This window comes from Toxorhynchites rutilus, chromosome 1, assembly GCF_029784135.1.
Source record: "Toxorhynchites rutilus septentrionalis strain SRP chromosome 1, ASM2978413v1, whole genome shotgun sequence".
NCBI classification, from domain to species: Eukaryota; Metazoa; Arthropoda; class Insecta; order Diptera; family Culicidae; genus Toxorhynchites; species Toxorhynchites rutilus.
This window is the reverse complement of record NC_073744.1, coordinates 151,426,541-151,498,629: the sequence shown is the minus strand read 5'-3', so window position 1 is coordinate 151,498,629 and position 72,089 is coordinate 151,426,541. Positions and strand designations below refer to the sequence as shown.

At 38.9% G+C, this 72,089-nt stretch overlaps 4 protein-coding genes across 4 annotated transcripts in view; all 4 read left to right on the top strand.

Annotated features, from left to right (window-relative positions):
- The first annotated feature begins 3,234 nt into the window (after positions 1 to 3,234).
- Positions 3,235 to 4,862, top strand: LOC129776382 (achaete-scute complex protein T8). The gene has a single exon (XM_055781986.1). It carries the CDS (start codon positions 3,537 to 3,539, stop codon positions 4,674 to 4,676), a length of 1,140 nt encoding a protein of 379 aa, XP_055637961.1. The 5' UTR covers positions 3,235 to 3,536; the 3' UTR covers positions 4,677 to 4,862.
- A 29,593-nt stretch (positions 4,863 to 34,455) lies between these two features.
- LOC129761519 (uncharacterized) lies at positions 34,456 to 35,124 on the top strand. The gene has a single exon (XM_055759244.1). It carries the CDS (start codon positions 34,456 to 34,458, stop codon positions 35,122 to 35,124), a length of 669 nt encoding a protein of 222 aa, XP_055615219.1.
- Positions 35,125 to 35,275: 151 nt separating this feature from the next.
- On the top strand, positions 35,276 to 39,817 carry LOC129761518 (uncharacterized). Its single transcript, XM_055759243.1, has one exon. It carries the CDS (start codon positions 35,276 to 35,278, stop codon positions 39,815 to 39,817), a length of 4,542 nt encoding a protein of 1,513 aa, XP_055615218.1.
- Positions 39,818 to 69,443: 29,626 nt separating this feature from the next.
- The window catches only part of LOC129776375 (cytochrome P450 4g15-like), a 13,337-nt gene continuing 10,691 nt past the window's right edge, over positions 69,444 to 72,089 (top strand). Inside the window, exon 1 of the mRNA XM_055781975.1 lies at positions 69,444 to 70,255. Within this exon, the coding sequence (XP_055637950.1) occupies positions 69,591 to 70,255 (665 nt within the window). The 5' untranslated portion in view covers positions 69,444 to 69,590. The remainder of the gene's footprint in view (positions 70,256 to 72,089) is intronic.

Sequence of the window (72,089 nt, the reverse complement as noted above, 5' to 3'; positions counted from 1 at the left end):
ATAGTTAGTTTTATGACACATATTATTTTTTTCAATATAAAAAACTGTTATGGAGTGCCGAAATCGATTGAGGCAAAAATTTCATCAATCCATCATGAAATGACTGAGCAATAAAGGTTTGAAACTGGACAATTTTCACGATGTGCTCGATTTTCGACTTTCAATTTGTAGCCCAATATGTTCCCGAAAGACGTAATCCTTCGTCAAAATAGTATGAGAGAACAACAACAATATGAAGTAGAATGAATGAACAATACGAAGTAGAAATTGTAATGAGGAAATTTGAATATTATGCTGGAGGCTCCGCTGTGTCACTTTTAGAAATTAATGTGGGTACGATAAACATGCCCTTTTCATTCCTTTCCGTATTGCTCTTTAAGGCTACGAGATCATTTAGAAATAAACACGGTAATTTTAACATATAAAAATATAAAGCTATGCCTTGAAAATGTGGAATGAATTTGTTCGGATCGTAATTGAAAAATCACTCTTTTGTAGCAGGTTGTAGCACACAGCTCAAATCTAAAAATAATTAATTTATTTAAATACAATTTTTACCTTTTTTTAAACTACTCACATTAATGATTTTATACATGTGTTTTTTCACCAAACAGATCTTATCAACGATTTTATCGATCCTAGGATAATAACTTCTAATTAGTTTATTATTCATTTTATGTCAATCAAATTACGAACCAGAAAATAGAATAGTAGTATCAATCAATAATTTTAACTTCATTTTTTTTTTAGTTTCTAGGTGTTACGACTGTGTCACCTTGACGCAACATCATTGCTCCAACTACACAGTCGTCGCATCTCTCTCTCCAAAATTTGGAAGAGGAACGATGGAAATGGAAAGGACGATATGTCAAATAGTGGTAAACAAAAGGCATCAAAGTGAATTGCGTAAAGCTGGAAAGGAGAAATTTGAAAAGAACCTGAAAAGAGAATTGGATTAGCTGAAATAAAAATATATATTGTGTATTCTGTAAAAAATACTAAACGTAAGTTAATGTGAAATTCAAAGATTTGTACTTAACTTGTTATTAATTGTTGCTTGTAGGAATTTTTTAACCGTCTGTACATATTTGAAATAAAAGGGGTTAAAAAAATTGGAAAAGGATTTATTGAATGTGAAGTGAATTCACCACACTAGGGTTCCACAATTGACTGTTCTGTTGAACGATAGCTTTCTTCATTGAACTTATTTCATACTTCATCAATCTTCATCACCAAATCTGTCACAACGTTCTGTCTTAATTTTCTTTTGCGCAGGGTCACTAGCGAGCCCACTGGTTTTTGTGCTCAACGGTAACAGTAATTCGTAGGAAAAAAAACTACTTACGAATTAACGCCACCGCAGCGCAATTTTTATTATAAATTTGTTTATTCGTAATGAAATTTATTCTGAGGTCAATTTAATGGGGGCGAAGTTCCCATCTAGCGAGGATAAGGGATCGAGACGGCGCCGAGGTAACGCAATCCGAGTCGGCCGCCGACCCGCCGTCGGAAGCGGCGGTCTCTCGCAAGCAAACCTGTGTTCCACCGATTGCCCGGTTAGTTTGAAACATAGAAGACGATCCTTCAGTTAGGTCGTTTGCTTGGTGCATAACATTTACCCGGTTAATTTTTGCCTTGAAATATATAAATGATTCGCCGGGCAAACGTACGCATAGAAACATAAACTTCCAAAAAATATGTAGACATGCATAAGGAAAAGTTAGAATGAAAAGTTGGTTAGAATGACACAAAATGTAAAACAAAAGTATGAGGTTAAAATTTATGATTACACACAGGATAATGGAAATTAAAAATGCTACGTACTAACACTATCACTATGGTAATTTCCATTGGTAATATAAACAATTAAAATATAAACAAAAATGGAAAAACAAAAAATCGATTCTTTCCAGCTTTTTTTTATTTTTTTTAACATCTCTGGTTGCAGTTGTTTTCCCGGGCGATTTTTATCGGTCACTTTTAATAGAACAATAGAAAATTTATAATGATCATCTGATATTCTTCTACATCGCACTGAATGATTTGATGAGCGAATGATATTCCAGTTTTGTACATTAAGATATGTACATTGATTTTGTACATTGATATATACCGAAACCTTTCCACGTTCGAAATCATGGAAAGGGGTAAATGGTAGGAACATACTCATCATCATCATAGTCATTTCCTTCAGACGTCGATGGAGATTTTACTTTGCTTTTACCTTCCTCATCTGATTTGAAAAATTTCTCTTTCAAGATAAGAAATGATTGCCCTCTGCAGATACGAAAATAAAAAGCGCGGTGGCATTTAAATTACGGTACATAAAGATTGTTGCGATTTAACCGCACATCTAGTGCCATCCGTTTCTTCGCAGGTAAGATGTAACATATTCCAGCTGACAGCCTTCCGGACAGTAAGTATATAGTCCTGCTCTTCATACACAACACTCCTCTCCGGGCCCACCGGGGTGCGCCTCCTCGATGTCTGGCAAGGAGCAACCTTGACAGCGTACCTCTACTAGAAGGGAACCCATCAGAAAAAGAAAAACCTCAGCTTTTGTAAACAGCCGTGGCAATTTTTGGCTTTCGGCTCGAGTGTACAAATGTGGAAGCGCAAAAGTTCCTTGCCTTTCTTTGCTTCTTGGGTGGAGAACTCCGTCAAAGTTAGGTCGCATTGTTCCGGAATCAAAAACGCACCTTTATCCGAACGAGTGTGTACGTAATTTCACATCAATCGTTTCTCGTCGTCCTTTTCTGTCACCCTAATATGTATCGAGAAGCGCGTCGAATATTTTTTCCCTCCGTTCAGGGACCTTCTCCGGCTTTTATGCACGAGTTATAGAGTTTGTTACATACACGGCAGGATTCGCTGCCGGCTGCCGCTAGCTGGGGTGAAACCGGTGAGAAATTGCCTGTGTGTAATCGCCTTGCGCAATTCAGACAGGAGGAAAGGACGAGTGATCCTGTCCCTTTCCCGCTCCCTTTTTCGGTTTGCGTAAATAGCGCGCGCAGACTCGGAGGGAAACCCTCTTGCGTATGTGTGTTCAATTTCTCTGATATATTGAAAATAATTCCTTTTAATAATAGTCGTCGTTACCTGGCGTGGCGCAATAGAGCGTGCGAGTTATCCGATGCACATAGGAGGGACGGGTTTATGTGGCTCTCGAGGGAGCGAGATAGCAGCACCAGATGTCCGATTTCCCGGTGGAGGACCTTTCCAGAGCGCCGGGTGAAAGACAGTTTGGCACGCGACACGGAACGCCAGAACAAAACTAGACACGGAACGGAACGGGGGCCTGGAAGCTCTTAGTTTACCTCAATAACAACAACCGAACGCAGCTGACAGACAGCAAAACCGGTAAAGTGCAGTTTACAGTTGGCTGTTGGCCGAGTTGGCGCCAAAATCCTGAAAACGAACTCCAGATGCTGTAGAAAGTGATGTTGTGAATTGTGATAAAGTTGGAATTTGAACGTTGGACTTTTGTGATAGATAGTGTTTTACGCCAAGTTTTTACGGGAGAATTTCCACAAAAAATGGCGTCGTCGACTACAATTACTGTGAGGAATATCTCCGCATTAAGTTCGATAAAAAGGATGAAGCTGAAGGAGAACCAATCGTTTTCGCCCGTTGGTTTCAGCGATGAGGATTACGATGAGAACAGTTCGACGGTGGTGTTGAAAAGAAAAATTCCACTGGGATCGCTTGGCAGTATCGAGAATTTGATGTTCAATGGGATTACAACGGAACCGAGAAAACCTTTGGGACAGCTTCAAAGTTCTCCTCAATCACTTGGATCCGGCAGACGTAAAAATGCCGACCCGAAGAGTGCCATCACTGCCGTTGAACGGCGCAACGCCCGCGAACGCAATCGCGTCCAGCAAGTTAACAACGGCTTCGCAGCGCTACGGGAAAGAATACCAGAAGAAATAGCGGAGGTATTCGAGGCTGGACCAGCCAAAGGTGTCAACAAGAAACTCAGTAAGGTGGAAACTCTCCGAATGGCTGTAGAGTACATCAAACAGCTCGAACAGCTGCTGTCGCTGGATACCGAAAAGGAAAGCAGCATTGTCAAATTCCAGCCGCAACCGCAGCAAACTCAGCTTCCGGCAACTCCCCCTCCGGAGCCAGCCCAACCAAACAACTTCTTCCTTGCCATCAAACCTCGTGCCATGGGGAACTCCAACGGATCTTCTCTCGATCAAACCCAGATCACAATCATCAACGGTCATCAGTACATCAGGATTCCCGGGACCAACACATTCCAGTACCTGGACCCGGAGAGTCTCTACGAGGCGCCTCAGAATGACAATTCCTATTTCGCCGACAGCGGCTCCGTCATCGATCAGGATGTCATCCTGGAGGACTCTAGCGATCTGATGAGCGAATCAGCCTTCGCGCTGTCACCACAGAGCAATTTCACGCTCGATTCGGAGGAGAAGAAAGACGATGTGATCTTCTTCAATCCACCCCAGGCTGAGGCCTCAGATGATCAGAGGATCGTTTCGATGATCGACCAGCAGCAATATGCAGACATTATGATGATCAAAAGTGAGTTGGAGGAGGATGACGAGGAATCGTTGCTCCATCAAACCACCAACGATCCGGGCTTCCTAGAGACAATCAGTTGGTTCGAGAGCCACCAGCAACTGCCATCGGTGTCGCTGGGGGATTAAGCAGGAGGCATGAAACCTCTCCAAATGTATACACACACAAACAAGGCTGTAGTTAAAATTGAATTATCTGTACATAGAATTATTTATTGGAGCAAATCGATTTTTATTAAAATTATTATTATTCTAATTATACGAAAAATTAATTTATTAGTCCCCATTGTTTCTTCGTAATGAATCAAGATCAAAAATAAAAAAAAAACCGACCGAAATTGAACCCCTCTTCTGCAGGCGCTCTCCGAAGGGCACACAAGGAAAGAAATTTATTGATCCTGACGATAATCGGGAATACGGAAAAGGTGTTTTCCCCCACTCCGCGCGGTCCTCATTATCGAAATTTCTCTTTCTTTAAGACGTTGCATCAATGGCAAATGAAAGCAAAAAAAAAACTAAAAGTTCTTTATCCATTCCTCCACGCTGGGTCCACCTTTCATCCTATGGCAGTCGCTGCTGCTGCTCCTGCCGCCTGATGCGGCTGATGATGGATGATAGCGCATTTACACATTTAATGATGGACTAACTTGCACCGGTTGCACCTGGAGAGGTGGAGCAAGCCGACAACAGCAGCACGTGCTGCTGCCCCAGGATCTTGATGGCTGCTTCACTCCAATTAAAGTATTGAAGTGGGGGCAAGAATGCTTATCAAACGCTTCTAATCGGACCCGTTCGATCGATGTAGGGGCGCGTGCACGTTTTTCGATCTTTGTATGCAATATTACAAATGCATCTTGTAACAGAATAAAAGGTACAAATATCCATTCGTTTTAGTAGAAGATTTTGATCCTTTTACATCGGAATATTTATTTGCTTGTTCACTAATTAAGCATGGAGTTTAATGTAGCAGCGAGAATGCGTACTACGATTAAATTGAAAAAAGGATTAATGTAAATAGTTTTAAAAAACAGATTGGCACCGTGCACTGTTCCTCAAATGTTGAATTTTGATTATTTTGAAGCGAGCAAACACGATTGATTTTGTCACAAAATGTCAGTAGAATACGGTGGCGACACAAACTCATTTAGACCATCACTTTCATTCTATTTACCCCTATGTTGATCCCATTGAGTAATAGACATCAACGAATTTCAATCGAGTTATAGAAGAAATAATTCAAAAGATTGTTTCTAAGATGCGAGGTGCTGCCAAGATTATTGAAATGAAATACAACACGATCCCAAGTGTTCAATGCATTTCTTGTCCCTCTACATTATCGGGTCAAGCCTCGTTGGTATCAGTATTTAGCACTCAACATGGCAAAAATAGACCGATGGTAAATAAGTGAAGAAAAAAAGTCACAGGAGGGTTGTGTCTGAGACACGACCGCATAGTTGACGTAGGATTCCGTTAGGCTATTTGTTGATTTTGGATGTGTTTGAAGAATTAAACTCTGATAATGATTTGGTGGCCCTGAAAGGGCCGTTTTGTTTGATTGTTGGGTATTGTTTGTTCGATCCACCAATGTTTACAACCGAGTGAAGTTGACAGAAGAATGGTAATTAGTCGTTAGATGGTGCGTATCAGATAGAAGATGCCGAAGTGGAATGAAATGGAAAATGTAATTTTCTTTTATAATTGTTACTTTCTGAGTGATTATTCAACCAATGCGAATTTTAATTGGACTAACAACGCCTGATACTATATGTAGAGCATATGGGAAATCACTTTTTCCGAATATTTCTTCACTTTTCCAACTTTTATCGCCGTATGAACTTTTCTTGGGTGAAAATATACAAAACAAAACAGACAGCTTAAACCGGACGATCCGTTCTCGAGTGGGAACACACCTTGGTTTTTATTCATGAAAATTGAAATAAATCGTTTTATATATCAAGACCTTTTAAACACAACTACTACCGTATACAATTTTATACTTACACTTGTGCTAAATTTTTCACAATACACGGTCGGTCATTGATTTGAAATTTCACGAAGCAACCAACATTAAAGTTCCAAATTTAAATTGCTAGGATTAATCGTTTCACCTTACATGCAATTTTAAAATGCCCCCGACTTGCATATATTTGCAATGCCGATTTCCCCGAGCACCTTGGTTTTTGAATCTCTGTTAGGGAACACATTTCGGTGGAAACAAAAGCTCCCCCATACTTTCATGTATTTGAATGTCGTTTTCCCCCAGGCAGCTTGGTTTTGATGTCTCTGTTAGGGAATACATTTCGGTGGGAGCAAAAGCTCCCCTTAATTTCATGTATTTGCAATGTTGATTTCCCCCAGGCTTGTTTTTAATGTCTCTGTTAGGGACTCGCCGCATGTGTCGTCAATTTCGACTAATCAGAAGTGGATATTTCCGTTAGGATTGAGATTTTTCAATTGTTTGATGGTTAGTTTCATGACATATATTATTTTATTCAATATATAAATTGTTATGAAGTGCCGAAATCGATTGACGCAGAAATTTCATCAATCCATCATGAAATGACTGAGCAGTAAGCGTTTGAAATTGGTCAATTTTCACGATGTGCTAGATTTTCGATTTTCAATTTGTACCCCAACATGTTCCCGAAAGACGTAATCCTACGTCAAAATTGTAATGGGTTGAATCTAGGACACGACCGCAGTTTTCGACGTAGAACTACGGAATTGTACATTTGATTATCACTACGGATGTTATTTTAAAATGCATCGAAATTAAGAAATAAAAGTTTTTTAGCTATTTAGTTTTTTTATTACTTAAGTAAATTCGACTCATGCATGCGACTCAATTTGATATTTTTTCAAAGAAAGTTAGTTGATTCTGGTATTTGATTCAATGCGAAACATTGTTCTTTCATTGAAAAATTTAGTTTGAAAATAGTGTGTCCCATTGATGCTTGCTTCTTAGCATTTTGCTAAGGAATATGCGATCAAAATAATGAAATTTTTATGCTGTGAAGTGGCTGTTTTGATGCAAACACAGTGTTGACGTATACATTACAACCTTCTTGATGTTGTGATTCGGCCAATTTATACGATTTTATCGAAATAAACATGTATTTTTGTATTATCATAATTGGTACAATTTCACATCTACGTGCCAATTATCGCAATATCTTTTCCTGTTTCTATTATGGTTGTAGGAAATCACTGCAAAGCTGAAAAGCAGAGCTGCTGTATGTTCCTATTATGGGTTTACGTTGTTATGTTATGATTGTTATGATATTATGGTTGTACCTCATGTTTTCACGCTGTGCAATTGCATATCATAGGGCGTTTCTGAACGCACAGTAGTGTTGTGAAATAGCAATATGCGTGTTCGATCGAAGTATACTTGTTTGATCCACTCTGTTTAAAATTAAATCTTAGGTGAATGGGTTAATACCCTTCGTTCAGTTACTGAAGACAGTCTAATCTAGAGATGAAACGGATATTCGGTATCCTGCCTATCGGGTCAATATTTGGTATCCGGCCGGATATCGGATATTAAAAAAAAACAATAATTTCTCATTAACAAATTCATTTTTCATAAAATCATAACCGGAACTTGTAATGCTTGTTAATTCTTTTTTTATCTGTAGTGAATTAAGTATACCCTCTCTCAGATTATCATCCCGGAAGATCTCAGTTTTTTTTTAAATTTGAATACAAATAATTGGTTGATGTTCTTTGCATATTGGAATTATGTGGCACAAAATCTGTCTGGAAAGTCATGGTTATCGTAAGAGAAAGTCGATTAAGAGAATCGATCAAAGCAATTAGGCAAAAATTGCCGAATAATGAATAATAAACAATTAGCCTTGTACAGAATTTATTGAATTTTCAAAATTGCATTCTGATTAGGGAATAATCGTGTTATTGAAAAATTATTCATTAGAAAAAGGGAAATTTTTCATTCTATCAAAACATTTTCCTGTAGTAAAAAAACTTACAGGAGAGTTTTTGGAATCAAATGAATGCTGATGGATAAGGTTAATTGGAATTTCTTTTGACTTGATTAATAGAACACTGCGTTAATCTACAAAAATTTTTAAAACATAGAAAAAATCGATTTTTTTTCTTTCCAGTATTGTTATCCACTACACCTACACACAAAAAAAAGAAGCATTCAAGTATCACACTTCAAAACTTGAAGTTTTGAAATGATGTATATCCCATCTTCATGCGTTGGTTTTTCACAAAGTTACAGCGTTCCTAGAATCACTTAAAAACTTCGACTTCGCTCTTCGTTCCCATAATTTTTGTCGAGTGTAAAATCAACGACATAGTATGGCATACTAGGAATGAGATTTAGAGTCATAGTTTAATTTATAAATTATTATCGAAGTATTATTTAAATCATATTAATACTTTTTCCATGTGACACCGACTGTTACCGAGTTCAAGCTGCTATAAAAAGTATACTTTTGTATACTTTGAAACTAAAATAGAGTACTTATTCGCAAATTTGGTGACATATCTCCTCCATAATTGGGTCACTTACCTTAGTCATTTTTGAATAAAGGGGGAAAAAGATGTTTCGAACCCTCGAATAACTTTGAAAAATCATAACTCAAAAACGAAAAAATGGCATCTCTCAAATCGAGATATGTTATGCAAAAAATCCTCAGCTTTCAAGAAATAATATAAAAAATATAGCGCCCTCTAGTCCAAAGCCACGAAAACAGTAAAAACGACTACAATCAATAATAACAAAAATAAAATCAATTTTCTTTGTATGTTCAATATTTTTAAAATGCGCTCATTGGCTTCAATTGGATATGTCGATAACCTAAATCGGTTCAGTTGTTCACAAGTTATGAATTTTTGAGAAAAGTCTTCTTGGGAAAAAGTGAAAAAAAAATATTTTTCGGACCACCCTAAAATGGAAATGGGCACCCTAATGAAAAAATGGGTGGGTTTTATCTATGATATAACCGCAAGGTTGACGTGGGACTACCTTAGCTTAGCAATCACTTGTTTGTATTGATTACATTCTTGATCGAATGAAACAATTTCCGAATTCAGTTGATTTCAATATATTTGCTTTGTGAGTAAAAAAAAGTCACAGGAGGGTTGTGTCCGAGACACGACCGCATAGTTGACGTAGGATTCCGTTAAGCTATCTGTTGATTTTGGATATGTTTGAAGAATTACATTGTTAAACTCTTTGATAATGATTTGGTGGGCCTGAAAAGGGCAGTTTTGTTTGGTTGTTGGGTATTGTTTGTTCACTATACACCCATACCTCGTTATATGGCCGCTCTTTATGCGGCTATTCGTTGAACAAGCTTGGAACCGATCCGATAGAGTTTGTATGAATTTGTATTGGAATAACTGATTCTTTATACGGCTTTTTTCTTAGCGGCCCAGGAACGTATCTAGGCCGTAAAGCGAGGTATGGGTGTACCAGTGTTTACATGAAGGATTGTAAACAGTCGTTGGATGGTGCGTATCAGATAAAAGATACCGAAGTGGAACGAGATATGATGAAAACCGCTCTCTGTGATCTTATACGAGATGCCTCCTGTGTTATGTATGGATGAAATGAAGAAAAAAAAACTCACCAATGTAATATATGATAATTGCCAATACCGAACACAATTATCAATTTTTCTCATCAGTAAAAACATGTTACTTCAATATAGAGAAACCATATTTGAAATAGAAAGGTAATTTTCTTTTATAATTTTTACTTTCTGAGTGTTTATTCGAACCGATGCGAATTTTAATTGAATTAACAACATCTAGTATTATACGCAGAAATCACATCACGCTTTTATTTATGATATTTTCATATATCAAGTCATTTTTAACACAACTCATATACAATTTTACACTTACCCTTGTGCTGAATTTTTCACAATACACGATCGGTCATTCATATAAAATTTCACAAAGCAACCAACATTAAAGCTAGAAAATGTAAATTTTATTTGCTAGAATTAATCGTATCGCTCACCTTGCTTGCAATATAAAAATGCCTCCGACTTGCATATATTTGCAATGTCGATTTCCCCCAGGCAGCTTGGTTTTGATGTCTCTGTTAGGGAATACATTTCGGTAGGAACAAAAGTGCCCCCCAACCTGCATGAATTTGTAATGCCAATTTCCCCAGACACCTAGATTCTGAAGTCTATTTCAGTCGGAACAAAAATACCCTAGACTTGCAAGTATCTGTAATGCCAATTTCCTCACGCTCCATGGATTAGAAGGCTGTGTTAGGGAAACGCATTTCAGTCGGAACAAAAATGCCCCCGACTTGCATGAATTTGCAATGTCAATTTTCCGACGCTCCATGGATTTGAAGTCTGTGTTAAGGAAACACATTTCAGTCGGAACAAAAATACCCCCGACTTGCATTAATTTGCAATGCCGATTTCCTCCAGGCACCTTAGTTTTGAAATCTCTGTTAGGAAACATATTTTGGTGGGAACAAAAACTCCCCCTGCTTTCATGTGCTTGCGATGCCGATTTCTCCAACGCTGCTTGGTTTTGAAGTCTGTGTTAGGGGACACATTACGGTAAGAACGAAAACCCCCCTACTTTCATGTATTTGCAATGTCTATTTCCCCATGGTTGCTTAGTTTTGATGGCTGTGTTGGGGAAACCGTAAATCGGACCAATCGAAACGAGGCAGTTAGGACGTTTAGATAACGCTTAACATTTTACAGTTATCATATTGTTTATCTAATGAAAAATAACATTTCATTAATTTCAATAGACGCGTAGAAATATTCCCTATCAATTGATGCAAACATCTTTCCGATCCAGTAAGAAATGTTCGAGTTATAAGCATTCGGAATCTTTCATTTATTCCTGTATGTTCTGTGTTTAGGTTTTCATTTTACCCCCCATATATTCCGGTTAGATGAAGTCCCACGTCAAAATAAAAAAATACGGGTACGATGATTTGCGATAAATAACAAAATTACCACTTTTGACGAAAATCTGAGAACCAACATATCGATTTGGCATGGAATGGCTGAAGATTGGTATGATTCTTTGTTGTGGTGGCTGAGAGCAGACAAACGCCCGCAAACGGTTAATATCCATGAGCAGGAATTATAAGTGGAGCAGATGCTAGAGTTTGCGAGCATCTGCTCCACTGTGCGTAGTGTGCGAATCGTGACATCAAAATTTGTGTTTACATTCAATTTCCTTCCACACTCACGTAAAAACGCTATATTCAGTAAGTTTCGTATCAATTGAAAACAAATATTTTTTGGAGTTCCCGCTGAATATGAGTACAGTGCAGTGGATATTTGTAGAATAATGTCGAAGACGATGAATTAAAGTGATATTTTTCGTCACTCTCTCACCTTAAGGCTAGGCGCAAATTGAGAAGCGTATAGCGCTCGTAAGCGAACACGAGACTATCAACACGACTCATACGTGCCACAAACGTAGCGTGGTGGAGCGCATATTGAGTCGCAGTTTGGTGTAAATGTCGTGCCACTCGCATACAATGTCTGATTCACACAGAGTTGTGCGATATATTTATTTACTAACACAACCTTCCGACCGGTACAACCATACAGTGTCAGACTCACGGCGCTATATGATTGTTCACCAACACAACTACCACAAACGGCATGACCAGCACGAAAAACTGTGGTTCAGCCACAGCGTCGAGCGAGTCGTGTCTCACGAGCGCTCCTCCATCTCGCGTCATCTGACCAATTTGCGCCATTCCATCTGTTTTCATTAGCCACAAAGACAGGCGCTATATCGCGCCAAGTTACTCGCGCCATACGCGTCTCAATTTGCGCCTAGCCTAATGGAAACCAAGACGGGTCTATGGTACTAGGTGAGGCCGTTTCGTCACTAAGTGGGTTAAGGGAGCGGTATATGAAAACAGTACGAAAGAAAGCAGAAGGGGAATTATTTGCTTGTAGCGTGAAAGAGACAGACTGATCACGAGCGAGCTCCGACACTAGCGTATTGTGTTTTGTTTACAAACAAAACACAGTAGACTTCCAAGATGGCTGAAGATTGGTTTTAGCAAGTTGGCCCACCTTAGGATATACTTCTAGGCGCCTTGATGGAAACAAAAAATATCATCATTTTTGCGTGACTGGACGACAGTGTTGCCGCATTTTAATCTGTACCAGAGGGGTTAAAAATCTTTCCCATCTGTACTTCTTCTTCGAAAAATATTTTATTAGATTGATGATTTATCTACAACAAATACTACATTTACATTTGCAAGTCATTCGAGTGTGTGATGATGCTTATACAAAGCCACTATGTTTAATCAAATATTTTGGTCTCAAAATAGTGTTCATCGTATCGTTGCTAGGACGATTCCGAAGCTTATATCCGTTCTGATCATATTCAGAAAAAAATGCAGAAAATGCGTGAGATCCGTCAATTATTTTTAGACATAAAATTTTTGTCCACCAATCCTGTACATGCTCGTTTTCTGAAACTGTGATTTTCTTGCGGAGTAATTTCACCTTTAGGGTACGCAATTCATTCTCCAGATCTTGTATATTCCCATCGTACAACCCTGGAAACGAAAATCGCCCTTATGAAAGAGATCAATTATTGCATTATAAATCCTTTATTATCAGCAGCACCAAGCGATACTGCGGCGTAAAAGTCGTCATATGCCTTAATGTTGCTTTTTCAAATGTAAGAAATTTCACACGCGGAAAAAATCTATACCAATCTGTACTTTTTGACGAAAATATGTACTCGGTATCGTACATAATCTGGACCGTACAGAATCTTTCTGAAATTACGAAAAAAAATCTGTACCATTCCAGATAAATCTGTACGCGTGGCAACACTGCTTGACGATATTTTCAAGGCACACAGAGTCGTATGTATGTGATTTGAGACAAAAAACGTACAATGAAACAACATTTCACTGAAAATGGGGCTATTCCAGAGGACTAAGAATACGTATGTTATTTGAACCTTCTTACCTCTTAAATGGTGAAAATATGTCACAATGCAATAGTAATGTATTAAAAAACAATCTGTTACAAGATTTCATAAACAATTTTACTCATAACATCATGAAACCGTGAGTTTTTGAAGATTGTTTTGTTTCTTCCATATACATCCCATATTGAACGCAAATAATGACGACACCATATTTTATTTACCAATTCAAGTTTTACTTTGTCTACTGCTCCACCTCATACAGTGGTAGAAATTCGAATAGCCGCACCCTATTTTTGACGTGGGACTACGTCTAACCGGAGTATATGGGGGGTAAAATGAAAACCCAAACACAGAGCATGCAGGAAAAAATGAAAGATTCCGAATGCTTATAACTCGAACATTTCTTACTGGATCGGAAAGATGTTTGCAGCAATTGATAGGGAATGTTTCTACGCTTCTATCGCAATTAATAAAATGTTATTTTTCATTAGATGAATAATTGAATAACTGTAAAATGTTAAGCGTTTTCTAAACGCCCTAACTGCCTCATTTTGATTGGCCCGATCTACGGTTTCCCTAACACAGCCATCAAAACCAAGCAGCCTTGGGGAAATCGGCATTGCAAATACATGAAAGTATGGGGACTTTTGTTCTCACCGAAATGTGTTCCCTAACACAGACTTCAAAACCAAGCAGCGTTGGAGATCGGTATTGCAAATACATGAAAGTCGGGGGTATTTTTGATCCGACCGAAATGTGTTTCCCCAACACAGACGTTAGAACTAAGGTGTCTGAGGAAATTGACATCGCAAATTCATGCAAGTTGGGGGCATTTTTGTTCCAACTGAAATGTGATTTCCTAACACAGACTTCAAAACCAAGATGTCTGGGGAAATCGGCTCTGCAAATAAATGCAAACTGCGAGTACTTTCATACTCACTTGCCTTTGTGCAAACTAGAATATGTTTCCTTAACACGATCTTCCGGAGGTACTTCTGCACTCGCATGTTTTTTTTGCACTCCGAAAAGTGTTCTCCTAACACGGATTACAAAAGCGGGTACGAACACCACGCTTTGGCTCGGTTATTCAAGATTGAATTGAAGGATATGCCTTCATATCTTCTGTTCACTGAATTCCTACGCATACCATTTGATGATTAGGCAAGATGTTGATAACCAATTGCTGCGATGACGCCTATTGATTAAACAATATGCGTTCGATGTGTATGTCAAAATCGAAACTGAGTGCCTGAAGTTCATCAAATCAAGCAAATTCGCGGTTCGAGAAGTACGTACACTTGAGAGATGCAAACTTCAGAAGAAAACGTAAAATGAAATAATCGTTTGATAATTCTTCCGTTCACAGATTTTGTCCTAGGCATCATACCAAACGTAAAAGGACTGTCATTAAATTTACTTGTAACGAAGAACATAATCTATCACAATGGATGAATTGACCTTAGATGGAATTATACAATTTTTTTTACTCATAAAGCAAATATATTGAATTCAATTGAATTCGAGAATTGCTTCATTCAATCAAAAATTCAATCAATACAAACAAATGATTGGTATGATAAGGTAGTCCCACGTGAACCTTGCGGTTATATTATAGATATAACCCACCCATTTTTTTTCTCAATATTTTTTAAAATTCAATTTCAATTATTTGTACAGTTTTGTTCACAAAAGACTATTATAGTTTATTTTCATCGAATTCATTCTAAAAAAAAGTGTAAATTCACTTTTTGTTTTCTAAGTAATTGAAATATGTGTAGTCAGGGTGGATATTCGTTTAGCCGCATCCTAAAATTTCAATAAAAGAAAATTTGAGTGGCAAATTTTGAGTCCAATCGGTAGCTAATATTTAGTATGTCCACCTCCATTCCGGATCACTTTGAAAACTCGTTTTGGCATCGAGTCAGACAGCTTCTAAAGTGTTGCCATATTGATTATAGCCCAACACTCCTGAATTACTGCTTTGAGGCTGGAAATGTTGTCAAATTGTCATCCGTCTGCATAGACCATCTCGGCCAAGATTCTCCATAGATTCTCTAACGTCTCAAAACGTCCTCCAGGAATTGAAGATACTTTTAGGAGTTTTTTTTTTTTATATAAATTCGTTTATTTTTACAGGCTCAGTTACATAAGTTTAAAGGAGCCGAAATCTTAAATATATTTTTAAAACTATATATATGAACAATTTTCTTAAATCTATGATTAGTAATGTGGGAAACCGATTACTCGCGGTGGACTCGAGATTAGAAGGGTGACATATTTTTCGCAGGAAAAGGATGGGGTATAAGGAAATTATTACAATGTTGACAATCACACACACTCAATTCTTAAATCTATTCGTACATCTGTTGTGAATTTACATTTCATTCTCCTGTTTATAGCAAGCGGACCAATTACTCACAAAGGAAGAAATGGAGGGTATAAGGATATAAGGATAATCACACACGAACATCGATAGATTTAAAGAAAACATATATTTGGGACATGTAATCAAGGTCTAACCGAGCCAACACATCTCTCACCGGCACATTGGGCTGTCTTCCTCGGGCCCGAAGGGAGTTTTCTAAATTCGATCTGGCGACCAGATACACCTCGCACGACCAAACAATGTGCTCGATGTCGTGATAACCTTGGCCACAAACGCAGAGATCGCTGCTGGCAAGATTGACACGAAAGAGTAGTGCATCTAAAGAACAGTGATTGGACATGAGTCGGGAGAAGGTTCTTTTCGGAGTTCATTCGGGTGAAAATGAAACAAATGGGAAGTTTTCTGTGATAGGAAACGGCTGTCACACTGTCAAACTTCCGCCCCCAAAGTTTCGCTCCGATCTCACGACATTCCGTTGACTTAAATTGTACCAATAGCAACTGTAACAGTCTGGACCATCCAAATTGAACTTTTTTCGCCGGAAAATAAAACATTTCTCCATTCTAGTTTCCATTCCATGTATTGCCGGGCGAAAATGAGATGGTTCTGCTTATGGGTGGCGGTCAGTTTCGGCTTCCCCTGAAGTTTCTTCCACATTATGTTTGGTGACTCGTTCAAGATGCGCGAAATACACCTCTTCGTTACCGGAACAACCGATTCTGCCTTAATGTATGAGCAGGACATCGTTTTCTGGTTGCTTCGTGTCTTATTCGACCTTTAAGACGTAAAGTAACTTTGGTGTTCCTATTTGTTGGTCGTTATATCCCATATTTCTGGCACTATTTAGAGAAATTTTGTACCACTTTCTCAGATCGACCAATTTTTGTTACGATCGAGCGATTAGAAAACTTTTGTTCACTTTGTTCTTTATTATTTTCCGCCCCTCTTCCGTCAATAGAATACCTTTCGTCATTCCTCTAAATTCTACGTAGATCACTAATCTGACAAACTTCTTACGTTGCACATCTCATATTTACCTTGTAAATTGAAAATTCTCAAGTATTTTTTCAAAAAACACAGATACAGGCTTGGTGGTTATGCGAAAACTCGATTTTTATGCACTGCAGCTAAACGTATGTCTCGGGAAAAAACGACGTTTGAATGTTTATATCCACCGATGCCGCCTTTTGTGTGTGTGTGTGTGTGTGTGTTTTGACGTAGGACTACGTCTAACCGGAAGATATAGGGGGTGAAATGGAAATCTAGGCACTGAACAAGTAGGAAAAAATGCAAGATTTGGAACGCTTATAACTCGAGCATTTCTCAATAGATCGCAAAGGTGTTTGCATCAATTGATAGGAAATATATCTACGCATCTATCATAACGAATAACATTTCATTTTTCTTGAGATAAATAATTGAATAATTGTGAAATATCAAGCATTGTCAAAATGCACTATGTGCCCATTTTTGATTGGTCCATTTTGTGCTCCTCAAATCGTACCGACCAAAACGGGCAACCAGAGCAGCAGCGAAATAGAATGAAGCACGATTGGAAAGGAAAAAGAAAAAAAATAACGAAACATTGGTCGCAGTCTCACACATGCGTAATTCTCGAGCCAGCCAGTCAGCTTAAAAATCCCCGCTCCGCTGCCGTAACGATCATTCTCATTCAAACCGTACACCACATCGTTTCGCACCACACCACATCAACAAACCAACACAAGCAGCCATGTCTGGACATGGAAAAGGAGGAAAAGTGAAGGGAAAGGCAAAATCCCGCTCGAACCGTTTTGGTCTGCCAATTGCTCCGCAAGGGTAGCTAGGCCGAGCGCGTTAGTACCAGTGCACCAGTCCACCTAGCCGGCGTTATATAGTTTCGGCCGCCGAAGTGATCGAGTTGGCTGGCAAAGCTGCTCGCGACGATAAGAAAACCCGCATTCAGAACAGACCACATTCGGTTCGGTGGACATTAAGACAACAACAGGCAGTTGCAGCGAGTGGCGAGCGGCAAACGCAATCGCAAAACGGCAGCATGTAGAAGATACAGATACAGACTGCTTTGGTGGCAAAACCAGCCACCGTAAAACACGGCGCTTTTCAGGGCCATTAAACCATTGATAGAAGAGTTATTAAAAGTTATTCACAATACCAATGCATTCTAAAGTGACATAATATGACATATAATATGAACTGAATTATTTTGTTTATGCTTGTTTTTGAACATATTGGTGGCTGGGGTCTTTTGAATTGATTATTCAGTTTTTACAAACCAAAAAAGTGGCTTCAAATTGTATGCAGGATGGCCTTAACGAATTTTCTCGGTAGCAAGAACTGCTTTCTTTGGTTGATAACTGATGTTGAAAATTGACGGACGTTACATCTGCATTGTATAGAAACATAACTAAGGAGCAATATGATGAGCTATGTATTTCCTGCTGCTCTGTTCTTATTTTAAAGGACTTCAATCCGAAGGTCATTCGTCCCTGTATTTACTGTTGATTTTTCAGAACGCTTATAGCTCGTTTATTTCTCGACAGATCGTAGAGTTCGTCTCCAAAACCTCAGTTCTTTTTCATTTTTATTTACTTTGTTTGCGGAGATACAAATCTTACAATTCATTCGTCTCCGAAACCACAGTTTAAGGTACGGTAATGTGCTCAATAGTGAAATATATGATAGTGAATGAGCTGATGACCACATGCATTCCCTATCACCGCCATCATTTTGATTGTACGATATGTGCATACGCCAAAAGATGCCCGGCGTTGAACATTTAATAAGTACAAAGCTTTCAGAAAAAATCAAGAATCAACTATAAGACAGTGAGAAAAAAATGAGAAAGTTTGTGAAAAAAACGCAAAAACACAACACCAAAGGTTCTTTTCAGAACTCCCAACATGTTCATAAAGAGTAAACAGTAAACTAATCCATATTTCAGGTAGATAAGTAGGTATCCACGTAGGAGAAGAAAATAAAACAATATATTTAAAATATATATTTAGAAAAAGCTGTCCCCTTTGTATAGTCCTACGTCACTCCGGTTATGTCCCCGACATTACCCACCCGTCTTTTTTCCGCCCCTCTTCCGTCAATAGAATACCTTTCGCCATTCCTCTAAATTCTACGTAGATCACTAATCTGACAAACTTCTTACGTTGCACATCTAATATTTACCTTGTAAATTGAAAATTCTCAAGTATTTTTTCAAAAAAACACAGATACAGGCTTGGTGATTATGCGAAAACTCGATTTTTATGCACTGCAGCTAAACGTATGTCTCGGGAAAAAACGACGTTTGAATGTTTATATCCACCGATGCCGCCTTTTGTGTGTGTGTGTGTGTGTGTGTGTGTGTGTGTGTTTGATTGTGTCGCACATCCTTTCAATAAAAGTGACTTAAATATATTGGCGATCTAACGCAAAACGTAAACGATCGGTGAGACATCTGGATTTTGTTTTTGAACTAAGAAAATGATGCTAATGTTACCTAAAATTCAAAAACAAATCACGTATATTTTACTTCCGGGCTTTCCAAGGTAGTTCTCACATGCAGGAATCGTGCATTTTTCTACTTGTGTTTGATTGTGCTCTCGAATTTCCTTCTTTAATTCAACCATTGTCAACATTTTTATAGTTTTCACTACTGAAAGAGGTACATGTTATATATAAAATTGCGCAGAATTAAATTTCTTATAAACTCATCGCAATCAAATAATCTTTTATGATTATAACATTGTAGTTTATGGAAAGAACTACAAACCTTCCATAAGCTCACATGGCAAAATTTAAAACCATCATCACTTTCACCGCAGCGCCGTCTAGGTGTAGATTTGTACGTTAGATCGCCAATTACCATTACTGCAAATAAGTACCCCGATAAAAAGAACATTCCTTGTTGTTTTGTAAGTGTTTCAAGTTTTTTTCAAGTGCGGTTAAACGAATGTCTATCACTGTAGTTATTAAATGTAATAAATATCAGATAAGTGTGGTAAGATCGCGAACATAGTAGCCAAGTTTTACGTTAAGCATATGAAAAAACGTTCAACAGAACACATGTTTATTCGCATAAATTGACGTAATGCGTTTTTCAATTAAATTATAATAACAACAAATCAACACAACCCACGCACTATTGAACGTTATCGTCTATTAAATGAATTTGTTCATAGTCATGATTATTAAGCTAAAAACAACAAAAACACACTGAGCGATGTTGGTGGTTATGTCAACTATGCATAGTTGGGCAGATCTAGGATGCCTGCGAGGAGGCGGCAATGGTAGCAAAATTCACATGAACACCGAATGCAGAGCAGTTTAGAATGTTTGAGTTGGATCGTTTTTGCATGCAAGCCCTCGTGTCTGTAATTATGACTATGTTTGTTTGCCTTCCTCAAGATGCTAGACGATTATCTGCAGACAGTGACGGTCATTCCGCCACTCTAGAGCCATCAACCGGAATTCCCACTTCAGTTCGCTACCAAATAACAACAATCTTTTGTTATGAGCCAAGTTTGATCCCTCAGCTCGGACTTGCCCCTGTGCATCGACTATTATTGATCCACAAGTGTTTGTTTACATCGGCCCAGAGGTGTCTGCGCTGAGAGCTTCTGCTATTATGTAACAACATCTCAAGGGCCACGGGACGACGGGAGCCTGGCGAGCTAGCTGTCGTCACTTGTCCCTTTGTGTGCCGGTACCGTCGGTCGGCTCCTACCGTTACACCAGCGAAGCCGTCCGTCTAGCCTTCGATGCGATTTTCGGTGCTCTCATTTATCGCGTCCCCGCGGAGATCGAACAGCACTCCAGATGAGTGAGGAAGGCGCAAAGGAGAGAAACGAAAATCCGTTACAATCAGCTCAGCATTCCGAGACAAAATTGCGTTGCGTCAAGAGGGAGAACATGAAAAAATACTTTCGTCCTGTCGTTCCTTGCTGGGGATTCTCCGAAGGAATCGTATAAAGGAAACCTTTCCCGCCGATAGCTCAGTTGATCGATTTCGATTCTAAGCTGCTCATTGTATTATGGATCCTTGAAAAATAAAAGTGATTACGATCCAGTTTCTTTTTTGGGTCCCGTTTTCGTATCTATTTTTTTCTTTTCTTGCTCATTCAGATGAAATGGTGTTGCACTAATTCGGAGTCCCTTCGTTTTTCCTTGTTGATATTCATCTTCTGAAAATATTGTCTTACAACTTTGCTTATAAGAATCAGTATGGCCAGGGGCATAAATTGGTGACAATATTCATCAAAAAATGTATGAGTCAATGGGTCACCACAAAAATTTTTGTTTCAATATCTCACGATTAAACTTTTTGGTTTCATTATCGGCAGAAGTTTTCGTGTGAAAGGACCCCTCGATCTAGGAATAAATTCTAACAAGATTCAGAAGCGAGCACAAAATGTCAATGCATTCCTGTTGGGTTAACTGTGTGACTTTCTACGAAACTAGTCGCCTGTGATTATTAAAAAAATACATCTGTTACGAATAAATAAAATAGATATAAATAGAAGTATCGAATCAGTTTTTCAAACTAGATAAATGTGGTTCACGATTTGCCAGATTCCAAAATGCAGTGCAAAGAATGAAACATTAGTGTACATTACCGACTCGTCATGACTTTGACAGATTTAATCTCTGACTGTATCAATTTCACCATCATCACGGCTCGCGCCTCGGAATGCAGGAGTCTTCCGTTTCGGCCAATCTCGGCTATTCCTTAGAAGGATGATTCACATTCCATGTGACATTCTAAATCCAACACCGCGGCGCACTCGATCTTCATCATTTTCTCTCGGCTCGGTTCTAATTATAACGAACTAAGAAAAAAAAATCTCAATCCCGAAAAACTCATTACTCACATGAGACCAAGGTTTCCTGGCCTGAACCCATATGGCAGTGCTTTCTTTCGCGGGTCATAAAGCGCATGCCGGTCCTCGGAGCCCGGGTTGCGGGCGAGAGTGAAAGCGAAAAATATGATTAAAGTAACAAACTGTTCCATATGTGAGCGTATCGTCCCTAACGACCAGAACCAAGTGTTTTTTTTTGGTTCTCGTTCGCGATCAGGATTTTTGTTTCCTCGCTTCACGCTAAGTAGAAGTTCTAACGGCTGATTAAAAGTTTTTCGAGATGTTCAATTATATTTTTGAGAACCAAGAGTGACTTTAGTCGAATGGAATGAGTTCGATGAAAATAATAACGCATTCATGGAATGCTTCAATATTGGCATATTTGATTGCTAGACAATCTTTCAACATATTTCCCAATTTATTCACACATAAATGAACATCTCTGACAGACGACTTGCTACCCATCACGGTTTCTTATTGATTTCGAGAAAGCGAAGTCAAATCCGGTCAACACGTGTTTTTACATTCCACTCAGCCCGATGCTTATTGCCCGAAAGAATAAATGAGTCCTGAACTTGACTCATTCGAAGCGTACTCAAAAATACTTAATTTCGGAACAGGGAGAGAAGAATGAGGCAAAAAAAAGCGCGCAAGCAAAAGTCTCGCATATGCCAGCGCGCACAGCATCTCGCCCCCGGAAAGTAGGTCTCTAATTTGAAAACTATGTCGTCGCGCAATAAATACATCATCGCAGGAGTGTCGGAGTCCCCTCTCTGCTCCTGGTCTGGTGGTCTGGGGTCCCGCCGGGACACAGGAGAGACCACTCGCAACAGTAGCAATATGAAGTATTCAAGTATGTGCTCGCCGCTGCCGCCGCCATCGCTTTGGACCTCCGCCAGACGACGACGGTGGCGAAAGTGGAACGGAAGCGATTCCGTCGCAACACCATCACGTACGACGATGCAATGGTATTCCCGGTGGGAAATGCACAGAAATGCACTATATGGTGCCGAAATGGGAAGAACCGGGAGAGTGGCTTGAAATAGTTTGCGCTTTCGATTTTAATGAATTCGAATTCGTCTCGAGAGCGGAAGAATGGACTGACCCATTTGTTTTTCATTTTTGTGCAAAGTACCTTTCGACAAAGGGTCTTACGATTGCAATTCGTGCGATTGTAACAGATTGTCAATTGCAAGAAAAACAGGAAAAAAGTTGCATTACTTTCTCACGTTTGAGATAAGCGCAGCTGTTATTCTTATCACATACAAAATTCTAGAACGACATTTACTTTCCTGGTGACTAAATAAACGTAATAAACTCTCTATGTTAATCTCAATAACCCCAAAAAGGGTTGCATTGCTTCATTATGATCAAGATTAGCGCAAATGCCATCATTGTTAAAGGCAGTTTTGCGATTGGCACGCGAACCCAAATAACTCACAACATTCCAGCACGACATTCACTATGGTTTAGTTTGATATTCCTCAAATTATTATGGGGCGCACAACCTTTACGTCTGATTCGCTATAGCGTCAGTTCGATGCATTGATGCAATGTCGAAGGCACCAACGAAGCCCTTATGATGACGGAAAACAAGCGATGTTAACTGCTTCTAATAAAGAGAAATTCTGAATATTTGCCTCAACAGCGATATATCATTCATACCCTCACGCAAATATTCCTCTTCCGCTACCTCCCTCTTTGATAATACCTATCATCGCGGCTTCATAATTTGCACCACAAAACAATCGTCCATCATAGCATCAAAATATTAGGTAATTGATGCATCGCGGCGGGGCCAATGCACACGAGAGCAGATACAAATGGGGTTTCAGCGTAGCGACGATGTGCTATTTGTACATACGGGTTACGAAGCACGCATGTACGCACACAGAGCCATAGATAGCATGAAGCAACTAAATATACACACACCTATCTCCGCTATGCGCTCTTCTCAACAGAAGCCCTTTGTATCAAAAATTCCGGTCTCGGTTAGTTTAGTTGTCATCCTTGGTGGAGATAGTTTTGCTACTATCATGCGAATCCAAATGACACACAAAATTCCTGAACAATTATTTTTTGGTGAGCCGATGATAGCCGGGTTTGATGATTCCCCACAAAATTATGTAGTTCAGAACCTTGATGGAATGGCGTCAGTTCGTAGTAATGATTGTAATGCCAGAGACATCAGCGAGTAAGTAATTTAGTTGCGTCCACAGCTCAATCTGAAACGAAAACATGTGATGACGCAAAACAAGGAAGAACAAGCGATGTTCATTTCTTCGTATCTAGAACTATACTGAAAGTTTGTCTCAGCGAGATCCAATACTTATGCTCTAGGAAAATATTCCTCTTCGTTCTTAATCTTCTTTTCTTTGTTCAGAGACTTTAAATCATTCCCCTTCATGGCTCGCCGATAAGTTGCTCATTATTGTCGGCATGGGTGCAGAACAAATGTATGGGAAAAAGGAAATGCTTCTAGTTTTCTTCAATTTAAACCGTTTACACACCAGGGGATTGTAGTATGTAACATAACATACAAATCTTAGGGAAATTCTGATTCGTTTGGTATGTAAATCGCCAAAATCCATTCGCGTCAAAAATAGCTATTAATTTTCATTTTATTTCATAAAAACGTGTTTTCTGATTTGGCACCCTTAATAAAAGACGTAGTTCTACGTCAAAAACAGCACCGACTTGCATGTATTTGCAAAGCGGATTTCCCCAGGCACATAAATTTTGAAGTCCGTGTTAGGGAAACACAGCTCAGTGGGGAAAAAAATACTCCGGACTCGCATGTTTTGACAAAGTGGATTCCCCCAGGCACATTGATTTTGAAGACCGTGTTAGGGAAACACAGCTCGGTGGGAACAAAAATACCTCCGACTGGCATGTATATTTGCAAAGTGGATTTCTACAGGTAGATCGATTTTGAAGTCTGTGTTGGGGAAACCGTAAATCGGGTCAATCAACCCTTGGCAGTTAGGGCGTTTAGATAACGCTCGAAATTTTACAGTTATTCAATTGTTAATCTCAAAAAAAATATCATTTTATTAAGTGTGATAGACGCGTAGAAATATTTCCTATCAATCGATGCAAACATCTTTCCGATCTGTTAACAAATGTTCAAGTTATAAGCATTCGAGATACGGGTAGGGTTAGCACACAAATCGGCAGAACAAATGTACGGGGAAAAAGGAAGCTCTTCCAGTTTTCATGAATTTAAACCGTTTAGAGATTAGCGAATTGTAATGTATAGCATATCAAACAAATCTTAGATAATTTTCGATTCGATTGGTATGTAAATCCTGAGAATTCGTTCACAGTGAAAATAGTTATTAACGTTAACTTTATTTCATAAAAACGTGACCTGTTTTCTGATTTGGCACCCTTCCTGAAAGAAGCTCTACGTGAAAAAATAAAATGTGAACTTGCTAACATACCATGGAAATCGCTCATATCATCTTTTGTAGAACAGGAAATAATCGCCGTCGAAAAAATAATCCGTTATCCGTTATGTTCGTAAAAAATCATTGACAATTTCGGGACACGAACCAGCACGGGTGATGAAGTTAATCCGTTAAAATTCATAGAGACTTGGTTTGAAACATAAATTATTATACGTCGTTTCAAGATCAGGGGTAGCATTCCGCATTTCGAAACGAGTAACTCGGTTCGAGTGAATTTAAACTCGATTCGAATTGAATTTAGTATTGTGTATCTTTTTCGAGTTAATATTTTCAGTGTACTAGATTTCGAGCGAAATGTGTCTCGAAGAGAAATGTCAAATTTGTGTGTTCGTGAACAAAACACGATTAGCTGCACGTAAACAAAGTGCACGGTTATTGCAAAAACCAATGCCGGGAAACAAATTCAATTTGAAATTATTTAACCATTGTGATTAGAAAAAAAAAGGAATGTTTTTAACAATAGCGATAGTGAAATAGAGGTCACGTTTATTCCTCAGAGGCAGGAACTGAGGAATTACAATAACCCTATATCGCTAAGTGAAAATTAGTGAGTTTGTCTTTTTTACGTTTTCGATATAAATGACAATAATTATTCTTTCGTTTGAAGGTTTCGGCAGTATTTGAGGCTTAGCCGAGAGGCTTTCCAAAGTATTTCGGATACAACCGTGTTCAAACCAACTTTCAGAAGATCTGGTATTCCTGCAGCTTTCAAATTAGCGGCCGCTTTGAACCTTCTGGCCAGTGAGTTGTACCAAATTAATTTAGGAATTTTTTTTACATGGTATGGCTCAACCAACAGTATTCAATTAAATGATCAAATTAGATACAACATCATTTAATTGAAATATACATATACATCACATATCACATATCATATACATATACATCACTGAACTTAATTTATTTCATTCCGAAAATGCATTCTTTAAACTGTCCCATAATTGCATCAGGGGTTTCGGGCGAGATCCGAATGTTCCTTTATGAACTTCGTCAAATGTTTCATTTGAGAAATGTGAATGCTTTTGGTATTTCTTTGTGTTTTCATAGTGCTAAAATAATAAGCGATTAATTATGCAACATACTAAAAGTATTGTATTTCACGGATTTCGTGCCAACTCGACCAGATGTTGGCATGACCCTCTCAAATTGAATGAAACCTTGTGGCCGTGAAGTATACCTAATTAAGCAACTTGACATACTTGGTTTTCCGAAAATTTATCTTGGAACATATGGGAGGGCTATATATTTTTGACCATTTTTTATAACATTTTTTTACTCGAAAATGGTAAGTCCTACAAAAATGTGATCTATGGAAGAGTTTTATGAAAACAATTTAATTTTTAGAACAAAATACTGAAAAATAGTTTTTGAAATTCTACACTGAAAAAATTTGATCACAAAAGCTAAAAGTCCATTTTCTCAAAAATTTTCTCAAATTTTGAACAAAAACCTTTTTTAATATTTTATTGAAATTAAGTTCATTACTGGCTGGCTTTAAACAAAAAGAGGTCTTTATTTCAAATAATAAATAATAAAACTTTTGACATTTTGACGTAGGACTACGTCTAACCGGAAGAAATGGAAATCTAGGCACTGAACAAGTAGGAAAAAATGCAAGATTTGGAACGCTTATAACTCGAGCATTTCTCAATAGATCGCAAAGGTTTTTGCATCAATTGATAGGAAATATATCTACGCATCTATCATAACGAATAACATTTCATTTTTCTTGAGATAAATAATTGAATAATTGTGAAATATCAAGCATTGTCAAAATGCACTATGTGCCCATTTTTGATTGGTCCATTTTGTGCTCCTCAAATCGTACCGGCCAAAACGGGCAACCAGAGTAGCAGCGAAATAGAATGAAGCACGATTGGAAAGGAAAAAGAAAAAAATGAACGAAACATTGGTCGCAGTCTCACACATGCGTAATTCTCTACCAGCCAGTCAGCTTAAAAATCCCCGCTCCGCTGCCGTAACGATCATTCTCATTCAAGCCGTACACCACATCGTTTCGCATCAGAACACATCAACAAACCAACCCAAGCAGCCATGTCTGGACATGGTAAAGGAGGAAAATGAAGGGAAAGGCAAAATCCCGCTCGAACCGTGTTGATCTGGAGTTCCCCGCAAGGGCAGCTAGGCCGAGCGCGTTAGTACCAGTGCACCAGTCCACCTAGCCGGCGATATATAGTTTCGGCCGCCGAAGTGATCGAGTTAGCTGGCAAAGCTGCTCACGACGATAAGAAAACCCGCATTCGGAACAGAACACATTCGGTTCGGTGGACATCAAGACAACAGGCAGTTGCAGCGAGTGGCGAGTGGCAAACGCAATCGCAAAACGGCTTCAGGTAGCAGAAGAAAAAAGTTTGTTCTTTATACAAACTGCTTTGATGGCAAATCCAGAACAAGGCGGCATCGAGGGCGTTCGAAATGATTTTTTTGAAAACCACGAGTACTAAGTTTTCTAAATTGGAACCATTCCATAAAACAAGGCCCTTTTCAGGGCCATTAAACCTCCCAAAAAAGAGTTTAGGAAATACAGTTCAATGCTTTCTAAAACATTATCTAAAATAATAATAAAACACAAATAGATTTTTTCATAATTTATTTGCCAGGATATGATGAGTATGTGAATTTGGCAGTTGTTCTGAGCTTATTGATTTTCACCAACTCTTAAATTGCTTCTAGATTGAAAGTACAGTAATTTACACTTATCTCAACATTTAGCTAATTGGACGGACCTGTAATGCGACATATTTAGTTGGACATTTTTGTAAACATAGAGTTCGGGGTCCAAATTATGACCCCACATTGAAAGTCGACACTGTACCACTGTCATCGCAAATGTTCAATTACAGGTTAAAATTACCTCCAATCCGATACTGAGTGGTGGTAATGCGACGTGCCATTGAATGTAATTTACTGTAAAATATGTCACAAGCTGCATGGGAAGAAATTTTCCAACTGTGAAAGCTGTGGCGAGTGGCAAATGCAATCGCTAAACAGAAAGGTTTAGCCGAACAAGATGGGGATATCGAGTGATAACAAAACAATAAACTCTTTAGATTGAAAATAATTTTGTGATCCTGAAAAGGACCCTTTTTAGCCTGCATGTGAATCCAACGAGCGAACAAATCGTAATGAATGTATTTTTTGCCATCGCTCCCTTTTAACGCCCATTCGTTCGTCTCGTTGGACTCGCCCCTCTGGCTGAGTCTGCCGATTTGTCTCTATCCTGTGAGTGTGTACCGCTTGAGAATAAAACACGCGGCCCCCAAAAAAATATCTTATTTTCTTTCAAACCGTAAACCCGTGTGGTTGTACGGCATCGGCATCGTGGACGTAACAAAGGAGGACAAGTTAAGGGAAAGGCAAAGTCTCACTCGAACCGTGCAGGTCTCCAGTTCCCTGTTGGTCGCATTCACTGATTGCTCCGCAAGGGTAACTAGGCCGAACGGATTGGTCCCGGAGCACCAGTATACCTAACAGCGATTATAGAGCTTCGGCCGTCGGAGTACTCGAGTTGGCTTGCAAAGCTGCTCACGACAATCAGAAAACCCGCATCAAGAACAGAGCAGCTTCGGTTCGGCGCTCATCAAGGCAACAATTAGTTTCAGTGAGTGGCAAAGTGTTTCTCCGGCACGTCGCATTAAATGTAATTTACTGAACAACATGTCACAAGCTGGATGGGAAGAAATTTTCCAACTGTGAAAGCTGTGGCGAGTGGCAAACGCAATAGCTAAACAGGAAGGTTTAACCGAACAAGATGGGAATATCGAGTGATAACAAAAACACAACACCAAAGGTTCTTTTCAGAATCATCAACATATTCATTAAGAGTAAACAGTAAACTAATCCATTTTTCAGGTAGATAGGTAGGTATTCACGTAGGAGAAGAAAATAAAACAATATATTTAAAATATATATTTAACAAAAGCTGTCCCCTTTGTATAGTCCTACGTCACTCCGGTTATGTCCACGACATTACCCACCCGTCTTTTTTTGACATTAAATTAATTTTCATTCATCTAATCTTATAACATGTACATGTTAACTTTTATTCTAAGAGATCCAATCATCACATATTTCCTATTTTTTTGACGTAGGACTACGTCTAACCGGAGTATATGCGGGGTAAAATGAAAACCTAAACACAGAACATGCAGGAAAAAATGAAAGATTCCGAATGCTTATAACTCGAACATTTCTTACTGGATCGGAAAGATATTTGCATCAATTGAAAGGGAATATTTCTACGCTTCTATCGCAATTAATAAAATGTTATTTTTCATTAGATAAACAATTGAATAACTGTAAAATGTTAAGCGTTATCTAAACGGCATAACTGCCTCATTTTGATTGGCCCGATCTACGATTTCCCTAACACAGCCATCAAACCCAAGCAGCCTTGGGTAAATCAGTATTGCAAATACATGAAAGTCGGAGGTATTTTTGTTCCGACTGAAATGTGTTTCCCTAAAACAGACTTTAAATCCAAGGAGCGTGTGGGGAAATTGGCATTCCAAATACATGTAAGTCGGGGGCATTTTTGGTCCGACTGAAATGTGTTTCCCTAACACAGAGTTCTAATCCATGTAGCGTGGGGAAATCAACATTGCAAATATATGAAAGTCGGGGGTATTTTTGTTCCGACTGAAATGTGTTTCCCCAACACAGACTTCAGAACCAAAGTGTCTGAGGAAATTGGCATTGTAAATTCATGCAAGTCAGTGGCATTTTTGTTCCGACTGAAATGTGTTTGCTTAACACAAACTTCAAAACCAAAATGTCTGGGGAAATCGGCTCTGCAAATAAATGCAAGTTTCGATTACCTTTGTGCAAACTAGAATATGTTTCCTTAACACGGTCTCCTAAACTTAGACACCTGGGAAAATCGTGCAGACACTAGAGACGAATGAACTTTCAAGTTTAAATTCTTTATAGTATAAAAAGTAGAAGTTGAAGTTTTTGATTCATGCAAGTCGGGGGTATCTCTGCACCCGCATTTTTTTGCACTCCGCAAAGTGTTTTCCTAGCACGGATTACAAAAGCGGGTACGAACACAACGCTTTGGCTCGGTTATTCATTATTGTATTGAAGGATATACCTTCATATTCTCCGCTCATTGAATTTCTACGCATACCATTTGATGATTAGGCAAAATGTTGTTAACCATTTGCTGCGATAACGCCTATTCATTAAACAATATGCGTTCAACATACATGTCAAAATCGGAACTGAGTGCCTGAAGTTCATATAATCAAACGAATTCGCGGTTCGATAAGTACGTACACTTGAGAGATGCAAACTTCAGAAGCAAATGTAAAATAAAATAATCGTTTGAAAATTCTCCCGTTCACAAATTTTGTTCTAGGCATCATACCAACCGTAAAAGGACTGTCATTAAATTTACTATCACAATGCATGAATTGACCTTACATGACATTTCACAATCTTTTTACCCACAAATCAAATATATTGAATTCAATTGAATTCGGGAATTGTTTCATTCTATCAAAAATTTAATCAATACAAACAAATGTTTGATAAGCTAAGGTAGTCCCACGTCAACCTTGCGGTTATATCATAGATATAACCCACCCATTTTTTTCTTTTTATCTAACATTTTGAACATTTTGGGTTCATCTACTGAATTTGGAAACCTTTTTCCTGTGATTTTATTTTCAGCTACAGGAATGAAGCAATGACATTTTTGTCATTTTGCTTACGTTTTCTAGTTTACAATTTTTTTTTGTAGTATATTTCAAATGGGCGAATAGTTGCTTGCGAATTATTCCAGTGACAACCCTGTGCCGCATTTTGAATTATGGATGAATAATTCTCTGAAAAATCACAAATTACTATTATTTCTCCTTTCGTCAAAGATTCTTTTTTATTTCGCAAAAAAAAACAGATTGCTGTTTGTATATAAAGTCATGCTCTATGAGTTTGTCTACTTTATCAACGAAATACGGCACAAATTCATCGATTGGTTTTAAAATCATTTCCAAATTACAACGGTCTGTGGTTAGCCATTGTTGAAAAACGATTTCTTTTTTTCCGCTTTTCTCTAATAGAAGAGTTGTTTCTTCATGAATTGATGTTTTGGAAACACAATCCTTAAAAGCACGAAGATGGCAATCTGTCGTCCGTTTCGGAACACTGCATAACATTTTCCCATGACTACTGAATGCGAAATCGTTCTCAATCTGTTATCCATTGATTTTTCATTTTCATGAATGATACATACACAAACATTGTGGGTTCCTGTACTATCAAGAAATATACAGCGCCTCGATCTCAACTGGTCTAACTTACGGTTACACTTGGGGTTGTTAATACCAGCACTGCATTTGTAATCGTTGCAAATCCTGGAGATAACGGTTTGACTCTTGTTGCTAAACAATGTCACACTTCTCTTCGTTGAATTATGTTGATAACGCAGGAACAAAATAATGCTATTTCTTTGCCGCCACTTTACATTCGCTTCCGGTCACGACTGGTAATTTTCAAACAACTGCGGAGCCATTTTATTCATCCTTCAGGTAACATTCCATTTCTTATTATCATATTATCTACAGTGACTCTTAATAGATACCTAAATCTACAACATCTATTCGATACCTGACCGACCGATCGAGATTTTTGGCAGATGGCTATTGCTTGACAGCTGTTGTTACTCTCTGAATTGAAACATTTTGTAATTGACTACAAAAACAAGCTGAAAACTGTACATTAACACCCAAGGACCACCATTAAATCCATCTCTATTTGTTATTGATTTTTTCTACAACGGTACACAAAAAATAGAAAATTTTCGAGAAAAAATCTTGAATAAGTTTTTGTTAGAAAAACTTATTTGCCTTGAATATGCACAAATTGCGATGTATGGGAGAGTTGTAGGGCACATATTTTATCTACAATCATTGTTTTCTGAAAATTCAACTATTTTCCTCAAACTCTTCCATAGATCATTTTTTTTAGGATTTTCGAGTTAAAAAACTTATGAAATGTTAGTCTAGATAAATTTTCGGAAAACTAAGTATGCCAAGTTGTCTTATTAGGTAAGGTCTTCACGCCCAGAAAGTTTCATTAGGTTCTGAGAGGGTCATGCCAATCCCATAGACGAGTTGGCGCGAAATCGGTCATTTATACTCACGTATTGGACCAATAGCCCTTTAAACCAAAGGAAATGCAATTGAAATCTTGTTGATGTATTAGTATTTCCGAAAAATAGCTTCTGAATCGAAAAATTCGTTGCGTAATCAATAGATCTTCTTAGATATATATATATATATATATATATATATATATATATATATATATATATATATATATATATATATATATATATATATATATATATATATATATATATATATATATATATATATATATATATATATATATATATATATATATATATATATATATTCGATTCCCGTTCTGGTCGGGGGAATTTTTCGTCAAAGAAATTTCCTCCGACTTGCACTGTGATCACGCGTATTCTAGAGCTTGCCACTCAGAATGCATTCAAGGCGTGTTATTTGGCATAGAAATCTCAACTAAGTACTAATAAAAATGACGCAAGTAATACTACGTTGAGACGGCGAAGTTCCTCTAGGAACGTTAGTGCCATTGAAGAAGAAGAAGAAGAAAATGTTAATATAGTGGTCCACCCCGCTCTCTAAAGGGGGGCTGCCATACAAATGAAACACAAATTTCTGCATTACTCGAAACCAAATGAAACCAAATTAGGCATATGAAGGTTGTAGGGTGCAATAAATGTTTCTATGGTGGTTAGACTCTTCACCCCTCTCTCTAAGGGGGAGCTAGCATACAAATGGAAGACAAATTTCAGCATAATTCGAAAACTAATCAAGCAAATGGAGCCATATTTGTCTTGCGAATGTTTTAGGGGACACGAAACGTTTCCATGGTGAATAGACACTCCTCCTCTCCCTCTGACGGGGGGGGGGGCGTACTGCCATACAAACTAAACATACTTTTTTGCATAATTCAAGAACTAATCAAGCAAACTGAACCGAATTTGGGATGTGGAGGTTTTAGGGGGCAATAAACATTTCTAAAGTGGTTCAACACTCCTCTCACCTTTCTTAAATGGGGAGTGGGGGTGTTGCCATAGAAATGAAACAGAAATTTCTGCATGATTCGAGAGCTAATCAAGCAAATGGAACCAAATTAAGCCTATGGAGATTCAAGAGTACAATAAATGTTTCTATGGTGGTTAAACACCCCTCTCTAAGGGGGGCTGCCACACAAATGGAACATAAATTACAGGGAGCCTCTTTATTCTATCATATTTTCTGTATAACACATTTGTTCGATCACACCGTTCGACAGCAAACTTCCGTGCAACGAACAGACGATGATGAAGAAAAATATTATTAATACGATGATGACAACAATGAGTACAACACCAAAACAACATAAAATGAAATGTAACTTGAAATGAAATGTAAAAATAATACATACACAACCCTATTCACACACGCTAACATTACATTTAACAGCAACACTGGCAACACACCCATGAATGTCAAACCAAACTACACGAATACACACACTCATACACGTGACACAGAAAACACACAACACATGTAAGAAAAGAAGTAGGTTTTTTCTACTGACGTTCGTGTCGGTTTTTCCTACCGAATAGAAGCAAGTTGAAATTACATCAGTGCAGACGTTTTTTTTTATTTGCGCTTCCGAAACAATTATTTCGTTTTCCACCGTCTACATCATTTTGTTTCGTCGGCCGTATCACCTACCAGTTGGGACCCATCGTGGGACGCGGACAACGCCAGCTTCGGAGCGTACATGGTCCTTCGAACCGGATGAGCGAGCATTTTAAGAGAACCGATCGGATTTCATCATCAACGCCGTTTTTTCGTGCACGAGGTAGGAAAGTAAAAATTGATTGCCGAGGAAGCCATCTTGTTTCGGTTTACTACGAACTGACGCCCATCGAGACATAACCTTCATTGGAGACAATAAAAGGATTGTTCGTCACGTGCCGAGTTGTGCTGCGGAAAAACTTGGCCTCGCTAGAAACACGGTTTGTCGGTACGAGGACATTCTGAAGAAAACACGCCAAGGTCACGTAAGCCGTTTTGCTATTTTTTTTACTAACCTGGAGTAATAAATTCGCCATTACTAACCAGTGACAAGTTTCAGCCATTCTTTTTCACGTGCTTAAATAACGAAGTAGATTGCGTAGGAGTTTTCGAACGCTTTACATAACGATGACGAAAGCAGCGGAATTTAAAAAGCATTTTGCGATTTACCGTCAATCCCACGAGTTTATCGCTAGAATGAAGAAATTTGTGGGTGAATACGAAGCTGATTCGCAGCGTGCTCAAATTTCTGGTCGTTTAGATGCGCTTAATACGACTTTTGATCGATTTCGCGATAGTCTTTGTATTCTGGAACTCTTATCGGAAGGAAAGGAAGATGAACCCATGGATTTCGTTCAGGAAATGGGAGATTTTGAGGAAGATTATTTCACGCTGAAAGGATTTCTTGAGAATCAGCTGAAGCCGAAGGAATTCGTTCATGAAAATAGGTCATCGGAATCGCGAATTTTGAAGCTGCCGGACATTAAGCTTCCGGAATTCAGCGGAAATATTTTGAAATGGTTTTCCTTTTACGACACGTTCGAATCGTTGGTCCATAACAATCACGATCTGTCGGACGTCCAGAAATTTTATTATTTAAAGTCGACTTTGCGTGGAGAGGCGTTTAATTTAATCGAAAAGATTTCTGTAACAAGCGACTCAATGGCATTGAAACTCAGTGGCATTGAAAGTAATCACGGATCGGTACCAGAACAAGAACGTGTTGATTCGAAACCACATCGAGTCGCTGTTCCTGGTCGAGAAGGTGAAGAAGGAGTGTCCACGACTGCTAACTAGACTGCTAGGAGATTTCGAAAACAATTTGGGAATTCTCGAGAAACTTGGAGAGAAAGTTGACGGATGGAGTTCATTGCTAGTGTATATGATCACATCGCGACTTGATCAGGCCACATACCGAGAATGGCAACGTATTTCGGAAAAGAAGAGGATGCCTACATACGATGAGTTAGTTGAATTCTTGAGAAATTACATCATGGAGCTAGATGCACTGTATGTAGATCGGCCTACACAGGAAACAAAATCAGTTCCACAGAATGCTGCTGCAACAACGTCGAGTTCCCGGACGCAGTGTCCTGTTTGCGGAAAGGCTCATCGGTTGTACTATTGTGAACAATTCAAGCACATGTCACTTGACCAACGCACTTCGCTTGTGTCGAACATCGGAAGCGCCAACTGCCTGTTTGGGCAGCACTCGTCCGCCAGCTGCAAGTACGGATCCTGTCGTGAATGTGGAGCCAATCACCACACACTGTTGCACAATCCCACCGTTGAAACGCCACACGTTTCCCACAAGCAACCGTTCACTACCTCAAACGTCGTCGTTAAAATCGATCAGCCCGCCTACGATCGTAGTCCTCTTCTCGATTCAATCCACTCTATCGTCTCAGCCAATGCACACTCGGTTATATCTCGTCCTGACCACTCTCCTCCCGCTCAAGTTTTTCTCGCAACCGCCGTCGTTAAGGTGTTTGGTCCCAAGGGAAATTCTTTCCTTGCTCGTGTTCTTCTCGATAATGCTTCGCAACCCAATCTCAAGACTGAGAGATTTCGTCGTTTGATCGCATCGCGCAAGTCGCCACAAACCCTGGAAATCGCTGGAGTAGGCGGTGAAGTGAACACAGTAGCTAATTTCTCAACAGTTGCCACCGTTGCCTCGAGGTTCAACAACTTCCGTGTTCCACTCGAGTTCGTAGTGATGGAGAAGGTGACCAATGACCTGCCAACTTGGACCGTCGACACTTCTGACTGGGTCATTCCGGATAATATTCGTTTAGCCGATCCATCGTTCGCCACCAGGGGTCCAATCGACATCGTCATCGGGGCGCAGGTGTTCTTCGAGCTTCTTCGCAGAGGACATTTCAAGATTGCAGAGGAAAAGCCGATTCTACAGAACTCGGTATTCGGATGGCTGGTCTCGGGCCGGCATTCTGAAAGAGATTCCGCCACAGGAACTGTATCAAGCTGTCACGTGACAACGCTAAACGAACTGGACCAACGAGTGAGCCGATTTTGGGAACTGGAAACCTGTCATTCACCATCGATCTGGTCAACCGAAGAAAAACTGTGCGAGGAGAATTTCGTAGCCAATGTTCGTCGTAATTCAACCGGACGCTACGTCGTTTCGCTTCCCAAAAATGCTGAACTCGTCGGTCAACTTGGGAACTCGCTTTCGATTGCCACTCGTCGCTTCCTCTGCCTGGAAAAACGGTTCCAGCATAATCCAGAACTCTTCCACCAATACAAGGCCTTCATGGACGAGTACCTCGCTCTAGGACACATGAAGTTGGTTAGTTCTGTCGAGGATAATCCAGGACGTCACTTCTATTTGCCACATCATGCCGTTCTCAAGCCGGACAGCACCACCACAAACCTGCGAGTGGTTTTCGACGGCTCGTGCAAAACCACTTCGGGTTTTAGCCTCAACGACCTGCTGTTGAAAGGCCCGACCATACAAGACGACATGATTTCAACCATTCTCCGCTTTCGAACCAAAGCTGTAGTTATAACAGCGGACATCACAAAGATGTACCGTCAAATTTGGGTGACGGAAGACGACCAGTCATTACAGCAGATTCTCTGGCGCGAATCTCCATCGCAGCCAATTCGCACATATCAACTCACTACCGTTACTTACGGAACTACGACCGCACCGTTCTTGGCCACACGTTGCTTAAAGCAACTAGCAGACGACGAAGCAGCAAATTACCCGGCAGCCGCTCCTGTGGTTAGGAAGGGATTTTACGTAGACGATTTAATGTACGGGTTCGATTCACTGGATGAAGCTATAGTCGCATCGAAGGAAACTTCAGAGATGCTGAGTTCTGCTGGTTTTCCACTTCGCAAATGGTCATCCAATGAGTCAGTAGTCATCGAACAATTTCCAATTGAGTTTCGCGAGCAATCTCCGGTGCTTGAGCTCGACCCGTCAGCCCCAATCAAGGCACTCGGCTTGTTATGGAAACCCAAATCCGACGAACTTCTTTTCAAGATTCCGGAGTGGCCTAATGATCCCGTCTCGACCAAGCGCAGCATACTGTCACACATGTGCAGTCTCTTCGACCCTCTTGGCCTACTTGGCCCCGTCATCGTCTCCGCCAAGATCCTGATATCGGTACTTTGGCAAAGCAACTTCGGCTGGGATGATCCTCTTCCGCAGGAGTACCACCAGCGTTGGACAGAGATTGCTGGACAGCTCTCCAGTCTGCAGCAACTTTCAATTCCACGTTTCGTTTTAAAGGACAAACCGATCGCCATTCATCTAATTGGTTTCGCAGACGCTTCACTGCATGCTTACGGTGCATGTGTGTATTTTCGTACCGTTTCGTCGTCCGGTAGTATCACAGTACAGCTGATGGCTGCCAAGTCTCGAATTGCGCCTTCGGAAAGACGCAGGCCATCCCTTGCACGTCTGGAACTATGTGCAGCTGTGCTATTGGCAAATTTGCAGCAGAAAGTTCTAAACGCAGTAGAGATCAAGTGTCCGTGTTTTTTGTGGTCTGATTCGACTATCACGCTGCATTGGATCGATGGCTCTCCATCATCCTGGAATATATTCGTTGCCAACCGGGTGGCAGAGATTCAACAGCTCACGGAATCTGCTACTTGGCTCCACGTTCGCACCGAAGATAATCCCGCTGACTACATTTCGCGTGGTCTAACTCCAGTTGCAATCCTCGACAATTATCTGTGGTGGCACGGCCCACAGTGGCTTTCTCAACCGTTCACAGAGTGGCCAAAAACAGCGCATTCATGGCGAAAGCAGTCTCCTCCCGAATCGGACCTGGAACGCAGGAAGGCCCCACTACTTTCGGCCATGAGTAGCATCGAGAGGGACAATTGGCTCTCTGATTGTTTCGAGAGCTACGATTCACTCCACAAAGTTCTTCGCGTATTAGTATATTGTCGTCGATACGCCACCATCTGCAGAGCCAAGAAGGCGGGTACTTTCCCACCGTACAGTGCTATAACTCCCGCGGAAATTCGACATGTTGAATTAGCACTCATTGTTCTTATGCAACAAGAGCAGTTCCCGGATGAATATAGACGATTGCAGAACAAGACCCCGATCAGCAACAAATCTCCTCTTCGCTATCTTCGTCCAGTCATGTTCGAAGGCGAAAAAATCATCCGAGTTGGTGGACGATTAAAAAACGCCCCGATTCCATTTGACCGCAAGCATCCAATTCTTCTCCCAAAAAATCACCGTTTCACCGATCTCGTTTTCCTTGATGCCCACGAAGCCACTCTCCACGCTGGACCTTCATATTTGTTAGCAGCAGTTCGTCGTCGCTTTTGGCCAATCGACGGCCGTAATAAGGCACGTTCCACGGTGCATCAGTGCATAGTCTGCTTCCGAAATAGACCCACATTCGCTCAACAGGCTATGGCAGACCTGCCGGCAGTTCGTGTGACTCCATCACGCCCGTTTGCCAACATCGGAGTGGACTTCATGGGACCTGTCTACATCAAACCTCCTCGCAAACATGATCCGGTCAAGGCGTACATCTGCGTGTTCATCTGCATGGTAACCAAGGCTGTCCACTTGGAATTGGTCATGAGCCTAACTACAGACGCCTTCATCGCAGCGCTGATCCGGTTCTGCTCCAGACGTGGCTACCCGCTCAACATTTACTGCGACAACGCCACTAACTTTGTCGGCGCCAACCGAGCGTTGCAGGAACTCCGAGTGCTATTTCGCACTCAGCAGCACCAGATGGAAGTCGCAGGATACGCAACCCGTCAAGGAATCACATTCCACTTTATTCCACCACGTTCGCCCTCGTTCGGTGGGCTTTGGGAAGCCTGTGTGAAGTCAGCGAAAAACCACCTCAACCGTGTGACGATCGACATCCTTCTCACACAAGAAGAGATGACAACCATCATTATTCAAATCGAGGCTTGCCTCAATTCACGCCCTCTTACCCCAATTTCCAATGATCCCTCTGACCTTGAGCCACTCACTCCTGGCCACTTCCTAATCGGCAGTCCTTTACAAGCCGTACCCGAACCAGACCTTACCAAACTACCTTCCAATCGCCTGTCCCGCTGGCAGAACATGCAGCGTAACTTACAATCTTTCTGGTCCCGGTGGTATCTCGAGTACCTTCCTGCACTGCAAAGGGTTCAGAGATGGCCGGGACCCTCTCCGAATCTTTCCGTAGGAGACATGGTACTGGTGCAGGAAGACAACCACCCGCCTACGCAGTGGCCGATCGCTCGAGTCGTCAAAACGATAGCTGGTGATGACAAGCGTGTCCGAGTTGCCGACGTTCTGATGGGGGACAACAAAATCTACCGCCGCTCGATCCGCAAAATGTGCCCGCTCCCACAGTGCGTTGATCCTAGCACCCCCACAGAATCCGAGTGCAAGCCTCCCGCTCGTCAGTGCTCTCCGAACCTTGCTCCCACTATCGCAGCATCTCCAGCCAAGCCTGTTCCAGACGATTGTTCGTACCAAGCAGACGAGTAAACGGCAGTAATCCGGCAGCCGCAACGGAGGGATCGAAAATGCAGCAATTGGATTACGAGAAAGCTTCGATGGACCGGAGACAACGCGAGCCAGTCGGAATGTTGCTTCTTGAAATTTACATTTCAAGGGGGGCGGCATGTTCGATCACACCGTTCGACAGCAAACTTCCGTGCAACGAACAGACGATGATGAAGAAAAATATTATTAATACGATGATAACAACAATGAGTACAACACCAAAACAACATAAAATGAAATGTAACTTAAAATGAAATGTAAAAATAATACATACACAACCCTATTCACACACGCTAACATTACATTTAACAGCAACACTGGCAACACACCCATGAATGTCAAACCAAACTACACGAATACACACACTCATACACGTGACACAGAAAACACACAACACATGTAAGAAAAGAAGTAGGTTTTTTCTACTGACGTTCGTGTCGGTTTTTCCTACCGAATAGAAGCAAGTTGAAATTACATCAGTGCAGACGTTTTTTTTATTTGCGCTTCCGAAACAATTATTTCGTTTTCCACCGTCTACATCATTTTGTTTCGTCGGCCGTATCACCTACCAGTTGGGACCCATCGTGGGACGCGGACAACGCCAGCTTCGGAGCGTACAACATTAATTCCATGTAACGGAGAAACATGTTATTTGCAAGTGGTTGAAAAATCTTGATCGAGAATTTTGTCTGAAAATAATCTGATATTATAATGATGAGTTTCGGTAGAAATACTAGGAAGTTTATAGTTAAAGGTAAATTCAACGGGGTTGATAAGAAGATCAATCAATGAACAGTTCTGCGATTGGACCCATGAACTTGCTCATAGTAAGAAAACGTGAATGTTTGAAGGTATTGATAACAAAAAACAAATGTTGGGCGGGACGAAGTTTGCCGGGTCAGCTAGTATCGTATATAATACGAAAAAAATGGGTGGGTTATATCTATGATATAACCGCAAGGTTGACGTGGGACTACCTTAGCTTATCAAACATTTGTTTGTATTGATTAAATTTTTGATAGAATGAAACAATTCCCGAATTCAATTGAATTCAATTTGATTTGTGGGTAAAAAGATTGTGAAATGTCATGTAAAGTCAATTCATGCATTGTGATAGTAAATTTAATGACAGTCCTTTTACGGTTGATATGATGCCTAGAACAAAATTTGTGAACGGGAGAATTTTCAAACGATTATTTTATTTTACATTTGCTTCTGAAGTTTGCATCTCTCAAGTGTACGTACTTATCGAACCGCGAATTCGTTTGATTATATGAACTTCAGGCACTCAGTGAACGCATATTGTTTAATGAATAGGCGTTATCGCAGCAAATGGTTAACAACATTTTGCCTAATCATCAAATGGTATACGTAGAAATTCAATGAGCGGAGAATATGAAGGTATATCCTTCAATACAATAATGAATAACCGAGCCAAAGCGTTGTGTTCGTACCCGCTTTTGTAATCCGTGCTAGGAAAACACTTTGCGGAGTGCAAAAAAAATGCGGGTGCAGAGATACCCCCGACTTGCATGAATCAAAAACATCAACTTCTACTTTTTATACTATAAAGAATTTAAACTTGAAAGTTCATTCGTCTCTAAAGTCTGCACGATTTCCCAGGTGTCTAAGTTTAGGAGACCGTGTTAAGGAAACATATTCTAGTTTGCACAAAGGTAATCGAAGCTTGCATTTATTTGCAGAGCCGATTTCCCCAGACATTTTGGTTTTGAAGTTTGTGTGAGGCAAACACATTTCAGTCGGAACAAAAATGCCACTGACTTGCATGAATTTACAATGCCAATTTCCTCAGACACTTTGGTTCTGAAGTCTGTGTTGGGGAAACACATTTCAGTCGGAACAAAAATTCCCCCGACTTTCATATATTTGAAATGTTGATTTCCCCACACTACATGGATTTGAACTCTGTGTTAGGGAAACACATTTCAGTCGGACCAAAAATGCCCCCGACTTACATGTATTTGGAATGCCAATTTCCCCACACGCTCCTTGGATTTAAAGTCTGTTTTAGGGAAACACATTTCAGTCGGAACAAAAATACCTCCGACTTTCATGTATTTGCAATGCTGATTTACCCAAGGCTGCTTGGGTTTGATGGCTGTGTTAGGGAAATCGTAGATCGGGCCAATCAAAATGAGGCAGTTATGCCGTTTAGATAACGCTTAACATTTTACAGTTATTCAATTGTTTATCTGATGAAAAATAACATTTTATTAATTGCGATAGAAGCGTAGAAATATTCCCTTTCAATTGATGCAAACATCTTTCCGATCCAGTAAGAAATGTTCGAGTTATAAGCATTCGGAATCTTTCATTTTTTCCTGCATGTTCTATGTTTAGGTTTTCATTTTACCCCGCATATACTCCGGTTAGACGTAGTCCCACGTCAACAAATTGTTTTAGTTTAAAATATTTAAAAATGCAAAAACAAAATACTTTTGTGCCTTAGCGTACACTTCGTCGTTGATAATAATTTTTTTTCTTGCACAATGCATCTGATAACCAGATCTCGAATACCGATGAAATATCTAAGAAAAACAACCTCGAGTCAAAATTGACAATCTTCAAGCAAAAAACCGTCAAATTTGAATAATGTGTTAGCTTACTCCGTAACCATTTCGCTGACAAATTGAACGCTTCGAGTCTACCCTACCAAACCACAGCTCCGGCAGGAGACACTATCCTGCCGGTGTGATCCGATATTTGTGAGTGCACACGCAAACGCAATAAAAACCAAACGAGGCACAACTCTTCGAAACCTATATCCGGACCTTGGATGGATTTGTTGTGGCAGCAGGGGGATGATGAGAAAAAAAACCTGCGGTCGGCATTATTTCTAGTTGAACGCGCGCGCGCCCCGCTTCCATTTCTTCTGTTTTCAAGAGCAGAAATCAACCCGAACCGCCTCCGCTGGCCTGTGACAACAAGAAACAGCGGAACCTGGCTTTTACGGGGACAGCCGATCGATGTGGATGATTTCATTCAGTTCTTGAGCCGCACTCACTTGCCGATTTTTTTCCTTGGTTCGTATTTTGCTGTTTCCTTGAAGCGTACGGAGGCCGTGCATTATCGTCTCGAGTTACGGAGCATTGAGCAAGCAGAAAAGGTTCAGGAGAATGACACGTTTTTTTCTTGGTTATTTCGCCGCTTCCTTACGCCGGAATGTCCTTACCACCTCCGCACGTTCAATACGCCCTCGAGGGGCCGAAAAGAGGAAGTCAGAACAGGATCCTTCTTCGCCGTTTGCCTTTTGTCGTTATTGTTTGTTTATATGCGATTTCGGATTTCAAGTGCGGTATGCATATTAAAACCACTTAAGGAGGAGACAACATCCTTCTTCGGGTAGGTTCCTCGAATTTCGTGTCCAAACGGAGAGCCCACTCCGCTTGTGCTGCGTTGTGTTGTGCATTGAATGATTCCTATTTTCGGAAAAGTTGTTGTTCTTGTTAATTGTCCCGGACGCGAGAGCTCGAAAATGTTTTAGAGGGTGTTTTACCAGGAAGGCGGCTCCGAACAGTGCCTGCGTCCCCGGGGAGTCTTATTAGCGCATGTGATAAATGACCAAGCGCCATATGTGGACAGATGAGGCATATGTCCGAACGCAGGCGCCACTTCTCGGAAGAAATGCATGTTCCGTTTGAGCTTGTAGCAATGTTTAGCCAACAAATTGTCACTTCTAGACAAGACACAAAGACACGAGCCAGCACCGGTGGTGAACCAATTTGGTGCAGTGATTTATTGTTCTCTGGGCTCAAGTTCACTAATTCGATGGAAAATTACTATTGCTCATTTTCCATCGAATTAGTGAATTCAACAAAAAAATAACTAGCGATGCATTACACTTTGTAATTCACCCTTGCATGCTGTACAACAATTCCACGCATTACGTTTTTTCTCCTTTATTTGGTTGCCAGGACTTCACTGAGACCACCACAAATTCCTCCTCCCAAAAGAACAGAATACAAACGGAAATGTTCAGAAAATTGAGAACCCATTCAAAAGTGCATTTCCGCGCAACTCAGATCTAAATTAAAAACCTGCCTCGCATGGCTGGGCACCCTCACAGGCGGCTCCCGTTCGATGTCCTTTGTCGAGGATCAGATCGAGCAATGTGCAGGGTTTTGACCAGGGCAAAAATCTCTTTCATTGTGACTCAATGCATCGTTCGGCCCTGTCCGGTGCGCCGTGTTTTTTTTTGTGTACGATGGGGAAATAATTATCAACATCCGACATCCGCAGCAACCCCGACAACCCCTTGAATGAACAGGAGCGACGCAATCGTGTGTGACTACTGACAACGAACCGACACGTGAATGTTCCATGTAATGAGACCGTAAAAGGGAGGCATTTTCCGTATATTTAATGACCACCGTTCGTTAGATCCTTTCGGGGATGTTAAAACGTACGATTGGAACTCAGAACCATTTAATCATCGGCAGGAATGTCACTTCTCAAAGGATAAAATTCGTTCGAATTCCCTGGAACAACCAACTCATCATAAGGGTTGTAAAGTTTATGTTTTAATAATCATCCCCTGTCGGCATGAGGACACGGGATCACTAAGACGAACTGGAAAAGAGCAAGCAACGAGGAAAAAAGGACTCACAAGGAGGGCCGAAAGGAGTACGGCCAAGATCGATATCGTCGATCGTAAACGGGGTTCTGGAAAGATCCAAATCAGCTGATAGCGCAAATGAAGATGTGGGACGAAACGCCCCGTGTCGAGAGGCGGGTGATGTCGTACAAATTTATGGTCACACGCACTCCTCGGGTTCTTTTTTTTGGTTCCTCGCGATCATAGCTGTTTAATAACGGAATCGACCAAAATAGTGAGTGGTTGCTCATTGATTTGTTTGAAGATATACAAGATTGAGATGTGGAGTGCGGTGAAATCAATAAAGCTTTCATCTTGTGTTTTTTCTCAAACCCAATAGAAATCTCTTGATATGTTTCTGTTTCAGATTTGATCAATTCTATATTGGTTGATTTTTGTATGCAAAACTGTGAAAATGAAAAGTAAGCTGCATAACGCAATACGTAAAATGATTTAGAAAATTCACTGAAATTTATATGTTAGGTAGTTGTTTTCGGGGTAAAATATGCAATAGAAAGATATATACAAGTTACCTTTGATTTGTTTTTCCTAATTTAACAGATTCAACCGTTGCATTGATTTTTGTTTTCGGATTGTTTCGCGCATTACGCGATACACCTTTGATTAATTCCAAATGAAATCGTCCTAAAAATACAGATTTTAAAAACTTGTATTTTTTATTTGAATGAAAGTTTGTATTCCGTTTGGGTTGGAGGAAATATGAGTTTCCCATAGCAAATGAGCAACTCAAGCGTAACTTTTGAAAAGGGCGTATCGATTTTAGTAAGTGAAATTTTTGATAAACTTCGAGTCGTATCGAAATAGTGACTTAGAAAGAGTTCTAGAGTATTGATGTTTGAACATAAAAAAATATACACTGAGAAAAAAAAATAGTACTCTTTTTTATTTACAAAAAAAACTTTAATTTGCAATATCTAAAATAAGTATATTTTAATTTTATTTTATTTTCATTTTAATTTTTTTCATAACAAATTACTAGTAATGTAGAAAATTTAAAAAATCAGTCCAAGATGGTAAAACTATTTTTGGCGAACTTTGTGGAACATCGAATTTTTATGAGTTTTCGAAACATCGAATTTTTGTATGTTAGCAATCATTTTCAGCCAAAAATTATGAATCCTGATATGATTTAAAATAAAAAAAGTCCCTTATCAATCTCCTTCTAAATGTAACCATTCTCGAGATATTTGAAAAAAAAACATTTCTAATGTATTGTCTTTCTTAATTCTGTTTTTTTTATTTGTATTTTTAATTTTTTCATATGAAATAGAAGTGATGTAAAACATTATAAAAAACAGTCCAGGATGGTAAAACTATTTTTGACGAACTTTGTGGGACATCGATTTTTTTATGAAATTTTAAAACCTCGAATTTTTGTTAGTTAACAATCATTTTTAGCCACGAATTATGAATCCGGATGTAATTTAAAACAAATATATTTTCTTGTAGTTTTTTTTTAAATTTTGAGTTTTTTCAACTTTTTTTTTGAAAATATCAACTACTATATACTATGGAAAATATTAACTACTAAAATATTAATAAGATATACAAAAAGCTGGTCAGAGAATGAAATGTTGGAAATTACTTAGGTTTCCATTAAAAATTATCAAAGAATTTTTTGGAAAAAAATTTCATTGAAAAAAAATATTTTGGAAATTAAAATTCATATTTCCCGAAAACTTTACCTTTAAAATTCTAAAAAAATAGATATAAATAGCCCTTAAAGTTTACAACAAGTTTTCCATTCATCGGACGATGGGCACATTTACATGGAAAGAGTTGTTCGAACAACAATTTTTTCATTTTTTTTCTTTGAAAAAATAGTATTGATGTTCAATTCGTAACATTTTTATGTATAAATTAACGCAATTTACATGCGTTAACATGTCAAACGTGAGAATTTACATACAAAAATGTCACGAGCAAAACATTATTTTTTTCAGGAGTCTTCATACAAAAATGACTTTTATTCCAAAAACTATAAAAGATAGAAAGTTGATGTCTTCGATAAAAGTTTATATTTTAACAAGATCTAAAACTTTGTCGAATACAGTATATCGATAGCTTGACTTTCAACAAAATTAGGATAAGTTGTATTTTTTTAAAAGAAAACATGAAAAAGTTGTTGTTCGAAAAACTTTTTCCCTGTAAAAGTGCCCATCTTCCGATGTATGGACGACTTGTTGGAAATTGGAAGGGCTACTCATTTTTGGGAATTTAAAAAAAATACGTTTTAGAGAAAAATGAATTTTAATTTTTAAAATAACTTTTTTGTCTGCGAAATTTTTTTCCAAACAATTTTTGGTATTTTTTTTTTAAATTTAAATAATTTCCTACATTTTATCCTTTGACAAGAATTTTGTAGGTATCATAGATTTGAGGTATATTTTTTTGTAAAAAATTAAGAGAAAAAAATTGGCTTTTCCCAAATAGTAGTCTAATTATTTTTCGAATATTTCAAGTATGCAAAGTTGCTTAAATGACCCAAAACGTTTCACTGCTATCTGAGATGGTGCTGCCAACGGCCAGTCGAGTTGGCATGAAATTCATCATATGTATTTTTAAAATGATTTCATTTAAAATAGAAGTCATGCAGAAAATTTTAAAAGTACGTCCAAGATGGTAAAACTATTTTACACGAATTATGTGGAACATGAATTTTTTAAAATTTTCGAGACTACGAATTTTTATATGTTAACAATCATTTTAACCACAAATTATGAATTGATGTAATTTAAAACAAAAAAGGTCTTTATAAATCCTTCTCCTTCTCCTTCTAAATGCAGTCATTCTCGAAATATTTGAAAAAATATATTTCTAATTTATTGTCTTTTTATTGTAAATAGGCTCTTTTAATATGTTTGTCGTGTTATACCGTCATTTTCATGAAATTTTATGAATTTACTTATAATTTTCAATAACTTTTCCAAATGCATCATTTTGGTAAAATATGTGTTTGAAAAACATTTGAAGACATGTGGGTTAAAACTTATTATCATAACATGAGTAACCCGCGGAAATTTACAACTCTCGATACTTTTTGAGCAGGCCTCATATTTGATCGAATAAACAAAATCACTCTTTCATCTTTGATTATCAATATGAACTTGAATAATTCAGCCATTCCATGTCAAACCGAAGCAGTGGTTCTCTGATTTTGTGAAAATTGCAGTCTTGTTCCTTATCGTAAAATATTGGAACCGTTTTTTAATTTTTTTCAGGGTGGCTATTCCCATTTTAGAACAGAGCTGATTTTTGTCACTGTCACTGCTCATATTTTAGCTACTATGACGACCATTGCAACATTACTATCGAACGACGTGCAACAAAACACAAACCGACAAAACAAGTTGTTCGCTCTTTGCTGATGAATGGTTTGTCAGAGTGCTCTGACGATCAAAGCATGTTGCTTGTCATTGCACTATTGTGGTCAAGACGGAAAATACTATGTCATTTGGTGTTATGGAAGTTTATACTTTTTTTCAATTTGTTTAATGGAAATTTACACATTTATCAGGGTTTATAGGGCTTCGTGAATATCCTTATTATATAAAAATGCTAAACATCGAGGAGAATAAAATATATAAATGAGTATAGGATCTGCCAAATACGTGCATTTGGATGCCGGGCAGAAATTTCATCGAAGGAATTTCTTCATTATCCTCACATGTGAAGATTTGTCATTGCTAGTTGAAATTTATGTCCTGAATTCAACCGCTATAAACACCTTATGTGTAAAGTAAGGAATTGATACATGTAACGAACTGTTTCCTTATCTTAGTGTGTCTGGGTTTAATGGTAATTTATTGAAATTTAAAAGAAGTTGAGGAGAACAATTAGTTGATATTTTGTAATAGAATCAAAAGATATCTGCTAATCCTTCCCATTTTCAATCAGGTTTTTATTTGAAAGGAAAGTTAAACCGGTCGTCTTGTTTAATGAGTTCCATAGATTCTCAGGTGATTCGTTGGGACTTAGTAGTATGTTAACATCAATGCTTCCTAATTCTAGTAGTGTATAAACATTTATAAATAACTAAGAGAATGATTGGGTTGGAGTGGCGCACCTGCAATTGCGGTATGACATTTATGCTGGAATAATGAGGGAGAACTGATAAGGTCAATTTTAATTGAGGATAAATTATTGCCCCGTTAAGCCCCGGATTGTTTTTGCTGCGGTTTACATTCAATACGCATCAAAAACATTTGCACAATATTAGTATCGATATTTATTGTATAAATAGAAAATAGTCAAAAATTCGGCTTGAGAGAAATCACATATCGTGAAACATCCGAAAATAAACCATGTCCTTTTTTATTTCCTTATTTAGTAACTGTCAGTCCAGTGATTAATGTTTTTCTAACGAAAAGCTCAATGTCGGCCCCTAGGGACTGACATGGGGCTCAATGTGTTAAGCAAGCCAAATTCTGGTACAATCAAGCTTGTTATTCAGCCATTCCATGCTAAATCGATATAGTGGTTCTCAGATTTTCATGACAATTGGTAGTTATATTCCTTATCGCGGAATATTGAATCCGTTTTTTTTATTAATTTTTCATTATTTTTTATTCTTTCCGATTAACATTTTAGAGTGGTCCGCCAAATCAACTTTTAACATTTTTTCCAAAACTGACTTTTTAAAATTTCATAAACTCTTGATACAGGACCGATTCAAATGATCGACATATCAAATTGAAGCCAATGAGCTTGTCTTTTTTGAAAAATATTTCCATTGCCCTTTTGTTTTCGTAATTATTTATTGTATTTGTGTTTTATCGTTTACATGATTTAGGAACCAAAGGCAATATAGTTTTTATTTTTTTTCTTGAAAACTTTTTTACATAACATATCCAAAAATCGAAGAGATGAATTTTTCGTTTTTGTGTTATGATTTTTCAAAGTTAACAAGTTTCATCTAAATTCAATCTTATTAAAAAAGCAATCGTCGAAATTGATTTAAGACCTTACGTGTAACATGATAGTCTGGGATTAGAAATTATAATAAGTATTGATAATGTAACCATGATACAGTCGCTATAAATCATTGTAGGCACATGGCAGTCTAGTCGCATATGAATATTGAACGAAGACTAAAAACACGTTAACTTTAAAAATCATAACACAAAAATGAAAGGAAACACCTCTCTGATTATTGGATATGGATAAAAAAAATCTCAGTTTTCAAGAAAAAACATAAAAAATATAGCGTCCTTTATTTTTGGCCATGTAAACTATAAAAAACAAATACAATCAATAATTACGAAAACTAAATCCAATTTTTCGCAAGTGTAATATATTTTTTCAATTTAGGCTTATTGGATTCAATTTGATATGTCGATCATCTAAGTCGGTCCAGTAGTTCAAAAGTTATGAATTTTTGAAAAAAAATCACTTTTGGAAAAAGGGGAAAAATGGATTTTTTGGACCACTGAATTTTAAAATGGAAATGGGCACCCTAATGGAACAATAAAAAAATACGAGTCTAATATCCTGCGATAAGAAACGAAACTACCAATTTTCATGAAAATCTGAGAACCACTTTATCGATTTGGCATGACTGATTCATAAAAGAGCAACCTGAAAAATGAAACAAAAACTATAGAAATTTTCAAATGTTACGAGAGAGTTGTATTGGAATTTTTGTAAGAAAAGAGGTGGGAAGTTGTTTTAAATTATATTTTTTATTAACAAGATTAAGTTCGTCTTTTATTGAAACATTGCTTCAAGCAAACTCAATTCAACAAACATCTGTTCTCATATAATAACCCTTAACATATATCTAGTAATATAAAACCTGTCTTGCAATCTAGTTGTTTGAATTCATCTCTGTGATTGTGTCGTTCCAGATGTAAAGGTCTGACATAACCTTATCTGAAAGATCCTTGTTCAATTTGACTAGAAGAATATTAGAAAGGGTTTCCGCTCCTAAACCAGTTCTCTGATCAGAAAGGATTATCGCCAATGCACTGAACGCTCTTTCAACCGATACCTGACTGGACGGTGTAGCCAAAACAACCATAGCTACGGAGTGTAGTTCCGGGTGGGTATATTTACGAGCTACAAATTGTTTCCACACATTGAAAGTATGGGGCTGACGATCCTGTGTATCCAAAGCTCTTATTTGATTATAAAAAGTTGAAGAATTCTCAGAGCTTGTATTGAATGTCCCACCAAACATTTTGGTCAATATATCATCGACTTTGTCGTTAAAGTCAAATGCATTCGTGTGTTCCTTTTCATCAGAAGACACCACTGGGCTTAGAGAGCGAATTCGTTTCCAAGTATCTGCAATAAAATTCTGAAAAGAACATATTATTTTAACATAATTCAACATAAGAATTGATAAAAAAAATGTCTAAAAATGTTTTTTTGTTTGAAAAACAAAAAAAAAATCAAAATTATATTACCAAAAGAATTTTATAATTCATTTACATAAAAAAAAATAGAAAAAGGTTGGGTGTACGTGCACGTTACTGAAAAATACCTGAATTTCTGCTTTCTCATTAGTAGACTCAAAAACTGTAGAATCAAGGAAGTTCAACCTCGGATCCAAATATAAAGATGCCTTAAATGCCATGTTGTTGCGAAGACGTTCCAATCGATTTGTGCATGTTGATACAAGGGCATTAGAGAAAGGATTTCCCTTAAGCATACTGACCTCCTGAATGGCAACCAACCAGTCGATGTAGAATTGTGACAAGGGATAATGATCGGCTTGCATAACCTTTGTACAGTGATATAACGGCCTGGTAGCATCAACGTAATCTCTGATAAATCTCCAATCATCCTTGCCCAAACCTGAAAATGTATTTTTTTTCTTACATTTATTTATTGGAACGATTAAATTGTCTTAATTTACACATTTCAGAATACTGAGTTCCCAGTTCAACAAATTTCGCTTCTTGCTTTAAAATGCTAGACAACATTTTGTATTTACCGCCCCAACGTGTTGGTGACCAGAGCGGAGGGAGGGCAAGTTGTTGAACCTCGACGAATGATTTATATTTAATTTGACGTAGATGACGTACTACTTCCGTGATGCACTTAAGATTCGGATCAGCTTTATCAAAAACATCCGCAATCGCAAGTTGGAGGGAATGAACCGCGCACCGAACAAGGGATATCCGTGCATCCCACTCTAGCTCAAGCTCTTCAATGAGGTCTCTTTCCTGTGGTATGTTCTCATCATCTTCGAACAATAAAGTCGATACTGCAATGGACTCATTCAGCAAAGATTTAATTTTTTTTACGGCAGCAACCATGTTGCTGCCGTTGTCCACCGTAATGCTAAAGATTTGCTCCAACTTCAAATCATAGACACGCAATGTTTCCAATACTTTATCACGCAAAAACACAGCAGTTTGTCTCTGGTCTACTTCAATCATTCCTACAACAGAGATCAACATTAATTCGTTGGCAATAAAGAAATATACATAAACGAAAATACCCAAGGTTCGAATCACCAATTTTCCGTTAATTCGTACTGTGCGTTGATTCCGAGAACGTGACGACCATGCCGTGATGCAGAATCCAATTTGATAGATACCAGCTTGTGTTTCATTTCGACTGCCATTATTGATTTTAGTTTGTTAGCTGCTGCAGAAATCCAAACCTTGATGTTTGATCTGGATACTTTTATGTTCACAGCTATAGTATCAAGCAACATTTTCAGACCCTCCCATTGAAAGCAGTTCAAAGGCAGGTTGTGTTGCGTGACAAGCTTTATGGTTCCTTCGACATACGTTCGCTTGTCGACGGAAACAAGGCGCTTAGTGATTACTCGTGACCTTTTTTCTTGATTTCCATCGGGAAAGAGCCCTTTAATTTCCGCTGCCGTTTTATGTTTGTTCCGGAAGTGTCGTACCAAATTTCCTGAATCGTAATTCTCCTGTATATAAGTACAACCACTGTCAGGATCAATAGCACAATAATATTTAATGCCTTCGATTTTGCAACACTCTTTGGCAATTTCGGCAAAACTTTTCCTGCCGTGAGCTCGCTTTCTCTGCATAGAGGAACACCCCACACTACTGTTCTCACCTATCGGCATAATAATTCTTTAAACAAAAATCAAACTCAACAACCGGAACGGAAATCGTAACTTTGCTCGACAATCTACGACAATCAACAATTCGTTACGGACATTTTTACAGCCTACTTGATCGGTCAAAGCGTATTGACGGAGCTCGGCAACAGGTATCGTGTTGCATCGTACTCCGTCAGTCACCATTTGACCAAGAATTTCGTCAGTAGCAAGTGACTAACGTTGCACGTTAGTTGTCAGTGATATTGATGAAACTGTGCAACTCTGTTTTAGAATAGTCTGAATAATCAATTTTTACCCTTATTTTCCAAAAATGACTTTATTCAAACATTCATAACTTCTGGACCGCTCCAGATGATCGACATATCAAATTGAAACCAATTAGTTCTTCTTTGATAAAATATTACACTCGCAAAAACAAATGATTTTGTTTCCTTATGTAATTATTTATTGTACACTGGAGTCGCTTTTTACGCGGGGGATACGTGCCGTGAAAAGTCACACCAACTAGCACATTGAATTTGTACGCGGTTGATACGTGGCGCGTAAATAAAACCGCGTAAATTTCGAAATTCGCGTAAAAACCGCGTAAATTCCGAAATCCGCACAAAAAAAAACTAAATTCCAAAATCCGCGTATAAAAAAACCGCGTAAAAAGCGACTTCAGTGTATTCGTTTTCTAATTTTCTCATGCTTCCTTATTTGGAAAACTATACTTGACAACGCTAGTGTCGAATTTGCATATTAGGATTCAATAATCAACTGTTAGGATTGACAATGTGATTTCCATTTATATTCTTTCTGGTTTTCGAGAAATTTATGTGGATAATAACCCAAAATTAACTTTTAGCACATTTTTTGACATCCTCATATTGGGTAGGAGAGAAAATACATTGTTTTCTCGGTAGATGACTGTAATGATCGATATCTCGCGATACTACGCGAGATATCAATCATTATCATACAATTTTAAGTTTAGGCTAGTTGTCAAGGTAACATTTCACACTAAAAAATCTGTTTTTTTTTGTTTGTTCATTCAGTTGTGATCTCAGAGTGTTGACAATCGGTAAATTTCACATTTTTTCTTTGATAAAGGCAAAAAACAAGCCAGGCCGCAGAAATTATCAATGCTGCGTATACTTTCGATACAGTAACAGCTAATTACGTGTAATTTTGGTTTCGTCGATTCCTCTCAGGTATTTTGATGTTAAAGAAAATATCGATAAAATTACAGAAATAATCGAAGTTGACCGGCCTCTTAGTAGTTGCACCTTCGCCCAGGAGCTAAAGATCGACCATAAAACAGTTTCAAACCAATCGGCCCATTTCTTAAACGAATGGTGAGGATGAGGAATATGACACACACAATAATATTTTGTGAAATCAATCGTGGTCAAAGCGTGGTGCTCAATAGAGGTTTTGTCGGACAAATTACACTCTCGGGGTCTGCCGCCTCTATTGAATAATATGTTATATAACTTGCTTTGTGAGAAACATTTGAACTTTTCTCACGGAGATTCGGCAGTAAGTCGGGTCTCTTACATGAGCCTCCCCCAGGGCTCATGTTTAAGCCCCCTTTTGTACAACTTCTATGTAAGCGACATCGACAATTGTCTTACACAAAATTGCAGCCTAAGACAACTTGCAGATGACGGAGTGGTGTCTGTCGTAGGATCAAACGAATCCGACCTGCAAGGACCCTTACAAGATACTTTGAACAATTTTTCAACCTGGGCCATTGGGCTAGGGATCGAATTCTCCACGGAGAAAACAGAGATGGTGGTTTTTTCTAGGAAGCATAGACCAGCAAAACCAATGCTTCAACTTTTGGGTAAACCGATCACTCATGCTATGTCATTCAAGTATCTTGGGGTCTGGTTCGACTCCAAATGTACTTGGGGGGTATCTGAGTAAAAAAATGCCAACAAAGAATCAACTTTCTTCGTACAATTACCGGTACCTGGTGGGGAGGTTTTGGCAGGCCTACTCCCACTAAAAGATCGCTTCAATTTATTATGTCTTCGGTTCCTCATCCGGTGAAAGGTTATGAACCCATTGGTGATCGGAAATTTTGAGCAGCTGATCGAGCTAAATTTTCACTCCGGATTCATGAGTTCATATCATGAATTCATCTCCATGCAGGTTGATCCTTCTTCGTATATTCCCAACCGTGTTTGTTTCCCTGACTACATCAATTCCTCTGTGCATTTTGATCTGTCCATGAAGCAAGATATCCATGGATATTCAGATTACCAACGATCGAGGATCGCTCCAACGATCTTCGATGAAAAGTATGGGGGTATCAATTGTGATAATATGTACTTTACTGATGGGACCACTATAAACGAGTCCACAGGATTTGGAGTATTCAACGAATTTTTTAGCACCTCACACAGTCTTCAGAATCCTTGCTCAGTGTATATTGCTGAATTGGCAGCAATTCATTGGGCGCTGGACAGCGTCGCCTCACGACCTGTTGAACACTATTACATTGTAACGGATAGTCTTAGCTCTGTCGAAGCTATCCGTTCAGTGAGGCCGGAAAAGCACTCGCCGTACTTCCTTGAGAAAGAAATTTTGAGTGCTTTATCCAGACGCTGTTATGTCATTACCTTTATCTGGGTCTCTTCACATTGCTCCATTCCGGGTAATGAGAGGGCTGACTCATTAGCAAAGGTAGGTGCAATTGAAGGCGATATTTATCAGCGTCAAATCGCCTTCAATGAATTTTACTCTTTAGTCCGCAAAAATACCATCGCTAACTGGCAACGCAAGTGGAATGAAGATGAATTGGGCCGGTGGTTTCACTCGATTATCCCTAAGGTTAGCCGCAAACCATGGTTCAAAAGTCTAGACTTGAGTCGGGACTTTATTCGCACCTTCTCCCGACTCATGTCCAATCACTGTTCGTTAGATGCACTACTCTTTCGTTTCAATCTTGCCAGCAGCAATCTCTGCGTTTGTGGCCAAGGTTATTACGACATCGAGCACGTTGTTTGGTCGTGCGAGGTGTATCTGGTCGCCAGATCGAATTTAGAAAACTCCCTTCGGGCCCGAGGAAGACAGCCCAATGTGCCGGTGAGAGATGTGTTGGCTCGGTTAGACCTTGATTACATGTCCCATATATATGTTTTCCTTAAAGCTATAGATCTTCGTGTGTGATTGTCCCTACATCCTCATACCCTCCTTTCCTTCCTTTGCGGGTAATTCGTCCCCTTGCTATGAATAGTAGAATAAGTTGAAATGTAAATACACTATAGATATACGAACAGATTTATGAAATGAGTGTTCATCAACATTGTTACAATTTCCTTATATCCCATCCTTCTCCTAAAAATATGTCACCCTCCTAAACTCGAGTACACCGCGAGTAATCGGTTTTCCACCTTACTAACCATAGATGTAAGAAAATTGTTTATATATATATAGTTTTAAAATTATATTTAAGAATTCGGCTCCTTTAAACTTAAGTAGCTGAGCCTGTAAAAATAAACGAATTAATAAAAAAAAAGCGTGGTGCAGCTGCTCAAACAGTGGACAAACCAGGACTAACAGCCAGGAAGGTTCTACTGTCTATTTGGTGGGAAACCAAATTTAGATCTCTACTGTCAAGAACTGAACCGTTTCAAGCTAGATATTGACCAGAAATGGCCAACAAGCTTGGTTGGGCATTTTCAATGCATCCACCATATAGTCCGGACCTGGCACCAAGCGATTACAACCTTTTCCTCGCATTGAAAAACTTCCTGAGTGATAAGAAATTGGTATCTAGAAAAGATTGTGGAAATCGGTTACAAGAGTTTTTCGCCAATAAGGACCAAGACTTCTATACATTATTAAACTACCTCTAAAATGGCAACAAAACGGTGGATATTTGACCCAAATCGGACAATCAGAAACATCTCAAATATATATAATATTTTATATATAATTTTGAATTTCACACAAAAATTATGGATTTATTTTTCCCTAACTTAATACATAATATTAAAAATCAAAAATTATTTTCAATAATAAAAGTGTATAGGGGTAGTGGGGGCCAATTGGTCATGGGGGGCAAAGTGGTCACTTGCTTGTTTGGTAATATAACTATTAACTATAGATGTCATATTGATAGTCATGTTATGTTTGAAGAATTTAATGACTTTTAAGTCACCCTGTACTTCAGTAGAGCTATCGCATATCAAAATACAAATAAAAACAGCAATTGCGCTCCCGATAGCCATTCGGCCGTAGTTCTGTGCACATTGTATCCAAGGAATTTCTCGTGAAATTTAGTTTATTCAATCTGATATAATGGACAAATTATCAGTTTGGACAACTGTTCACATATTCTAGGAGAGGTGAACTGATATTTTGTTTAATCTCAGCGATTAATTAGCATAGAAATTAATTTGATGTTTGGGGGCAAAGTGGTCATAGGTGAACAACAACTTACAATGTTCTGTTTACTAAAGCTGATGTACCTTACATACATTCTGCTCTTGAAGAAGATCCTTTTGTGGCTTTAACCCTGGATAAATATGCCACTCCAATTAAAGCAAGCCTCATTATGCGGAACGTTATGTGTTTCTTACTACGTTTTTGCGTCCATGAGAAAATTTAAATTGAGACTCTTGGTGAATAGGCCAAGCTTATTTCATACATGTACCTACTATATCAAATATAGTTTGAACAAATTTGGACGAAAAAAACGTATAAATCTATCCCATTAGGCTTGATATGTGCGGGTGACCACTTCACCTCCAAGCAAAACAATCGATATGTGGACGCTGGAAATGGGCATATTCCTTAGGGTGACCACTATGCACTACTGCTTCCACTTCCCCTAAGATATGTTGTTTGAAACATTTTACATTATATCCTGTTAACTCTTCATCCAATCATCTTGATGTGTTGTAAATAAATTTTCATATATTTCGTCAAATCTATTGTTCTTTTCGGATGAACACGAACAACTCGAGAAAATAGCGCTTTTTTACTAGTAATGTATTACATTCGTATTTGAAATATCTGGGAAACGGATGTTTTCAGGAAGTTACCATCATTACCATACATTTTGTGAATAAAAATAACTTCTTAAATCATGTAACGTAATAGACGATAGATTTGATAAGCGCACAACTGATGAACTCAAATAAGACAAAATTCTGAAAATAACTCTCTATCCTGGATATAACGGGTATTTCAATGGAGACGCTGCAAAAGTAGACGGATAGGGACATCAAACGACGCCATATTTTTCCCGCTCTCTTGACATTTCTCTCCAGTAAGGTTTGTCATTTCATAATGGAAAGATATACGATCCAACAACGAATCGAGATTATTAAAATTTACTACCGAAACTCGGAGTCAATGGCCTCAACTTTAAGAGCGCTACGTCCAATTTATGGTCGTCACAATCGTCCTGCCAGATCAACAATTGAGCGTCTAGTGGAAAAATTTGAATCCACAGGCACAGTACAAAATATTCCCGTGCAATCGTTACGTAACAAAATTCCATTTTTATTTACATTTATAATTTCCGTAGTCCACGCGTCCGTAGCTTCGATTCTGAGACCAAAAGAGGTGCGTTTCCTGAGCCAAGATGATAAAGCACGCGTTGTAATGGGCAGTAAGCAGGCTTGATGCATCTCGAATATTGCGTTAATCTACCGAATCATGATTTTGTCATGGCTGGAAAACATAAGCTTATTCCGTCTGTTATTGCAGGATGCAAAATAAAGCTAGGGCACTTCGATCTTGCTCAAGTTGTTCTATGCAGTGTTCCAATATACGTTGTAGTTTGTTCAGGAAGGCACTGTTCTTCGAACGCATTTCCTCATGGGATCGATTTTCAAAGTATGTACGAGCTGCCTGAATTCGAGATTATTCGGTACCGAAGAATAATCAAGGCCAGTAACCATAATTAATGTGGATAGAGGACCAGACGAGAACCCTCGTTTTAAAAAGGTCGTAGATATTTTCGATCTATTATTTTAATCAATTGAATTTTGATGCAATATTAGTTGCTACAAATTCTCCAGCACGCAGTGCATTCAACTGAGTTGGATTGTCTCTCTTTTCCGGCAGGCTAAATACTTCCTCGTGATCATGAGGGATCTCACTTGGATAAAAACTCGAAACAAGGCACCCGGAATTGGAAATAAAACATTTTTAGTATGCAGGGGAATCGTTAGCTGGTTTGTGGATAACCTAGTGATCGATGGATATCCCGTCAAAGCAGAATATAGGGGAAGGATGGTAAAGACGGATACCTTAAGTAAACGTTGATTTTTTCGTGAACACCAGAAAAAAATATTTAGCTATCTCACCACAAATTGATAGTCTAGGTCTCTTTTTATAATAAAATTTGTCTTTGAGGCAGAAATTTTGCAAAATAAATGTGTCCGACTTTTCAAAACATAAGATTGAGTCGGGAAAGACAGACACTTGGCGGGAAAGACGGACACCTGGGGTGAGAAAGATGACCACTATCTGAAAATTCAAGTTTATGTACTTGATACATTTTGGTGGTCTTCAAATAGGCCTTAACCATTTTTCCATGCCCAAAATAGCTTCCGGCATTCGGAATGACAAATTCGGATTAGGTTTTGAAAACCGCTCCGCTTATTCGCCCATGATATCTGGTTGCACTTGCAAACGTAGTTAGTGGGCATCTGTTAAACAAAGAAGGAGGAGATAATCAATTTGTTTCAAAAACGAAATGTTCGTCTTTAGTCGGTGGAGTGTCCGTCTTACCCGACTTGATTAGTATTTTGTTTTAATAAATATTTCTGGAGTAAAAATGATAAAACTTCACCGCTGATTCGATAAATTGGAAGAGAAGTGATGGTGAAACACTCATGTAGCGAAAAATACCTCAAAAAATTACTCGATAACCTGTGACACTAATTGTGACACAATTAGTGTCACAGGTATTGATACACTGTATTGCAAGTTTGTATATCTTTTTTTTTATTTAAATCGTTTATTTTTACAGGCTCAGTTACATAGGTTTAAAGGAGCCGAACTCCTTACTGTATTGTTACTAGTATATATACATTTTTCCTTAATTCTAATGTTAATAATGTAGGAAACCGATTACTCGCGGTCAACTCGAGTTTAGAAGGGTGACATATTTTCTTCAGGAAAAGGAGGGGATATGAGGATATGTTGACAATGATCACACTCACACTCTCAATCACACTCATCACACTCAATTCTTAAATCTATCTTATATCTAATATGTATTTACATTTCATCTTATTCTTAAGAAGGGATCCGATCTCTCACAAAGGAAAAGGAAAAGGAAAACCTAAGGGTATAAGGACAATCACACAAGAAGATCGATAGCTTTAAGGAATACATATATTTGGGACATGTAATCAAGGTCTAACCGAGCCAACACGTCTCTCACCGGCATCATGGGCTGCCTTCCTCGGGCCCGAAGGGTGACTACTAAATTCGATCTGGCGACAAGATACAGCTCGCACGACCAAACAACGTGCTCGATGTCGTGGTAACCTTGGCCACAAACACAAATATTGTTGTCGGCAAGATTAATACGAAAGAGTAGCGCATCTAACGAACAGTGATTGGACATGAGTCGGGAGAAGGTGCGAATAAAGTCCCGACTCAAGTCCAGACTTTTGAACCATGGTTTGAAGCTAACCTTAGGGATAATCGAGTGGAGCCACCGGCCCAATTCATCTTCGTTCCATTTGCGTTGCCAGTTAACTATGGTATTTTTGCGGACTAAAGAATAGAATGCATTGAAGGCGTTTTGACGCTGATAAATATCGCCTTCAATTGCACCTACCTTTGCTAATGAGTCAGCCCTCTCATTACCCAGAATTGAGCAATGTGAAGGGACCCAGACAAAGGTAATGACATAACAGCGTCTGGATAAAGCACTCAAAATTTCTCGTATTCTCTCAAGGAAGTACGGCGAGTGCTTTTCCGGCCTCACTGAACGGATAGCTTCGACAGAGCTAAGACTATCCGTTACAATGTAATAGTGTTCAACAGGTCGTGAGGCGACGCTGTCCAGCGCCCAGCGTATCGCTGCCAATTCAGCAATATACACTGAGCAAGGATTCTTTACACGACCACGCTATCCATATAGCTGCCAGCGCTATTACAAGGATTCTGAAGACTGTGTGAAGTGCTAAAAAATTCGTTAAACACTCCAAATCCTGTGGACTCATTCATAGAGGACCCATCAGTAAAGTACATATTATCACAATTGATATCCCCATACTTTGCATCGAAGATCGTTGGAACGATCCTCGATCAAAGATAATCTGATGTTCCATGGATATCCTGCTTCATGGACAGATCAAAATGCACAGAGGAATTGATGTAGTCAGGAAAACAAACACGGTTGGGAATATACGAAGAAGGATTAACCTGCATGGAGACGAATTCATGATATGAGCTCATGAATCCAGAATGAAAATTAAGCTCGATCAGCTGCTCAAAATTTCCGATCACCAATGGGTTCATAACCTTACACCGGATGAGGAACCGAAGAGATAATAAATTGAAGCGATCTTTTAGTGGGAGTAGGCCTGCCAAAACCTCGAGACTCATGGTATGCGTTGAGGGCATACATCCCAACGCGATACGGAGACAAAGATACTGAATTCGCTCGAGTTTAATGAGGTGTGTTTTGGCAGCTGATTGAAAACAGAAACTGCCATACTCCATCACTGAGAGAATAGTTGTTCGATACAACATTATAAGATCTTCGGGATGGGCTCCCCACCAGGTGCCGGTAATTGTACGGAGAAAGTTTATTCTTTGTTGACATTTTTTACTCAGATACCTAATATGGGCCCCCCAAGTACATTTAGAGTCGAACCAGACCCCAAGATACTTGAATGACATAGCATGAGTGATCAGTTTACCCAAAAGTTGAAGCTTTGGTTTAGCTAGTTTATGCTTCCTAGAAAAAACCACCATCTCTGTTCTCTCCGTGGAGAATTCGATCCCTGGCCCAATGGCCCAGGTTGAAAAATTGATCAAAGTATCTTGTAAGGATTCTTGCAGGTCGGATTCGTTTGATCCTACGACAGACACCACTCCATCATCTGCAAGTTGTCTTAGGCTGCAATTTTGTGTAAGGCAATTGTCAATGTCGCTTACAAAGACGCTTTACTGTGAACGGGAATCGCTACCGCTCAATGATAACCGAATATTTTTGGCCCGAATTTGATGATATGGACTTGGACAATATGTGGTTTTAACAGGACGGCACTACAAGCCAACCAACGAATTGACCGATCGATTAATTGAAAACCAAGTTTGGTGAGCGTGTTATCTCACGAAATGGCCCAGTTAATTGTCCGCCTCGGTCGTGCGATTTGACACCGTTAGCCTATTTCCTGTGGGGCGACGTCAAGTCTATGGTCTATGCCAACAAGCCAGCGACGATTGATGAATTGCAGCAGTATCGGCCGATTTATGCTTCTAAACCTTCGAAAATTGAGTTCGGCGTCTGGACTTCTGCATGCGTGCCCGTGGTGGTCATGCAAAAAAAATCGAGTTCCATACATAATGGCACCAAATGTACTTTCACATGAATAAAGAATTTCATTGATATCCAAAACCGTTTTTGTTTTATTTAAAAAAAACTTTTGTAGCGCTCTTATTGAACAATCCTTCATAACTCCATATTATAGCCACATTAAAGTTCAGTATAAACACAACCTTCGAAAAAAATAATTCATTCCAAGTAAAGTTGAAGTTTTTGCTTTTTTTTAACGTCCAAGAAGCTCCAAGTGAAGAAGAAAGAACCAACCTACCCAAACAACAACCTTTGAGAGGAACATTAATACTTCGAAACATTCTGGGGACCCGATTGGAGATCATTACAATTTCCTCGCAACTCAAAACTCATTTCATTTTTCCAATACTCGTAAAAGAGATGTCAACCCTCATTTGTCCGCTGTCACGTGAGGTCACAACACAAAACATTTGAGCAATTAAAATGTTTCCAAAGAACAAAAGCTATCAAACCCGCCATTGTCTAAAAAGGCCAGAGCGCTTTCACCCGCACACACGCTTATATCTCCGATAAAAAGCTGCTGCGTTCGTCCTGCGACTGCTGCACGCCGGGGGTTTCGAACTTCTTCCTGGAAAGACCCTATCACGGGGATATTAGTTGAGTTGAAATTACGATTTATCGCTCGCTGCATCTCGGGGACAGTTTTTACTATTTGAGGGAACCCCCATGAAAAGGATATACGCGATCAATCATAAAAAAAAAAAATTTCAAAGGTCCTATCACGAGGATCACGAATCATGATCGAGGGACTTGACAGCATCGATGCGTTTTTTGGGAGAGGGATATTTTTTATGTCGCTGATCCGTTTCGCTTCGAATGCAATTTTCGGGATTAACACAAAAAGCTCGACGGGAAAAAAACTTGAACGACAGTATCCATTTGAAGGCGAATCTGTGTTTATTCTTGTTCGTCGAGACACGGAACAAGGAACAAGCGGATCAGTCAGGAGGAAGTAAGGATTTTTTTTTAAACTGATGGATCGGATTTACAAAATTGGATATTTCGATTATTTCTTTGTCCCAAATATTAATCAAAAACTACTTTTCGTAGGAGGAAGCGAATTTTTGCTGTTAGCAAACAAAACGAAACAGGGATCAAAGGAGAATTTAATGTCCTTAAAAGTTCACCCCACGAAACGGATTTTCTGTAGGGCGTAAGCGTAGATCAAACAAAAACGGGCATTCGTATACTCCTCTTTCGAACTTGGGGTGGAAAATGAGCTACAGAAGCAAGCTACAGAAGCAAGCTACAGAAGCGTGAGACCTTGCAGAGACAACAAAGCGACGATTGCTTCCTTTGCTAATCCTTTTTTCTCTGGTCTATAAATTACATTTGGGTTGGATGCGATTCTGTCACTCCCAGCGGAGTAGAGAGAACAATCCAGACTTGCCGTCCCCCGTTGGGTGAAAAGTCATTCCTGCCGAAGCTTCTATGAAATGTTGTTAATTAACAGAGCGGCTCACATTTGTTCCCCTAGAGCCTCGGAACCGCCCACCACTGCCACTGAATTCGGGGAAGATGAACCATGCTTACCGATCATTAGCCGTTCATTGTTCCAGCAGAATGCCCCCGGGCCGATCATCCATGGTGCTTGCTTTGAATCGTTACTGGAGCGTTACTTTGCACACAGTCGGTGGTATTGATCACGTCACGATTAAACGTTGAACGGGATCAGAGTTTCAGTTCAATGGCTTGTCTGTCTGACTGTTTGCCAATGCTGTCCTGCTTTTACCGATGGAATAAAAGAAGCCCAGCTCATCCATGAAATTACATAACAATCGGATTAGTGAAGTGTGACATATCGCTCAGTGTGACGATTGTTTCCGAAACGAGTTATGGAAATAAGCTGCTCGACAAGCAACAGTGGCGCAGGAGTTAAGAGGATGGAAAGGATTTGTTTGATTGGGGGCATTTGAGTGCACTGGCCTGAGAACCAGAGGGGATTAGAATAAATTGTCAAGTTTCATATAGGTTTTTAGCAGTTTTGTAAAGCACATGATTATGCTTTACATTGTATTTTCTTGAAGTAATTACATACATACGCAACAAGTTGCTTGTTTACGAATGTTATGGTTAAGAAATCCGAACAGGAACCTGAATTGGAATGTTAATTGACAACATACAATCTGTCTGATCAGCACAACGCGTAATATTATAATTATTCAAGTTGTTCTTGAAAAACTTATTCATTAATTTGGCACTTCGTTCCGGAAAGTGGGGGCAAATGTAATCAAAATGAACAAGAAACATTGGAACCAAGAGAATTGGATATTTCGAAAAATCCCTTTTCTCCAAATTTTTCAATTTTTTATCTTGTAACTACATTACTTTAAGTTAATTCTATATTTTGTTCAACTTTGAGCTCCATCGGTTCCGTAGTTTTCGGATTTTTGACGCGTACACAAACGAACAGAACATATATATACAGTTGGGTGCCAATGAATGTATGGGAAAAAATCGACCCTGAAATTTCAAAAAGTTCTTCTTCTTCTTCAATGGCACTAACGTTCCTAGAGGAACTTCGCCGTCTCAACGTAGTATTGCTTGCGTCATTTTTATTAGTACTTAGTTGAGATTTCTATGCCAAATAACACGCCTTGAATGCATTCTGAGTGGCAAGCTCTAGAATACGCGTGATCACAGTGCAAGTCGGAGGAAATTTCTTTGACGAAAAATTCCCCCGACCAGAACGGGAATCGAACCCGAACCCCCGGCATGTTAGTTATGACGCTAACCACTCGGCCACGGGAGCACCTTTCAAAAAAATTTCAAAAAGTTACCCTACACAAAATGTTCACCACTTCGAAAAAACACCCTATGCCAAATTTCAGCTCAATCGGACTTAAGGGAGCGGTCAACGTTTGAGTTTTTTGAAAGTCGAAAAATCACCCAAGGGGCGAGTAAAGGAAATCGGGGTTTTCGAAAAATGTTTTGATGCCAAATGTCTTAAAATTGCATGAAACGTCCAGATCTAGTGTCATCTCGATTTTTTTTTTTGTCAAGAATCGGCATTCTGCGACTTAGTCTTTTTTCGGAGTACGAAACGAAATGTATGGTTTTGGGTACCAATAAAAAAAAAGATATCTCGATCTTTCATTCGGAACTTGCTACGAAATGTTGATTTGCACGATAATATACCCTATGCAAAATATTAGCTCATTCGGGCTTCATTTACTGGTGTCATAAACGTTGAAATTTGAGTTTTTTGAAAACATAAAGCATAAAGCATAAAAAAAATACTAAAACTCCGATTTCCTTTGGGTGATTTTTCGATTTTCAAAAAACTCAAGCTTTGACCGCTTTGCGCCACTCTCCCTTAAGTCCGATCAAGATGAAATTCGGCTTAGGGTGTTTTTTCGAGATGGTGAACTTTTTTTATGAGGTAACTTTTTGAAATTAGAGATGACCATTTTCATTGGCACCCTAATATGCAGCCATTCCATGTCATACCTATATAGTGGTTCTCAGATTTTCGTCAAAAGTGGTATTTTGGTTCTTTGTCGCAACACATTAGACCCGTATTTTTTATTTCTTCACTGAGGTGCCCATTTCCATTTCAGGGTGGTCCGAAAAATCATTTTTTTCGACTATTTCCCAAAAATGCCTTTTTTTTCATAACTTTTGAACCACTGAACCGATTTAGATGATCGACATATAAAATGGAGCCAATGAACTATTATTTTATTGAACTTGCTAAAAGGGATTTTATTTTTGTAATTATTAATTGCAGTCGATTTTTATTGTTTTCATGGTTTTGGTCTAGAGGGCGAACGAAAAAAAGCACCTCTGATATCAAGAAATGTTATGTAAAAATTCTCAGCTTTCCAGGGAAAAAATAGGACGCCCACTATCTTTAACCGAAAAACTATTAAAACTAACTCAATCAATAATTACAAAAACGAAAATCAACATTTTCTGCAAAAGTATATTTTTCTAAAGAAAACTAACTTATAAGCTTCAATTTGATATGACGAATTTCGCGCTAACTCGACCAGATGTTGGCACGACCCTCTCAGAATTAATGAAACTTTCTGGGCAAGAAGACCTTACCTAATTAAGCAACTTGGCATACTTAGTTTTCCGAAAATTTATCTAGACTAACATATGGAAAGGGCCAAATATTTTTGACCATTTGTTTTATAAATTTTTTTACTCGAAAATTGTAAGTCTTACAAAAAAGTGATCTATGGAAGAGTCTTAGGAAAATAATTGAATTTTCAGAAAAAAATACTGAAAAAATATTTTTTGAAATCTCACATTGAAAAAAATCGATTTTAAAAATTAAAAGTCGATTTCCTCAAAACGGTCATCTCAGATTTTTATGAAATGGTAGATAAATATGTGCCCTACAACTCTTTCATGCATCGCAATTTGTGCATATTCAAGGCAAAAAAGTTTTTATAACAAAAACTTTCTCAATATTTTGTTGAAATTAAGTTTATTTCTTCTCTCAGTGCAGAAAGCCAACTCAAAATAAAAAAATAATAAAATAATAATAATGAAAATGTTGAATGAGTGTTTTAGAGGTCTTTATTTCAATTCAAATGTAATAAAACTTATGACATTTTTTTTGACATTAAACTATTTTTTATTCATCTGATCTTATACCATGTACATGTTGACTTATATTCAAAGAGATAAAATAGTCATGTCTTCCGTATTTTTTTCATTTTAATCTAACATTTTGAAGATGTTGGGATCATCTACTGAATTTGAAAACTTTTAGCTGCGATTTTATTTTCATCTACAGGAATAAAGCAATGAAATTTTTGTGTTAACGATATTATTTTCGCGTGATTGATTAGTTCCTCAAGTTCACTTGCCTTTTTTGTATGCTGTTCTTTGGATACATAGCAGAAATTCAATTTCGTGATACATTTGTCATTTTGTTGAACTGCCCAATCATAAAGATAATAAAAAAAAAGTATGCCAAGTTGCTTGATTAAGTAGGGTCTTCACGCCCAGAAAGTTTCATTAAGTTCTGAGAGGGTCATGCCAATCCCATAGACGAGTTGGCGCGTAATCCGTCATATGTTGATCATCTGAATCGGTCCAGTAGTTCAAAAGTAGTGGCAAAAATGGGGAAAAAATTATTTTTCGATCCTTTGATTAACTTTGAAAAATCATAACTTAAAAACGAAAAAAAAAGCATCTTCGATATTGAAATATGTTATGTAAAAAATCCTCAGCTTTCCAGATAAAATATACAAAAATATAGCGCCCTCTAGTCCAAAGCCATGAAAACAATAAAAAACTACTGCAATCAATAATTACGAAAATAAAATCCATTGCTTTTGCAAGTTCAATATTTTTTCATAAAAGGCTAGCTCATTCGCTTTAATTTGATATCATCTCATCTAAATCAGTTCAGTGGTTCAAAAGTAATGAGTTTTTGAAAAAAAAAGGCATTTTTGATTCCACAAAAAGTGGAAAAAATGGTTTTCGAACCCCTTCGAAAATGGAAATGGGCATCCTAATAAAAAAATAAAAAAGTACAGGTGTAATGTTTTGTGATAGAGAGCAAAAGTACCACTTTTCATGGAAATCTAAGAACCACTATATCGGTTTGACATGAAATGGCTGATATAGCATATCAAACAAATCTTAGGGAATTTCCGATTCGTTTGGTATGTAAATCGTCAAAATCAGTTCGCGGCAAAAATAGTTATTAACGTTAACTTAATTTCATAAAAACGCGACCTGTTTTCTGATTTGCCGCCCTTAATGACTTAATGAAAAACGTAGTTCTACGTCAAAATGGAGGATACTCTCAAATGTTCAAAAATGAAGTTCACATCTTTTACACTTGGTGTACATATATATCATATTACAGGCGTTGCATGCTAATCAATATGAAAAGCTTAAGAGATCATCGAAACTCTGCCATGATTCTATTAATTATTGGCATCATAACACAACGAGTGGACTCAGAAGAAATGTTAGGGAATCTAATGTTTTACACACCCATTAGTCATCTGAGAAACTCTAACATTTCTAACAATTTCATAGATTACCGAAAAACAAATTACGCCAATTATAGTCCTATCAATCGTATTATGAGCCTCTGTAACGGACACAGCGAAATAGTTTATGTAACCATGTCACGGTCAATGCTGAAAACTGTCGTAATAAAATGGTACACAGTTAAGTTTCCCATCATTATTATAGTTGAGTAACTTATGTAGTCTACGCTGGTTTGACGAAATAAATATTTCGTATATATAACTTGTTAAATTCGTGAATTACTTGAATGAATTACTTATCTAGCTATCTTTTTTTAGTTTCAAGTAAGTAGTATCAGGTAGTATGTATTGGTATGAGAATGTATTGCTCTGCGTAGATTGACGACAAATAAATAAAACAAAGTATCGAAAATGTTATGTTCTTCAACACGGTCCTCAGAATGTTTCGAAGTCTTAATAAATAAATTAAACCTCTCAAAGGTGGTCAATGGCAAAATATAACATCATCGATATTTTGAAGGATCAGTTCATGTGGTCCGTACTCAAAGCCACTGCCCTTGTTGTAGAACATCATTTATGATAGCCACAAAATGCGAGTCATAAAATAATTTGTAATTTTGTCTTCCACAATTACTGTAAATCGTTGTCCACTGCACGGGGGATTTTCATATCATAATCGATTACTTCGACTTTGGACCAATTCTTTGCGGCGCTCCAGGTATACTCCGCTCTGCGGATGGCTTAATTAAAAGGAGTGAAAAAGAAGTGCTCGATGAAGGCCCCCTCAAGGCCCAGACATTGAATTGCATTATATCGAGAGACGAAATTTCAAAATTAACATTTCAATTTTATGTCAAACGCAAACACACACACACGCAGACACTTTTCTCCTTCGCTTTCGCTGCCAAGAAGGTCATAATCGTATGTAAATTCTGACCGCGCTCGATGGCCACCTTGGTTCGGTTATTAGCCGCAGTTGAGGGTCTCGCGCCACGTCAAACGCGCCCGAATCCATCGGGCAATAAAAAGTGCAACGTAAAAAATTGCACTTCCCACCGAGACCGCACGGACCTGCGGCCACGGTTTCTAGGGCAGCCCCGCGGACTGAACCCCGGCCGGAATCGCAATGAACCCCGACAGCTCGACGTGACAGTCAGCAGCTAAAGACAGAAATCAATTAGAATGTAATTAAGAGTTTATTGATACGATAAATTTCCGATGTAATCATCCTTTCGCCCTGCGGCTCCGAGCTGCGGGCGGGGTGCATCGCGTTGCATTTATGCATACATCGCGATTGGCGGGACGATTTGATTATTTGCTTAAACGACCACCGAAAGCCTTTTTTTATCGCCACTGAGCGAGAGTGTCGATTATAAATAAAACGTTCTGTGTCGTAAATTGAGCAAGTCGGTTCGTTAGCGCGTCGCACGACGCACACTCGTTGTTCGGTGATCTTTGTGCGCTGCTGCAATTGTCTACCTAATTAGATAATTTGACAAAATTTGTCCGTCCTCCCCGACGCGACCGTTTCGGATGCGAATACTAACACGGATGCTGCGAGGATGAGTGTGGAAGTCATTTCCGAGCGCAGTGGGCTGCTGCTGACCATCGTAAGGCCCACAGTGGTATTCGTGGTCCTGGTCATAATCGCGGTCACCTTGTTTCATCTGTGGATGCAATCACGAAGATATGTGAAACTGGGAAATAAAATACCCGGCCCCAAGGCATACCCACTGATCGGGAACGCCAACATGGTGCTAGGGAAAAGCCACGACGAAGTGATGAGAAAAGGGATGGAGTTGAGTTTCATATACGGGAGTGTGGCCCGGGGCTGGTTGGGATATCATTTGCTAGTGTTTCTAACGGAACCGGCAGATATTGAAATTATTCTGAACAGTTATGTGCATTTGACCAAATCCAGCGAGTATCGGTTCTTTCAACCATGGCTCGGAGATGGACTGTTGATCAGCAGTGGTGAAAAGTGGAAATCCCACCGGAAGCTGATAGCTCCGGCGTTCCATATGAATGTGTTAAGGACTTTTATCGACCTGTTCAATGACAATAGTTTGGCGGTGGTAGAGAGGATGCGCAAGGAGGTTGGGAAGGAGTTTGATGTACATGATTACATGAGTGAAGTAACGGTGGATATCCTGCTGGAAACGGCGATGGGATCGACCAGAACCGGTGAGAACAAGGAGGGATTCGAGTACGCGATGGCGGTAATGAAGTAAGTGGAGTTGTTTGATTTGTTTTATGATTATATTTCATCATAGTACAGGGTTTTCCAACTTTAAATTCCGAAAGTAAATTGAAATAAAACACACTTAGAATTCGAATTTAGATGAAACTTTTATTTCAAATCAAAGTTTGGTTTATGCCATTATGTGTGAAATACAACATCATTCAAATGTCCACCTAGGGCTTCCTCGCACACCTTGATCCGGAACAGGTAATTTTCGATGACTTTTCAGCACATATGGGGCGGTATCTCGGTCATATCTTCGCGAATGTTGTCTTTCAAATGTTCAAGAGTTTGCGGAGAGTTGGCATAGACACGGTCTTTCGCATAACCCCACAAAAAAAAAGTCTAGCGGGCTCAAACCGCATGATCTGGACGGCCAATTGGCATCACCAAAACGCGAAATTATGCGTCCCTCAAATTTCGTTCGCAATATGGCCATGTTCGGTCGTGTTGTGTGGCACGTGGCACCGTCCTGCTGAAACCACATGTCATCCGTATCCATATCTTCAATTTGTGGCAAAAAAAAAAATCGGTTGACATGCGGCCATAGCGCTCACTATTCACAGTTACCGTCTCGCCGTTCTCTTTTTCAAAGAAATACGGCCCGATGACTCCACCAGACCATAATGCGCAACAAACAGTGACTTTTGGCGGATGCAATGGCCTCTCAACAATCACGTGTGGATTTTCTGAGCCCCATATACGGAAATTTTGGGTGTTCACATAGCCACCGAGCTCGAAATGTGCCTCATCGCTGAAGAAAATTTGATGCGAAAATTCAGCATTTTGCTGCTGTTGTTCGTTCACCCAATCGACGTATGCCCGATGCATTCCATGGTCACCACGCTCTAATTTTTGTACCAGTTGGACTTTATATGGATGTAGATGTAAGTCCAAATGCGAAATTCGCCACAATGATGTGTTTGACAAGCCCAATTGCTGAGCACGCTGTGGAATCGAAACATTCGGGTCTTCCTCCACACTGGCAGCAACAGCAGCAATATTTTCGGCCGAACGCACATTACGATGATGCACAGGTTTCACAATATCCGCTACGGATCCAGTTTGTTCGAATTTACGCACTACATTAGCGATTGTGTGCTCTGTAGGCCGTCCATGACGACCAAAATCCGTCCGTAATGCTCGAAAAACATTTGCCGTTTTTTCATCATTTTTATAGTATAATTTAACAAAATTAACACGTTGTGCGATGCTAAAACGATCCATATTGTAAAATGGCAGACATTCAACTAACGATATGACGCTTTGGTTAACAGCTATGTCAAACGGTTGTCAGCGCAGGGCTGCATACTTTCGGAAGCCCGCAATGGAAACCCTGTAGTACTACGGTTAAATTTTAGCTTTAAAAAATTATTATGGTTTAGAAGATCCATAAGAGCGAGTTCATTACGCTCAAAAGCTAGATGCCTACACCCAAACTAGCATTGTCAGAAAGCATTTCATTTTCGACAGAAAACATGTATTGAAGCATCAAATAGGCAAATTATGCCATCTCCTCCCCAACGCTTTAAAATGTTTGTATGTATGGATGCAGACATCTCTTTCTTTTTTTGGGATTGCACCCAAAAAAAAAAGTCCAAACGACGTCAACGGGAATCGAACCAAGGCCGGCTGGAATGCAAGACTGTTTTACACGATCACGCTATCCACATAGCTAATGATGCTGTTGGGGAGCAGCGTGATAGTATTACAGTTCATTACGAATTGCAGTTGGAAAGCGTTTTCTAATTTTACTCCTAGAAAACACGTTCTAGCATTAGGGAGATCTATATCCATCTCGGTGTTTCGCTCGCTCGTA

Bases quoted from the DNA above. Each gene is read 5' to 3' on its own strand.
- LOC129776382 (XM_055781986.1), top strand. From the start codon at position 3,537: ATGGCGTCGTCGACTACAATTACTGTGAGGAATATCTCCGCATTAAGT.
- LOC129761519 (XM_055759244.1), top strand. From the start codon at position 34,456: ATGACGAAAGCAGCGGAATTTAAAAAGCATTTTGCGATTTACCGTCAA.
- LOC129761518 (XM_055759243.1), top strand. From the start codon at position 35,276: ATGCCTACATACGATGAGTTAGTTGAATTCTTGAGAAATTACATCATG.